Source organism: Gracilinanus agilis, chromosome 3 (assembly GCF_016433145.1).
Source record: "Gracilinanus agilis isolate LMUSP501 chromosome 3, AgileGrace, whole genome shotgun sequence".
Lineage (NCBI taxonomy): Eukaryota > Metazoa > Chordata > Mammalia > Didelphimorphia > Didelphidae > Gracilinanus > Gracilinanus agilis.
In genome coordinates, this window is record NC_058132.1 from 421,122,694 (window position 1) to 421,194,782 (window position 72,089).

General features: G+C 36.3%; 1 protein-coding gene across 1 annotated transcript; it reads left to right on the top strand.

The window, feature by feature from the left end:
• Positions 1 to 17,510: 17,510 nt before the first annotated feature.
• ETS2 (ETS proto-oncogene 2, transcription factor) lies at positions 17,511 to 49,334 on the top strand. The gene is made up of 10 exons (XM_044670299.1): positions 17,511 to 17,583; positions 27,751 to 27,822; positions 33,055 to 33,175; positions 37,086 to 37,205; positions 37,799 to 37,999; positions 42,649 to 42,732; positions 43,596 to 43,820; positions 44,229 to 44,496; positions 46,816 to 46,930; positions 47,819 to 49,334. The coding sequence occupies exons 2-10, from the start codon at positions 27,751 to 27,753 to the stop codon at positions 48,032 to 48,034; spliced, it is 1,422 nt and encodes a 473-aa protein (XP_044526234.1). The 5' UTR covers positions 17,511 to 17,583; the 3' UTR covers positions 48,035 to 49,334.
• The last annotated feature ends 22,755 nt before the right edge of the window (positions 49,335 to 72,089 follow it).

The window sequence follows — 72,089 nt, forward strand, 5'->3', positions numbered from 1 at the left end:
AGGGGAGTAACAGGGATCAATGGATCAGGTGGATCAGGAACATTCCTCCAAAAGCCCTCCCCCCCAGGAGTCTGGGCTCTATGGCCAAATGGAGTACTGCTGTGTCAATATCTTCTTAGTTGGTAAATGAAACTTGTAGAAATGATGATAGCAGTTGTGATTTCCAATAAGTCTCAAAATATAGGGGTACAAAGGAGCCAGAATCTCTCAAGATCCTCCAAAACCACTGACCTCCCTCCAAGGTTCAGAGAGATGTGTAGATAGTGGCAGTTGTAACCTCTTTACAGAATTTCCCTCCTCCTCTGACCCCTCCCTAATAGTCAGATCCTGAAGATTCTTCTGGTTTGTTATCAATTCATTTCAAAGATGCATGGCTTTTTTTTTAATCCAATCCCTCTGTTACACATGATAGTGGAGTGTTGAGTTGAGCACTTCCATAGTGTACCTCAGGTTGAAGTCAATCCCTCTCTAGCTGAACTTCCAAATAAAGAAGAAATATTGGATGCCATTAGGCTCCCATCATATGGCAAAGCACCCTGTGTTGATTCCATCCCAGAAGATGACACATCACACCTTGTGAGCCAACTGTCACCCTTTCTCCTTTGCCTGGGCCACCCAGGGGACATCCACCCAGGGAAGACTCATCCAGGGAACATCTAGCCTGCCTTGTTGTCTCCCCTACCTCAATTGTTGGCTTTCCTACTGATTACAGCAGTTTTCATTCTATCCTCAGTGATCAAAGTCCCCTCAATAATTTCCTTCACACAGTCAGTTACCCAAAAGCAAGTCCTAGTCCACCCACTCAATCAGCCCTAAGGACTTTAGAAAAAGCCAAAGAATGGTCAACATGGTGTTCGTTGTCCAACAACTCTATAAGAAATACCAGGAATAGAACAGAGGTCTGTACGCAGTGCTCATCCATGTGGCCAAGGCCTTTGATGCCATCTGTCATGAGGAGTTGTGGAAGATGCGTGGAGAAGTCCATCAATAGTGTATGACAGTTTCATGATGACATGCTTGCCTGTTTTTATATTTCATTATTTATATTAAACTCTTCCTCTAGAGCTATCTGTACCAGGCTTCTTCCTGATGTTAGAATTATTTTAAGGCCATTCTAGTAATGAAAAACCCTCTGAATGAAGGATGATGCTCTCGCACTTTCTCAGTCACCAATGGAATGAAACAAGGCTATGTATTTGTTCCCATGCCTTTAGCATGATGTTTCTTCCTGAATCTGCTTTCAATAAGAATGAAAACAGCATCAAAGTCAGCTACCAGTGGTATTACTGGTGGTAAATGTCTTAACTTGAAACGGTTTCAAGAGAAGACTTAAGGTGGAGGGAGAGCTCCTGAACCACTTTTTTGTTTACAGATGATTGTGCACTCACTGTAGCCTCTGAGGCTAAGATACAACAGAATATGGATCTAGTAGTTACCTCACTTCAGATATCTCTAACCGATGATGATAAGTGGTAACTGTTAGAAGTGCCCGCTGTTTCTGTGTCCCCAATGTTCCTGGTGCTATTATGAAGTTAAATCAACAAGCACTTATTAAGTTCTTAATATATAGCACTATGCTAAGCACTAGGATGCAAAGAAAGGCAGAAACAGTTCCTGTTCAAAGAGTTCACATTCTAAATGGGAGACGATACGCAAAAAACTGTGTAAAAGTATAATCTGTGTAAAAGTAAAATACTATGTAAAAGTAATCTCAGAGGGAAAGCACTAGTATTGGGGAGATGAGGAAAGGCTTTACCGTTGTCATTTTACGTGGAAAGATCCACTACAAACTGCCCCTGATATTTCCACAGATTGTATTTTTTAAAGTAACTTTTGTATTATGTTATGTTTTTATATTTCATTATTTATATCAAACTATTCCTCTAGAGCTATCTGTACCAGGATTCTTCCTGATGTTAGAATTATTTTAAGGCCATTCTAGTGGTGAAAAATCCTCTGGCTTTCTAAGATCTTGCCAAAAATAAATGAGGCAGGAGAAATATTTTACTTTTTCATAGAAATATTTCCTGCCCTTACGTGGTGAAGTAAGACAACGTAAACAGAAGCTTAAATAGGGAGATTGGGTTTGGTACACTCTCTTTCCTGCGGAACAAGCCAGGTGGGCAGAGGTACTGGCAGGGTATTTGAATTAGATCTTAGCAGGCACATGGCCTTCTTAATTACCAATATGGTTCTAAATAAACTATTAAATATTTTGAATATATCCATCTATATCGATATTATTCGTAACACTAGCATCGTGTTCTTTTCAAGAACTAGGGAAACTGTCCTTGGGACTGGTTGGGTAGGTATACCAGGTTAGGGTCAGCATTCTGGAGGTTGGGTAAATTCCCACTCCCCTTAGGACCTAATGATTTTCCCATAATAAATGCAGAAGCAGAGAGGAGTAGTGTTTTATCTGAATTAGCAACAAGACATTGTGTTCTTTTTCACTAAGGCCTAGAATAGATGCATACCAAAAATTTTAATATGTTATTTCAGCATTATCATTTTCTTTTAGATAATCATTCGTTGTTTCTATGATTTATTCTTTAATCCATTCATTATTAGACCTTCATAAGGGCTCCATTTGGGTCTGTGTATTTTGTTTCTGTTCCCTCAACTAATTTTTATTTTTATTACATTATAGTCTATAAATATTTACTATTTTTACTATAAATATTACTATAAATAAAGTTTACTATAAATATTTACTCTTGATGGCTTTTTAAATATCTCTGTGCCCTAATATATTGTCAATTTTTGTAATATTCCATGTAGTGCTAAGATATCCTTTAACTGTCCCTTAGACAATGTCTTTTTATTTATTTTTTCACATTTTTTAGAATATTTTTCTATGGTTATATGATTCATGTTCTCTCTCTCCCTTCTTCCTTCCCCCTCTCAGTGCTGACAAGCAATTCCACTGGTTTATACATGTCTTATTGCTCAAAATCTATCTTAAACAATGTCTTAAAAGTTTTAGCTCTAGTTTCTAAAGCAATTTGTTCAATGCTACATTTTCTATGTTGTTTATCTTACTGTTAGACTTTTCAAGAACTGAGAGAGAGGTACATTGAAATCTCCTGTCATAATTCTAGTACTATCTTCTTGTAATTTGGGGTTTTTTAAATTCATAAATTTAGATGCTAAGGCATTTAGAACATATAAGTTTGTTACTGATTTGCTATTGTCTATGGTTCCTTTCAATCTTAATGTAGTTTCCTTGTTTATCTTTTTTTAATGTTATGAATGTTTGTATTTGTCTCATCTAATAGTTTTATCTCCTGGTTTTTTTTGGATTCATCTAATGCCTAGTAAATTGTTCGTCTATCACTTTAATTCTATGTATATTTTTATTTTTTTGGTGAATTGCTAATAAGCAACAGATTTTGGGTTTTGCTTTTTATAGAAGAATCTGTTTTAAGGGTACAAGAAATAGGTTTATTTTTTCTTCCATTTGTCTCTAGTACTGTGTTTTTTAATTAGTATTTTACCTTCTTCCTCTGTAAATACAGTACTTTAACTCCAGTTATTTTAGCTACTTTGAAGCAACCATATTCCCAAACCCCATCCACTTCTTGTTTGTTTCTTCTTAATCTTGGCACTTTGATTAGTTTATTAATTCCTTTTTCTTCCAGCTATTTAATTCTTCCATTGTTTTTTCTCTCTCAACAAAGTAATCAAGTAAAATTCCCTTTCTCTATTCCTCTAACTTACTTAATTTTTTGAAAAACATCAATTTTCTTTCCTTCATTTTATTATTTATGTTCCTTTCTGTCTATTCCAGACTTTATTTTTTTGATGTGTGGTTCAGACACTTATTTAGTCCTTTACTCTATGCTCTCTCATGGGAAGTTTCTAAGGTATCTATATTGGGTTCACTTTTCTAAACAATCATTCTGGAAGGTAATTTGGAATTATGCCCAAAAGGCTTTAAAAGACTGCCTGCCCTTTGATCTAACCATAGCACTGCTGGGTTTGTACCCCAAAGGGATAATAGGGAAAAATATGTTCACAAAAATATTTATAGCTTCACTCTGTAGTGGCAAAAACCTGGAAAATGAGGGGATGCCCTTTGATTGGGGAATGGCTGAACAAACTGTGGTATCTGTGAGTGATGGAATACTATTGTGCTGAAAGGAATAATGAACTGGAGGAATTCCATGTGAACTGGAAATACCTCCAGGAATTGATGCAGAGGGAAAGGAGCAGAACCAGGAGAATGTTTGTGCACAGAGACTGATACACTGTGGCACAATCAAATGTAATGGACTTCTCTACTAACAGCAATGCAATAATCCAGGACAATTTTGAAGGACTTATGAGAAAGAACACTATCCACATCCAGAGAAATGTTGACTTGGAAACAACACAGAACTATAAAATAGTTAGAAAAACCATTCTTTAATTAAGGAAAGGGGTAACAGGGCTGAGTAGGCCTCTACACTGAGCTGTGCACCACATGCCTATGCAGAGTCTGAGGATTGAACTCCAAATGCTCTGGACCCTGACCCTTGGGAGTGACATCGAGCTAGATGATGACTGGGAGGAGACATTGAAGTTGGGAAGCTCAAATACCTTTCTAGGGGAACATGGGGACTAAGGACAAGGGGGATAGTTGATTGACTTTAGAATGGTAATGTGACAATTAGATTAAGTCTACACTGCCCATCTTTAGATTTAATCACCAAAGGTGAGAACATCTCCAATTTTGGGAGGTCCATAACCCACATGTGCTAGAGTGGGTGATGAATCAGAATCTACTAACTGCCCCCTAGGCAGTCCTAAGAGAAGCATCTGTTGTGATTGGACATGCAAACTAGGAAGGAGGCTCAGGAAGTAACACATAAGTGACCCCATCTTAAAAAGAGACCTCAGTCAGCTGGGCTCGAGCCTTCTAGCTCTTCTGGTCTGTGGAGGAGTGCTGGCTGGGACACTGAGACCTTGGTGAGACTGCTCTAAATCTCTCTCTTAGAACTACATGTGTTGAGTGAAGAAGGCTGATTCCTTATCTCCCAGGAGGTACTAGCCTCCAGGAGGCTCCCTGGATTGGGAGAAGCCCTTGTGGCTAAAACCCTTGTTAATTGACTTTTAGGCTCTGGCTGGGCCTTTGGAGCCCTGCTGGAGTAAAGCCCAGACTTAAATCCAAACCTCTTATTCTACCCTCTTCCCATTTCTCTACTTCTACTCTCTCCTATATTTTGTAAATAAACTTTCATAATCATTTTGACTTGAGGTTATTCCTTAATTGGGGAAATTTCCCCTGGTGATCACCTTTTAATATGTCTACCCAATAAAAACCCCTTTTCTCCCTTACAGTAACAAAGGAAAATGATGAGTTCCCAACAAAAATAATAGTGAGAGACCATATCCTTACAATGGACACAAAAGGGAAAAGTTTGAGATTAGTGAAGTTGGTCTCTCCCTCAGGGAAAAACTATCACCCACAAGGTCAAACCCCAGACTTTCACCACCAAGCTAACTAAACAGGGGTTCATTGAATATTTATAAGCTACAAATTTGGGGGCTTCTAGATTCCATATCGACAGAAAGAACTGTGGGAGTAGAAATGCAGAAGAAAAACATATGATTTATCACATGGTTCGATGAGTATATGATTGGTGATATTGACTTTAATTGATCACTCTACTGCAAATATTAATAATATGGGAAATAGGTCTTGATCATTGATGTAAAAACCCAGTAGAATTGCTTGTTGGCTTGGGGGGGGGGGGGAGGAAGAAGGGGAGGGAAAAAACATGTAAACATGGAAAAATACTCTTAATTAATTAAGTAAATAAATTTTTAAAAATAATAAAAATGCTTCAAACACTTCTTTTTCTGAACATCTATCTTTTTTCATTAATTAATATATTCGTATTTTCAGATTATGTCACTTTGGGTTGCATTTTCAACTCCTTTGCTCTTCAGAACACAATGCTGCATTCCCTCCTTTGTTTTCAGGTAGATAGAAAATAATCTTATGTTACTTTAATTTTCTTTCCTTTATATTTAAGGGCTTTCTCCTAGTTGCTTGCAGAATTTGTTGTTTGTCATCGCTATTGTTAAATTTAACTTGGAGTTTACAGAATATGTTTTGGATATTTGTTATATTCTTCTGGGAGACCTTTAATCCTTAAATAGGGTCAACGTGAATTCTGGAAACCCCAAGTTTGCCCATTTCCCTTGTGAACTTACCTTTAAGGGAAGTCCCAAACTGACTTTGTCTTAGACTGAATAAGGGATCTCCCAGTACCCATTAAGTGTCCTGAATAGGAGTTATAGAAATGCTCAAATCCTCAATCATCCCTTTTCTCTTAGAAATTTCCCCCACTGTACCAGAGATCCTTTCCCAAGAAGGTCAACACTTGGCAGGAACCATCCTTTTTGTACCCATTGTAAGTTAGGCCATGTAAAGAGTGAATCAAACTTTCTTTAACAATCAGCAACGGTTTAAATTAATCAATCAAAAACTTAAGCACTTTTATTTAACACTAAGTAAGAGAATTCATGAGTCACTTGCTAGAGTGGGTGACAACTCCAGAGGCTACTGCCCCACTCCTGAGCAGTGCTAGGCAAATTGAAAGACTGCTATTGATTCCTGTAAAGTGGGAAAGGGACAGGAAATGACATGGGAAAAGGACTATAAAAAGTCCTGACATTTTTGTCCAAGGGTCTTAGCTTCTTCTGGTGGCTTGACTTTTGGAGGTGGCTTTGGACTTGACCTTTGGCTTGGACCTTGACTTTGGCTCTTAGACTGCTTCTTGGAGCACTGCTTCTGGATCTTCTACTTTGGACATCATCTTGGGTGAGTGAGTAGCTGGCCTTCCTTTCCTGGCTTCTGGAGATATTAGTTCCAGAGAGGCCTTCCTTTCCTGGAGGAGGCTGCCCTGCTGGGGCTGAGCTGGACACCAGAGCAACATTTAGTGTGATAGGCTAGATATTTTCTCTACCATCTCCTTACATTTCTCTACTTTCATTCTTTCCACCTCTTTGTAAATAAAGGTTACTAAAAGTCATTTTGACTTGAGCTATAAAATTTTAAATCAGCAACCACAATATTACCTTAGAATTCTCATTAGCATAAAAACCTAATTTTAAATTTTTATATTTAGCATCATCTCACCCTTATAGAATGTAAATGCTTCATCCTTGTATAGGCTCTTCTGATTGCTTACTCATATTTACCTTTTTATATTTCTTTTCATTCCTATGTTTGTATTTCAAAGTTTCTGTTCAGTTTTATGTATTTTTTAATCAGGAATTTTTTTAATAGTAGAGCAAAGAATAGCATTATTTATTTTAGAAATAGGTAGAATCATAGTAATTACTTAATCACAGAATCACAGAATTTCAGAGCATGAAGGGAAATCCGGTGGCCATCTAGTACAATTTATATTTCCTCAAAAAAATACTCACTATAGCATTCAAGTAGCTATTTCATCTTTACTTGAATACCATTAGTGGGTAGAAAATCCCTACCTTTTGAATTCTGGGGCAGTCCTTACATCATTACAGTTCTTCCTTCCAATACTTATGTCAGGTAGTGTAACATAGCTGTGTCAACATGGATTCTAGAGACCCCAAACTTGTGGCCTACTGAGATCTGATGAACCCCAGGTTTTAGGAATAGCTTGTAGGTTAGAGACCCCCAAAGTTTGTGCTTGTTCCCTGTTCCCTTGAGAATCCACCCAGAAGAGAATCCCAGACTAGCAGTTGCAGACTGAATAATGGACCCTGGAATAAATGCTAAATATCCTTTTGTCTTAGGTAATCTCCCCCATTGTATCAGAGACCCTTTCCTAGGAAGGCATACCTGGGCAGGAACCATCCTTTAGTATCCATAGTAAGCAGCCCCTTCCCTTAAACCCTAGCCTCTGGCTAGGATTCCTTTCCCAGGCTTGATTGTATCCTGTCAGTATGATAATGTCAATCATCTTTCCCAGCCCCTGGATCTTCCCAAATGGTATATAAGTTTCCCAATTTCTTTTGTTCCTTGGAGTCGTCATCTAGTCATCTAGTGCAGTGGCACTCCCAGGGGTTCAGGGACCAGAGCAAGCAGAGTTCAATCCTCGACTCTGCATAAGGCACATGGTGCGCAGCTCTGCATGGAGGTCTAATCAGCCCTGTACTCCCTTTCCCTTAATTAAAGAATGGCTTTTATGACTATTTAATAGTTCTGTGTTTTTTCTAAGTTAACAGCTGGTACTTAATAACTGCTTATTAACCTACTTATATCTAACTTAAATGTTTTTTTAAATATTTTTCCATGTTTACATGATTAATTTTTTTTCCTTCCTCATTTTCTTCCCCCCTCCCTGAGCCAACAAGCAACTCATCTGGGTTGTACAAATGTTACCACTTGATATCTATTTCCATATTATTCATTTTTGCTATAGAGTGATCTTTTAAAGCCCAAACCCCAAATCACATACTGTAGTGCAGGGTTTTTGCATTACAATATTAGCCTAGGCTAAGCTGTCAGTTACCCTGGATGGGATCTTGCCAATGGCATGCACCATGGGGCAGGTGCCAACTGGCAGTTGGGCTGAGACTATAAAATCCCCTGCAAACCCAAGCCTGGGTTCTATTTTCTCCTGACTTCACCCTGATCACCTACTTATCCCTGACCTTCCCTGGGGCCCCGGGTGGTGAAGGGTGGTGAAAGGGTGGTGAAGGGTGGTGGAATTGTGGTTAGGAAAATAGGATAGTTTAGATCTTAGGACCTTCCTTAAGAGCAACCCAGCTACATCTATTTCCTTTTCAACTGATTAGCTACAGGATCAAATTAATTACCAAACAGAGACCGTTTAGCTCTGGCCAAAGGCAGCTAGCCCTTGGCCTGCCAAGACCTTCTTAGGACCATAGCAATAACTTAGTGACACCTAAGCCCTCTTACTTTGGCTATTCCTTCCCAGTTTCAATAAATCCCTTAGCCTTTAATCAGAGAATCTTGTGATTATTCTTATACCATCAAGGCTAAGGAGATTAGGGAAGAGGAGAAAATACTGAGCAGTTTGATATTCAGTTTGAGGTTGAACCAAACCACCATTGCTTGGGACAGGAAGTTCAATCCCAACTTCCTGCTGGTCTGCCATTCAACCAATAAGAGGCAGTTACCTCAGCAGGGAGGGGCTGCCCACCAGACATCTTAAAGGAGCCTAACATCTAGTAGTGAAGATTCACTGGGCACTTAGCTTACAGGGTTTGAATTTATACTTAAACAAGTTCATTCCTAAACTGAGGTTGTTCAGCCTCCATAACATCCAACCCTTGATCTCCTGCTAGACCAGTTACTGGCTCCAAGAGCTCCTAGTAGTGACTTTACTACCTACATAACAATACTCATATATATGTGTGATAAGAATTGTCATATGTTTTTCTTTTGCATTTCTATTCCTATAGTTCTTTATATATGATTAGCATTCTTTCCCATAAGTCCTTTAGGAGTATCCTATCAGAACTGTTTAGAATGCCTCTATTTCATCTAAAGAGTGTTCAGGCACCACTCCGTTGGGAATCTGTTCCAGCAGTCTAGTTACCTTAGGGGTGGGACAATTGAGTGAGAATGGAATAAGAACAGCCAGAGACACTGTAGCTTGCAGAAAGCTGTTCTGCTTTGCCTTGATTAAAGTTTATTTTATACACTTTGAGATCACACATAAAGTTGGCATGGAATTCCATTCTCACCATCCATCTTATCTTGGAGACAATGTGTTAGGTGTGTTTGAAGTATCTCTTGGGCCACAGTGGTGAGAAAGTACAGGCTTTTTCATGGGAGACAATTTCTCCATATTTCATTCATTGTTCTTTTATGTTAAAGTACTATACAGAATTGGGTCTGAGAGGGGGGGAAACTTGGAGATTGTTCTGGCCTGTTTTTGCAGGCACCTGTGTATGGGAATCTGAGTTAGAGTATTAAAATCTTTAACATTAACTCACTATGTGTTAGTTTGTTGTGAAGTGGCTTCTAGGGGAACTTCTGTATTACTGTATGTAAGGGTGGGAATTTCCTAGGAGTTATAGGGAGCCTTTAGGGAACTCTGCCATTAGCCTATATTGTTTTTTCTGTGTTTCCCTGGGGCTGAGTAAGGATATTGATTACAATAATTTCAGTGAAGGGGAGTGTTAGTGAGAAAAGAGTCACATAGGGGAAATTGAGTGAAACAACCATCCTTATGACACCTGCCATGCAGGTTTCAGAACTAGTGACAAGCTGTGCTAAACATCACAAGCTTGATGGCTTCCCACATTGCTCCTATAGAATTATATTCAATTTGCTGGAAAGTTATTCACAGTTGTAATCCTATATCACTTACCTTTTGAAATTTCATATTTAAATTCCTTTAGTTTATAATGGTAGCTGTTAAATCCTTTATAATCCTGACTATGGTTCCTGACATTTGAATTCTTTCTTTCTAGATACTGGGAATGTTTTTTATTTGGCCTGTAAACTCTGCATCTTGGCCATTTTATTCCCTAAGAACTTTTATTTTAGGGTTTTATTTCTATATGTGATTAGGAGATCCTTTCTATTTTTCCTTTGCTCTCTGGTTCTAAAGGGCCTGGCCAGTTTTCTTTCATGATTTCTTAAAATATGATAGTCATAATTTTTTATCATGGCTTTCAAGAAGGTCAAGATTCTTAAGTTATTTCTCCTTGACCATATAACTTCTTTTTCCAGGTTCTTGAGTTGTTTGTTGTTGTTTTTTAAATTTTTTTTTGTTTTATGTAGTAATTAGTTTCTGTCTAGTTCATTCTCATGTTTCAGAGAGTCTATTAATTCCCCTTTCAAATATTTCCTCCAGACTTACTTCTTTTCCACTTTTTTTTCCCCTCTAAGGTAATGTAGAACAAAATGATATCATTTTAACTTTTTAAAAAAATCTTGATTTATTTCTTTGAGTAATTCTAGTTGACCTTCTGGAGGTGTATTTTTTTTTGATGATTTGCTTGTAGATATTTTGAAGTCACTCTCTTCTGGATTTATTCTTTAAATATCTCCAAGTCCACAAAAAATCTTTATTGTTGGTCTCTTTTTTTCTCCTTATTCTCTTCCAGTCTTCTTTCCTGAATGAAAATTATATGTTAGAACAAGGCTTTATGAACTTTTAAAGGGAATTAGTGTTCCCTAGTTCATGCCTGTATTATCTCCCATCATTGCTTTTTCTGGTTACTGCGTGATGTGTTCTTCGAAGATTTCGGAGGTAGACAGGTCAGAGCCCTAAAAATCTTTAGCATCCTCTAAATGGTTTGATTTTTGGCACTACCTAAGCATTAGATTTTTTTTTTTAACCCTTGTACTTCGGTGTATTGTCTCATAGGTGGAAGATTGGGGGTCAAGTGACTTGCCCAGGGTCACACAGCTGGGAAGTGGCTGAGGCCGGGTTTGAACCTAGGACCTCCTGTCTCTAGGCCTGACTCTCACTCCACTGAGCTACCCAGCTGCCCCAGCATTAGATTTTTGATCTGAACTTTGTAGCTTCTGACCTTGGTTTGAATCTGAGACACATAAATGCCAGCTTGATCCTGGAGCTCCAGTAGACAGTTGCTAAGCCCAGCTCCTATCAGCTAGCCAGAAGATTGTAGGTTGAAAGTGACAGAGCTATGATCTATCACCTACTCTCGGGCCAAAAATCTCTTCCCTGGTCACTCATCTGTGGTCTAAATAATCTTACCTTGGATCAGAGGAACAGAATGTAGGTCTGGTCTAGGTCTACAAGGTGAATCTATAGCTTTGCTATGGGGAAAGGGTGGCAATGCTGCAGTAACAACCCAGTTAAAAATTTCCTGCCCTGATCATTTATTTGCCTGTGAACTGAATTCTTGATCTGAGTTCAGAAAAAGATGCCCTACTCATGTTTTTTTTTTTTTTTTCCCCCCTGGAATAGTTGTAACAAAGAGGCTGTATTGCTTCCTCCTACTTTTCCATTTCTGGTCTTCTTAAAATCCACATATCTAATCAGTTACCTTAAAATAATTTTTCTTATAATCTTTATCTTATTAAATATCTTTCTCTATATCTTATCTTGTATATATCCCCTTCTTTTTAGCTGCCACCTTAATTCTGATTCTTATCACTTCTTACCCAGATTTTAAAAATACTTTGAATTGGGATTCCTGACTCTCCTCACTTCATCTTTACTCCACTGACAAAAATTACTTAAAGTATAGACCTGGCTGATTCCCTACCCCCACCTCCCATTCAAAACACTGCAGTACTTCCCTGTTATCCATAGGATCTGGTGGCCCAATGGAAAGAGCACTGGACCTGGAGTCAAGACAACCCGAATTCAAATCTAGCCTTGGACACTAGCTGCGTGACCCTGGGCAAGTCACTTAATCCTGTCTGCCTCAGTTTCCTCATCTATAAAATTTGCTAGAGAAGGAAATCCAAAATCACTACAGTATATTTGCCAGGAAAACCCCAAATAGGGTCATGAAGATTTGAACATGAGTAAATAATAAATGTGCCAGGCACTGCTAAGTATTTGTTCTTCACAATAATCCAGGAGAGTGGTGCCATAATTATCATCATTTTACATTTGGGGAAATTGAGACAAAATTAAGTAACATTCAAGGTCATGCAGCCAACAAGTTTTTAAAGGATGATTTGAACTCAGATCTTCTTGACCAGTGATCTAGTACCTTAGAGATAACTTGATCTTAGAGATAAATTCTTATCTCTGTGTCTTTGCACAGACTCTCCTCCATTCTTGAGATGTTCTCTTTCCTATGTACAACTTAGTTTCTCTAACTTTCTTAAAATTTCAGTTCAAATTCTGCCTTCTGCAGGAGGCCTTTCCTATTCCCCTAGCTGCTAGAACCTTCATCTCTGGAATCATCTTTCATTTTCTTTTATATGTGTCCTGTTTCTATCAGTTTATTTACATGTCTCCCTTCCCACCCTCCAATTAGAATAGGAACTTCCTCAAGGGCAGGGAATGTTTTTACTTATCTTTGTATCACGACATCTTAACACTGTGCCTGGTATACAGCAAACATGTAATACGCGCTTTTTGACTCCTTGGATATAAAAAATAAATGTATTTAATACAGTGGAGACTGCAGAGTGAAGTGAGCAGAACCAGAACATTGTACATAGGAATAGCAATATTGCATGGTGATCAGCAATGCAACAAACCAAGACAATTCTGAAGAATTTATGACAACAAATGTAATCCACCTCCACAGAAAGAGCAGGAGTCTGAATGCAGATCAGAGCATACTATTTTCCACTTTATTTTCTTTGTGTGTATGCTTTTATTTTGAATTTTGGTTTTCTCTTACAACATAACCAGGAAATGAAGAGAGAAGGGATGGAGGGAGGCAATTTGAATTTTTAACATGTTAAAAATTCTTATTACCTGTAGTTGGGAAAATATTAAATTAAAAATACTTTTTTAAAAAAAAGCTTTGCTAAAATCCAGGCAAAACTGTATTAAAAGCATTCTCTTCATCTAACTATTTAGTAATCTTGTCAAAAAAAGAAATAAAGTTTTATATTCAGGAAACAAAACCTAAGGAGATATGCTGCCTTAGGAAGAAGTGAGGCAGTAGAGAGCCATGGAAAAGCACTGAAATTCGAAGACCAAGATCTTGATTTGGCAGTTGACTAGACAAATGACCTTAGGCAATTCACTCACTTCAGTTGACATCAATTTTCTTACCTAAGGGAAAAACTGTTGAAACAAGTGCTAAGATTTTAATTATGAAATTTCATTTTGTATTAGATTCTCTAATATAGAGAAAGACATCTGGCAAGGATGAGAATAATTTTTTTCCGTATTTTTCACTTTCATAATCTGTCAGTGAGACATTCTTTAGGAACTTATTTCCTCAAAATTTTCTTCTTTCTTTCCCAAACACTGATTTTATAAATCTCATTTGACTGATGAAGCCATAAAAGCAAGCTCTGGGGCCCTTGGTGTTGAGTTTACCTCCTCAGCCCCATTCTTTCAATGCTTTATGTGCCTTTGACTTCTTCCTAGAAGTTTCCCTGACCTAGAATTTCTGCTTCTTGTTCTCCATATTTTTGTTGAGCTTTTTCTTTTTTCCTTTAGTCTTGTTCATGTTAGGAAAACTATCCAGTAAGATTTGAGAACTGGTCCTTCAGAAGGGAGGAGAAAAGACCTAAGATTGTTGGCTTTTGCTCTCCACATTTGTTTTTGTTGTTTCCCTTTTCCCTCCCTTAGTACCACCCATGACAGGACTGTCCAGTAAAAGCCCTATAAGCATTTAATTGGTGGAAGGTCCTCTAGAATTTCCTTTGGATCTTGCCACCAAGGGGCAGTATGCAATAAGATGGGTGTTTTCCTAATTTTGTTTCCCAGACATAGTTTCTTCCTCACCAACAAGTCCCACATAACTTTCTTCAAACCCAGCTTCCCTAGTGGTTTCTCCGGTGTAGCTTCCTCCTCACTTGCAACCTGACTGATCTAATTTTCTCCAATACAATTTCAGGTAAAGAGGCATAAAATAGTCCCCCTCAAACTTGCTAAAGAATCTGAAATCATATGAAGTTGCCATACTCTGATAATGCACTAAGAGATTGGTTTCATGCTGGAGACAAGGAGGTTAAAGGGGTTACGTCCAGAGAAGCTATTGTATCCTTGCTGTATATCTTTGCTGTTTTAGAATGAAGTAAACCTCTTCCTTTGTACAATGTTCAGTGGACTGAACCAAGAGGGTGCTGGCCTTAAGAATACCTTGGCTGGAACAAAAGCAATGGATCATTACTGTATTGTTAAAAAAGATTATAGGGACAGCTGGGTGACTCAGTAGATACAGAGCCAAGCCTGGTGATAGGAGGTCCTGGGTTCAAATTTGACCTCAGACACTTCCTAGTTGTTGACTGTGGCAAGTCATTAACCTCAATTGCCTAGCCCTTGTGCCTTGGAACCAATATGGATTCTAAAACCAAAGATAAGTGATTAAATTAAATTTAAAAGACTATATTACAAGCACATGACTTTCAGGGAGGAATACAAAGGAAATAGATGTATTTTGTTGTGGTTTTTTTTTTTAATTCCCAAGGCAGCTAGGTGGTACAATGAATAGAGCACCAGGCCTGGATTCACATGTGACCTGACACTTCCCAACTCTCTGATCCAGGACAAGTCACTTAAACCCCATTTGCCTAGCCCTTGCCCTACTGTCTTAGAGTTTTTACTAGGACAGAAAATAAGGGTTTAAAAAAAATTACCTTTCCAATTCATTATCTACACATCTGCCAATCTGAGAATTCTACAACAGTTCTGTGTGCCTACCTACCACTCAAAAATCTTTAATGGCTCCTTTCTTTCTCTAGAAAATTTTTAAGCCCTCCACTTGGCATTTAAAACCTTATCCAATTTGGCTCTCCTCAACTTTTATAGTCTTATTTCATATTATGCTCCCATCCCCTAGCCCTTCTACTCCCAGTCAAATTGGCTCTGTTTGCCCTGTTCCTTGAACAAGACATTCCATCCTTGGCCTCCCAGCTTTTGTTTGAGTTCACCCAAGTCTGGAATGCAGTAACTTCTCAACTCCACCTCTTAGAATCTAAGGCTTCTTTCAAAGCACAACCCTGGTGCCACTTCCTACAGGATGCTTTTTTCCTGGTCCAGTTATTAGCCACCTCTCTTTTTAAATTACTTTGTATTATTTTCTATATATTTTATTTACTTGTGGACATGCTGCAACCACTCTCTCCTGGTTTTCCTCCTATCTGACTGCTCCTTCTGTCTCTTTTGCTAGATATTCTTAGGCCTTCTCTTCTGCCTCTATCCTACTTCATTTGGTGATCTCTTCAGCTCCCAGATTTAATTAGCATCTCTAAGCTGAGGATTCTCAGATCTATATTTCTTACCCCAATATCTCTAACTAATTGCCTTTCCAGACATCTTGAACTAGATGTCCAATAGATATGTTAAACTCACTAGGTTCAAAAGAGAACACCAGTGATGTGTAACCTTTTGAGCTTGGTGTGTCAAAATTCGCCAAAAAACCAAGCATAACTCAGGTGGTGTGTCACTTTGAGAAAAAAAAAACCATATAATTTCATGATATTTATAGTTTAAAAAATGTATAATTGTAATTTTGGCAAATGTAATAATCATAATAACTGTATTTAACAAACCAAAATAGGCAAATTAATATAGGTAGAATTGTCATCTATAGTACACAGCATCTACACTACACTACAGCAAATGTTTCATCCAAGGCAGGTGGCCCCATACTTCTCAGTATGCAGTCGCATGGGGCTGTTTCATTGAAAATGGCTATGATGACATAGGTTTGATGACAGGTTTGCCATCAGGGGCCTAGACCCTCCCTTTCCCTTCCTCCCATCCTTATTACTATATAGGGCAATATCATCCTCGAGCTCTCAAGCTCCCAACATAGGAGTCTTTCTGGATTCTTCACTATCTCTCACTCCCTCCCCACATCCAAGTGCCTAGCACATAGTACATGCTTAATAAATGTTTCTTGAATAAGCTAACCTCCCCCACACTCAGTAAAGTTGGTAGGCAATGTTTCCTTTCTGTCTTTATCCCTAGGACCTGACACAATGCCATACATATTGTGTATGTCCTTAATAAAAATTTGTCAAATAATGGGAATTTAGAAATATTCATCATACACCATTAATCTATGAGAAATGTTGTCATGGGGCATTTTCCATACTATACATTGCTGCTTGTCATCACTAGAGACAGTAATTGGTTAAACATTAGTCCAAAGCAGAATGGCTGGGGTTTTTGGTACACACACACACATGTCTCATGATTGAAGAAGAAAAGGAGGGAGGGAGAGAAGGAAGGGGGAAAGGGGGAAAGGATGGGACCAGAAATTATGAGAAGAGGAGCCAGATTTGTGGCTCCAAGGACTTGAGATAGTACGAAGTACAACCGCCTTTGTTGACAAGAAACTGCTCCAGAGAGGTTAAATTAGTTGCCCGACATGGGGTGGCACAAGGCCTAGGAGTGCGCTTCTGGCCGCCCGGAGAAGGCAATAGAGCCGCCCCCACGCGGGTCTGTGCTCTGGGCCTCGGTCACCTGGGGATCGACGCCTGGGAGGGCCGAGAGTTTTCCAGACAGTCTAGTAGATTGAAGCAGAACAAGTTTAAGAATAAAGGGGACGGGAGGATGGAGAGGGGAGAAGGGAAAGGGGGGAAACGAGATAGCTAGAGGAATAGGAGAGAAGGCAGAGGGAGAACGCGATGAAGAATTAGAAGAAAAGAAACTGGAAGGAGACGAGGAAGAGGCGGAAGCACGGAGCTCCTCCTCCTGTTCTCCCTCCCTCCCAGAAGATCCGTAGGAGTTGGTGACGATCGAGTTACTTCCTCCCACGGCGACTGAGCTCGGATCCCGGCGCACTGGGGGCTGGGCTGCCATTTCAGGTCCAACACCGAGAGGCGGACGGACCTCTTCCCTTCCTTTTCTAACCTGCCTTCCTTTTACTGGCTGGTTCTTTGCCCGTCCCCGGATTGTGCTGTGTGGTGACTCCTTAGCTCCTGGGGAACTCCCAGTTTTGAGGCAGGGGTGCCAGGGGTTGGAGGACCTCGGCCTGCGCTGGAACCTCTCGGCCGCGGCCCAGGTGAGTGACGCTATCCGCCACAAATTCCTGCCCGGGGCAAGGGTCCCGTACACCCTTCCCTTCCTCCCCCACGATAGGGAGGATATTACGCCCTGGGAAAGAAAGGGGCTAGCGGGAAGGGGCGCTGGAGCCTGGGGAAGGGTCAGCCCGTGGCCAGGTCTTAAACGGTAACCGCTGGAGTCCGGGAAAAGCTTTGAGGTACTCGGGTCAGTGGCCCGCAGTCCCTGACCCTCTACCCCCTCCCCCTCTCCGCCCAACCTCGGAGCAGCGAAGTGTTGGGAGACAAAGGTCGGAGATAAACGGGGCCCAGCTCCCCACCTTACTGGAATGAAAGTTAGGTAATAGTGGTGGGGGGTTTCTTGCTTTTCAAGACTAGAAATCGCTCGACTCCCGACCGCCAGAAAGAAGCGCGACTTCCAGCCGTGCCCGGGAGGGAATGGCCCAGGCCCTTACACTGTAGCCTGCGCTTTCCCGGAACGCCTACGCCTCCCTCCCCCTTCCCTCCTCCCCCACCCTTCCTCACTGCTGCATTTTCTGGAGAGGTGGCGTAAATTAGTCTCAGAGGCCTCCCTCTAGGCTGCAAAGGCCCTCCAAAAATAATGAAATGAGGGTGGACCCGAAATTTATTACACTTAAAATCTAGAGGTTATGATATGTGGCCAGAATATTAAAATAATGACTCTTCACCTCCTGACTTGGTGCCTAGAATGCACTACCTCCCCAGCCTGACTTTCCTGGGTTTTTTGGTTTCTTAGTTTCCTTCTTTAAAAAGCCTTCCCTGATATCACCCCGCCTTGTGCCTTCGAGGTTATCTTCCATCTACCGTGTATGCTTATAGTGTGTACAGTGCTTCCGCCATTAGAATGTGTGCTCCTTGAGGGCAGGGACTGCATCATTCCCCTTTTTTTGTAACCCCAATGCTTAGCACAGTACGTGGCATATCGTAAGTGCTTAATTGCCTGTTGATCGACCGATTGGGAAGGATAAGTGAGGCATTACTCTTTGTCGCACTTACAATGTTTTCCTCGGATTTTCTTTTCTTTTTTAATGAGGGCTGCCATATTTTATTTCCATATTATCCATATAGATAATACTAAAATCTGCTCAGATGAAGAGAGCGGTTAAGATAGGGAGAGAATCTATGATCTCTATAGCCTGGCTATAAATGGATTGCAATGGAATGATTTTAGGCCTGTTGTGCGATATGTACAAAGTAACCGTATTGTGAGGAAGGGTGTTGCTGTTTTATTTTCAAGAAATGTATGTGGTAGTTGCTTTTTCTCCGGAATTTTCCACTAAAATGCAATACTTTGGTAAGAGATGAAAGTAGGTTAAATTTAAGGGTTTAATGATTTAGCGATTAATGAGCTCTTATAGAATCGGCCTTACACATTCATTAAGTTATTCAACAAGCATTTATTAAGCCCCTATTCGGTCCCTGACAATTTTAAGCACTAGAGATAGAAATAAAACCAATAAAACAGCCCCTACTCTTAACATCTGACCCTCTTATTGTTTAGAAGTAGGCTGGATCTGAGCACTGACATTACTATGACGTCACAGGATGAAAAATGCTTCCCAGATTAGGGAGGGGCACAACGCCAGGTTTTTTTTGTACCCCCAGATTTTATTTTGTTTTTTAATGAACTAAACGAATATAACTTTCCATAAACATACTACATGCCAGAGAACCTCTTTCGGTCCCCTTCACCGCGCTGGCGCCTTTAGCATTCATAAAAGTTTACTTTTCCTTGCTTACTTGGTTCCAGGAGGTCATTGCCCAAAGAAGCTGAGCAAAACCTGGGCCCGAGTTAATCAGTGTCTGAACCTGTCTGCTCTGCTTAGTTCCACCCACACTCCCAGAGAACAGGCTGACTAGGGAAGGAAGCTTAGACTAAGGGATAAGTTAGATCGCGTTGGCTGTTAAGTTCACGGAAAAAGTAAATTAGTAAATTTGAAAGCATTTCTACCATTCCAATTAAACTTTTCTTATTTACTAATTTTGTTCTGTATCTAAGAACCATTCGTTAGGTTAAACTCCCAGTACTTGGACAAAACCACAAGGTTTTTCTTTAGAGTCGTCCATATGAATGGAGAGTTTTCTTTTCAACTGTGAGGCTTTTTAAATCTTAGTCTGGGCCAGATTGCAAGATAGAGTGTTTTTCCAGTTAGGCTTTCCTTCAAAACACTTCAGTATCCTTCCTCACTATCCCTCTAGCCAAAAAACATAGGTCTCATAACACACTAACCATGGTAGTCATTAAAAATGCAAACAGCTTCAATGTTGGAGTAACTGAAGTGAGTTGGTTTCATATTATTTAACAATGGATACCAATTTTTTTACATATCACACACTATTTAATACAAATCCAGTATAGCAAATACCAAAATCATTTTAAATTTAAAAATGAGAAGCCCACTTTGAAGAAAGGAAGCTATTTATTCTAATTCACCAGGAGATCATGGTTAATGTCACTACTGAAATAGCACTAGATATTTGAATTAAGATGACTTTACTGTTTTGAATGGCCTTCATTCTTTTTGTAGAATGTGAGATCTGGATTAGAATTCCTTCCAATGCTAACATTTATGATTGCATTTTCTCCTCCCCCTTTTTGGGGGAGCTGGTTGGGGTGAAAGGATTATTAAATCCATCTTATGCTAGATTTTATGCGAGATTTTTCTCAGCTTTACAGACTGATAGGATGAATCTGGAGGTGTGTTTTTCTTGCTTTTAGCACGTTCTAGGAGAAAAAGATGCCCACCACTCCTACATAAAGAGCTATAATCACTAACTACAAAATAGAATTCTTTATTGTCTAGTTCTTAATGAATTTTGTAAAACTGCAGAATTCAAAGTGTTCTAGGAAATAGTTTCAGGCAGACATATACCTAATCAAATTAATTATTTTACTTGACATAGATTGTTAAAATATAACATACATCAAGAATCATCAAATAAACCAATTTTTGTAGCTATCTTGATAACTGCTTTTGCCTATTCTCCAAAAAAAAAGAAAATAAAATGTGTTAATAGTTGAAAATAGTTACATTTTAAAACAGGGGGAAAAATGATATTGGATAGTACACTCTTTGCCATACCTGAATATACAATTACATATAGTATTAACATTTATTTTTACTAATGAAATTTGAAACAATAATATATACCTTAAGTTTATGTGAAATTAATGACTAGCCATGAAAATAAAATATATTTGTCTATAGAGCATATTTCCATTTTACTTTGTTACAATATTATTAATGTGAATAAACTTCACTTAAAGAGATTTATCGCATTGATCTGTCAATTTTTAGAATACAGATAACATAAATTTATATGGATTTATATGAATTGCTTCCTTTCTTCAAAGTGGACTTTTCATTTTTAACTTTACATAATCTACTGCATTGACATCTGAAATGTTTTGAATAAAAGCCTAACTGGAAAAACATTCTACCCTGAAATTTAACTCAGACTAACATTAAAAAGTGTCATTATTGAAAAGAAAACACACCACCCAAGTTCTTTCCACCCACTCAAAATAACCTGGTTCATGCCATTCATAGGCTATCATTCCCAGCCTGAAGAAGTGGCTGGTGCCTTTACTCAAGTACTGGTAACTGAATTGAGTGGCTCTTAGAAAGAGAAAAATTAGTAAATTGGAAGGAGTTAAAATGGAATAGTATAAACGACTTTTAAGTTAATGAAAAAGTCAAAGCCACAGCATCTCCATTCCAATGGAGCTAGGTTACACTTAGCCTCTCCCTTCTGTTCTAACCTAACTCTGTAGGAGTGTGGGTGGAACTAAGCAGGGCAGACAGGTTCAAACACTGATTAATTCAGGCCCAAGTTTTGCCCAGCTTCTTTGGGCAGTGAACTGGACTTGAGGTTCCAGGTAAAGCAAGTGGACAGCCATTAATCCTGTTGAAAGAAAGTAAACTTTTGTGAGTTATAGAGCCTGGGGGTCATGGAAGGGACTGAGGGAGAAACTGGTATCTGGCATGTTTATTGAAAGTTATATTTATTTACCCAGTTCATACAACTAACTGGTGGGAATACAAATAAATACTTGTCATTCAAAATAGCTATCTTAATAGCCCCTTTATGAATTTTTCCTGCTTAATTACATGTAGCATAAGAATATTTATACAAAACAAATGCCAAAATCTCTTAAATTTGGAGATAAATTTTGCTTGTACTGTGTATCTCATGGTGGAAAGATGCCCCAAAGTAAAATCCTACTGTTTTTAACTGTGGCCAATGGGTTATTGATGATTGAAACCTTGGAAGTATCATGTTCAATTCAAGATACTACAATGGAGAGTGTCCAGAGAAGTGCTACCCTTCATTACTTGTCATATATCAGGCATGTTTTTAGCCTGATGAGAGAAAAGAAAACAAAAAGATTCAAGGGAGACATGATAACTCTATTCAGGTATTTGAAAGGGTAGTTTGGAAAAAAATACTAGATTTATTGAATGGTCAGGAAAAACAAAACTTCCCAACAATTTAAGCTTTCCAAATTTACAATAATAGGAGGCCTTCTACTAGAGATCGCATAACCACTTATTAGATGTGTTATGGGGAGGGGAGGTGTAGAATCCTTTCATGTGTAAGATAAAGTAGATGCTGACTGAGATCCCTTCCAACTTCCAAATTCTATAATTCTGTGACCTAAAATTTTTGGTAACTTGACACATCTTTTAGTTCTCCATTGTCCACATCTAGTAAAGCATTTATAGTTTGATTATAATGTTGCTTATGAACAAAAGTTGAGAAATAAATTTTTTAAAGTTTTTTTTTTTTAAAAACCATGAGAATATGCTATATGTAGGTCTAGACATGCAGATAGATTTGAATGAATCTTATTTCTGAAGTCCATGGCCATGTGAACTTGGGCAAGTCATTTAATTTCTGAGTCTTAATTTTCTCATCTGTAAAATGGGAATAATAATACCTTTGGTATCTTTCACAATTTTGTGGTCAGGCTCAAATGAGATAATGCACTACAGCACTTTGCAAATCTTAAAGTAGTATATAATTGCTATGTAGCCCACAGGAATATACTAATGTCTAATGCATTATAAGCAATTAGTGTTCTTCAATGTAGTAGAAGCTCTATCTACCAAAACTTTGAAGTAGAAAGTGATAGAATATTATTACTTATGGTAGATTTATACTGCTAACAATAATTCTTAGTGGTTGGAAATCAACCACTTTTATAAACCTATTTGCAATTTTAACTATTCACTTTTATTCATTCTTAAATTTGTGACACGCTGTGGGCGAAATGATGTACTAAATGCTAAGGGACACATTTTCATACTTCTATGGATTCAGCACAGATACTTCTTCCATTTGTATGTAGCAAAGTGATAACAGTTTGAGGTCTTTTAGGTGGAAAGTGAAGAGAGAGCTAGCCCCTCCTTCCTAGTTGACCCCCACCTTTGAATGTGGGTATATTTGGCCCTGTCCAGCTATTTCTCTTCTCCCATCATTAGGACCTTTTCTTTATTTACTGTGGAGTAATTTCTTTGCATGTCTGTGGGAAAACAATGAAAAGTGGAGCATGACTCAACAATGCCTAGAAAGAAAAGTCTTCCCTGAAAGGGGAAGGGGATCCATCTTCTCTGTTTCTCTCATACTCTACTCCCCCTGCCACCTCCTCCCTCTTATTTTCCCTTCACAAATAAAGAAATAAGTATACAACCAAGACCAGGATCAATCCCTTTTCTAGCCTACAGTGATAGTAATAAAACAGAAGATGTAAATATAACTCTAAGAATAGGTTAACTTTGGAACAAGAACTCAATCTCTCTGGGGTAGGAGGAAGAAAAAAGGGGGAAGGGAAAGGGGATCAAGGAAAATGCATCATAACTATCTGCTTTACCAGAATCAGATAGCCACAGTGTTTCTCATCTTAGTTGTTGATTAGCCTCATGATAGTCAGTGACTATTCCTCTCTCTCCTCACAAATCCAAAAGTGAAAACGTGACTTTGAATTACTTGCACTAAAATGCTAATCCTTGGTTTCAAAATGATACCTTTAGCTTCCTCACTTCTTCCTAGCTGAATCTCATATTGCCTTCTCACATTAGGGGCAGGTAGGGAGCAGGGGATAAAAATTATCCCTGTAAGATGTACAGTGTACCTTCCATTCATGGATCATACCAATCCAAAAAGACCATGGGTTACATTGGCAAACTATATTTAGTCTCTTTAGGAAAGCTACATATGTTCACAAATCTACAAAATTAAGCAAAATTTAATATCTATAAAAAATGACTTTGATAGTTCAGAGGAGAGAAATTTTTTATAACTGGAGTGATCAGGATATACTTCTTGGAGAAGTATATTGAAATGTTTGGTGAAATAATTTTACTAAAATTTTCAGTGAGCTATTATAAACAAAGTTACAGTCTTATACAATTTCAGATCTCACATTTTTAAAAGATTGGTTGGAATAGTAAAGTTCCTGGCTGTGATCGTAACCAATGGAACCATAGTGAATTTGATTCTCTAATTTTAGAAATACATGGTCTAGAGCTGAAACCCTTGTGTAGATCAATCAATTAATCAGTAGATATTTATTAAGCACCTACAATGTACCAGGCACTGTGCCAGACCAAGAGATTACAGCACATAACATCATAGAAGTGTTTTGTGTTTTAGGAGAAAGATCAATGATAATATCTTCAGTTAGGGTATACCAATATACTTACTCCATGCTTTGTGCAGTAAATACAAAATATAGTGGTAAGAACTAGATCTGTGATTGAATTGGTTAGTGAGAAAACTTCATCTACCAATGCAAACTGTCATCTTCTTGGAGAGTTGCCTGTAGCAGAGATGTTAAACACTCAGCAAGCAACACTGTCATGCAGGCAGGAACCAGATTAAAATGCATTTGGGAAGTATTTAACAAAATAAATAAAAATACAGTAGAACACAGATAATGTTAACATACAGTTTTCTAAATGAATGTGCAGTTTCTGGGATCCAAGATTTAGTGGCCTATGTTTGTATTTAAGTTTGTCATCTCTGGCCACAGAGAGGTTAAATGATTTGCCCAGGAACCATAAGAAAAAAAACACATTGATGAACAATACCCATTTGCAGCAGGAAGTAGTTTAAGGAAGAATGATGCCCATTTCCCCTTGGATTTATGGCCCCCCTCTCCTAAACCCTCTCCTCCATCTTCTACCCTCATTTTTAAAAAAAATATATAAAGCAAAAAACAGGAATGAGTCTTGATAGGCCTAATTTCCCTTTCCCCCATTTCCCTGTTAGCCTCCCACCTCCACCCCTTCCTTTGCACCTGCTGGAACTCCAGAACAAAGCAGTTGTTCTACTCCATAGAGAACTGCTACTTCTCATGCTATGACCAACAGATCCATGATGGATTAATGTTCTAGACCTGTATTGTCTGTAATGTTCTAGACTTGTACTATCTGTACATGTTTGGAACTATACAATCATAGGAACCAGCGGACTCCCCCCTGAAACAGAAAATAAGACAAATCCCAGATTACCTAAGTCCTGCATCATTAATTTTCCCAAACCCATAAAAATCTGTCTCCCCCTGCCCAAATGAGGCCCTTTGCTAGCTCTCTCAGCTTTGAATGTCTCCTTTTTGTCCTTGCAGCATCTAATAAACCTTGCTGAATTGCTCTACTCTGCTCTCATATTGCCTCTTGTGATGGACTCCCATCAGCCAAGACAGACATGCAATATAACATATATACCAAGTAAATACAAAGTAATTTGGGAGATAGCAGAGGCATTAGCAGAGGGGATCAGGAAAGCCTTCATGTAAGAAATGAATCTTGAGCCAAGTTTGAAGGAAGCTTGGATAATATAAGGAGTAAGGTAGAGATATATCCTTCACTTGGGCAAAATCTTGTGTAAAGTCAAGGAGGCCAGAGTTAGAATGGCATATGAGAAATAGGAAGAAGGCTAAGATTAGATGGTACAGTAAGTTATATGTAATATATATGGAAAGATAGACTGGAGCCAGATTGTGAAGAGTTTCAAATACCAAACAAGTTTTTAGTTAATCCTAAAAGCAATAAACCAGGTAGTAACATAGTTAGACCTTCCAATTAGCAATATTATGTTGACAGATGTGTGGCAGATAGAATGGAGAGAGGAGAAACTTATAGCAGGGAAACCAAATGATTTAGAAGACCATTGTAATAGGCTAGGCAGAAAGTGATGAGGATCTGAACTAGATTGGTGACTTTGTGAGTACTAGCATGGTGATAGTCATGAGAGATACCATGGAAGTTGAACTATATAGAATTTCTAGAGAGAGGGAGGAATAAAGGATATGTCAGCCTGGAGAAATAGGATAGTGGTGCCCTAGTTAAAAATAGAGAAGTTCAGAAGAGGAGGGAGTCTAGGAAAACACCATAAATTCTGTTTTGCACTTGAGTTTGAAGTACCTATGGATCATTGGTTTGGGGTCTTTTTATTTGTTTTGGTTTTCTAAGCCATTACTTTCTCTTGAAGTAACTACTCTAAGACAGAAGGGCAAGGGCTAAGCAAATAAGATTAAGTGACTTGCCTAGGGTCACACAACAAGAGATTGAGGTCAAGTTTGAACCCTGGTCCTCCCAACTCTAGGCTTGGTACACTAGCCACTGTGCTACCTAGCTACCCCCAGATTATTCATTTTTAAATAACTGACTGGAAGTAGTGTCTCAGGACTGGAACTCAGAAGAGATTTGTGAAGATAAATAGATTTGGATGCCATCATCACAGAGACAGTAATTGAACCTAAAATCTGATGAAATCACTAGGACTAGAGTAAAAAGAGAAAAGAAAAGACCTAAGAATCATGTGTAGATTTAAAAAGGATTAGATTTGAATTTGGAAGGCCTAGATTTAATTCCTGACTCTCTCCATTACTGGCCACTTAATCTTTCTGAACTTCACTTCATGAGGGTTTTAAGGATCAAATGAATTGTATATGTGTATATGGATATAGATATGTCTACAAAATATATACTAGGGCTATGTAAACTAAAGAATTATACAAATGTAAATTATTATCATTGTGCTTCCTTCCCACATTCCTTCCTTGATCTTGGCCTAAGGAAAGCCTCACCTCCCACTTCTAGTTGGCCTCCAGAGGCTATAGCCAACAAAACTTTTATGAATCACTTTACAAGCACTATAAAGCTAGAGCAGAAGCCACAGCTCTGTCTAGAAGAAAGTCCAGTGACTGATTTATCTTCACCTGAAGTCATAATTCCAACGTCAACCAAAGCCAGCAGTTTAAAAATGTATTTATCTTTGAATCCATTTCCTCATAACTGAATAGAAATTTTACAATCTGACCTTCAGCATATTTAGTACAGCCAGATTAGCTTAGTCTGACTTTCCTTTATCTCTACCTCCTGAAATCTTTCTCTTCTAGGACCAACTCAGGTGCCACTTTTATCTATCCTTCTATCTAAATCTAATCTCCTAAGTACTCCTAAAAAGTTTCTAGCTTTCTCCATTGCCTCTGTCACACTCTTCCTTGAGACATTTACTTGTGTTACAACTCTTTGAGGACATGGTCTATATCATATATCCTTTTTGCATTTCCAGTAATTAATATGATGTCTTACATTTATTTAAGGTATTGAATTGAATTTACCCATACCTCTCAGACCACTTTTTCAATTTGGGTAAAGTAAGCATATCTGAGATTAGAAGAGAGAACCCAGAATGATCCTGAAAGTGGTTCTGAGTGTCTTAAAACCCTCCTTTTGCAACTTCCCTCCAAATAATTTAGAGGGCAGAAACTCCTTTAACTTAGTTCCTAGACGCAGAACGCATTTCTAAAATGTCTTTAACTGGCCTTACCAAATACAATTGAAATGGCCTTTATTAAAATTTAAAAAAAAAACTAAATAAACTACCTCTTTGTCACATATAGCAAGAAATGTATTCCTCTTAAACTGCATTAGAAAAAACAAATAAGTGAAAACTTTAAGTATTTTTGAATTATATGTTCTGAATAGAACACAGTACTATTAACACCGTAATTAAAAATGCTTATTATGTAATGTTTGTTAAATGAATGTTGAATTAAAATTTTTTTTACAGTTCTAGAATTGTGTTTATGTGACCAAGTTGTAAGTTATTTTTAAGTTTTAATTTTTTTTTTAAAGATGAATGACTTTGGAATTAAGAACATGGACCAAGTAGCCCCTGTGTCTAACTATTACAGAGGAACACTTAAGGTGAGTGGATATTTTTGAGGGCAAGGAAAACAAACTGAGATATGAGAATTTTTTTTCCCCAAGTTAAACTTTTCTCCCCTCTCTCACTTTGAAAACAAAAGCAAAGCCCTTGTAACAAATATACATAGTGAAATAAAACAAATTTCCTCATTGGTCATATCTAAAAGTAAATTTAATTCTGTACCTTTAATCCATTCTCTGATGGATCACTGGAATGGTAGTTGGTTGTTGCACTAATAGAAGTTCTTAAGTTTTTCAGAATTGTTTGTCTTTACTATGTGTACTGATATTGTTTACTTTATTCCTCATCAATTCATATTGTCTTCCCTGGTTTCTCTGAAACCATCTCTTTCTTTGTTTCTTATGTCATAATAATATTCTATTACATTGATATACTGTGATTTGTTCAGCCATTCTCTAATTGACTAATTTCTATATCTTTGACACTACAAAAACACTATTATAAATATTCCTCTTTCTGCTGGTATAGCTGCATTAAAAAGTATGCACAGTTTAGTGACTCTTCAGGCCAAATTCCAAATTGCTTTCTAGAATGACTGGACCAGTTTCTGCCCACATTATCTTAAATATGCCTACTTTTTCCACAGTCCCTCCAGTATTTGTTATTTTCATTTTTTATCATCTTTGCCAATCTGATGGCCATGAGGTAGAATCAACTGTGATTTTTTTTCTCTGTAGCTATTAATAGCAAGGATTTCTTCCTTTGAGCGCTACCTGTTCATATCTTTTGATTATCAATTACTAGAATTACTAAAAGAATTCTTTCCAATGATTTTTGCCCTATCATCAAATGTTTGTATTATTTGCCATTGGCTACTTAACTCACCTAACTTCAAGAAAAGAATTTTTAGATGTTAGCATTGTTTTTTAAACCCTTACCTTCTGTCTTAGAATAAGTACTAAGTATTGGTTCCAAGGCAGAAGAGCAATAAGGGATAGGCATTGGAAATTAAGGTCCAAGGCCAGAATTGACCTCCTCTCTATGGACCTGGCTCTCAATCCACTGAGACTGCTCCCAGATTTTAACATTATAATGAACATAAGGGAATGGTACTAGAAAATGGTCCTGAACTCTAAAACTGATCTGCTATGTGGCTTATAATATTCCACAAAGTGCATTCAGTTAATGCCCTGTGGGGCAAAATAGAAACCAGACCATAATTAGTATGAAGCTCTGGTGTGTGCCAGTATCTCATATGTGCATCTTTACTGGTGAATTAAATATATCTTGTATTTTGGGGGAAGTAAGGATAAAAATATTAAATTGAAAAGTGCCTGCTCTGTCTAAAGCATTTGAAAGTATTTTCTAGTTCATTTGAGCTTGTTTCTAATTTAGTTTACCTTAATATGTCTTTGTTGTAAAAATAAAGTAAGTCAGATACTGCTTAAGTGATATTTTTAAGCACTAAGGAGATGTAAATGAAAGCAATTCTCATTTTAAAATGAGAAACTGGTTTTAGAAGATTATAATGCAAATTAATTTCAAGTAAATTTTTTATTTATGGGCTCACATATTTAGAATTTAAAGGGATATTCAAGATCACCATGTCTAATCCCTTGTTAAGGAAATTCAATCCTCCAAGAGATTTAACCAAATTTATACTGATAATAAGCATTAGAGACAGGATTCGAAGTCAGGCCCTTTGTCTCTAAAATATACTACTTGTTCCATTGCACCAAGCTTCCTCCTCAGATTCCTTTGAGGTTTCCCCATTATTAGGATCATTAAAAACTAACTTGAGCCCAGTTGATAAATGGACAAAAGATATGAACAGACAGTTTTCAGATGAAGAAATCAAAGGAGATGTAAGTACATGAGAAAATGCTACAAATCACTACTGGTTAGGAAAATGCAAACCAAAACAATTCTGAGCTATCGTCTCATTCCCATCAGATGAGCTAAAATGACAAAAAGGCAAGATGACAAATGTTGGAGGGGATGTGGAAGAGTAGGGACACTGATGAACTATTGGTGGAGCTGTGAAATGATCCAACCATTTTGGAGAGCAATTTGGAATTAGGCCCATCGTCTATAAAACTGTATGTCCTTAGACCCAGCAAACTGTCTCTCAAGGGGATCAGGGAAAAAGGAAAAGAACTTGTATGTTCCAAAATATTTATAGCAGGTCTCTTTGTGGTGGCCAAGAATAAGAAATTGAGGGCATGTCCATCAATTGTGGAATGGCTTAACAAATTGTGATATGTGATTATGATGGACTACTACTGCACCATAAGAAACGATGAGCAGATTAATTTTTTTAAAACTTGAAAAGTGAGGGGATGTCTATCAGTTGGGGAATGGTTGAAAAAATTGTGGCATAGATTAGTGATGAAATACTATTGTGGTACAAGAAAAGATAATTCTGAAGGACTTATGACAGAGAATTTTTATCTACCTCCAGAAAAAAAAAAATCTATTGGGAGTCAGAATACAGATTAAATCATACTAATTTTCACATTAGTTTGTTTATGTTTTTATTTGAGGGTTTTGGTTTTATTTGAGCATTTTCTTACAACAGTAACCAATATGCAAATATGTTATAACAAGTAGAACCAAAAGAACATTATATATAGCTACAGATTTAATATTTGAAGACTAACTTAAGAATGTTCACCTCCAGAGAATGAAATGAAAACTAGAAACACTAAAGACATAATCTATATATTTTGCCAGATGATACCTTCTTTGGTGTGGGGAGGGAAGGGAGAGGTTGGGGAAAAAAAATTTATTAAGAGAACTAACCTGAGTACTAATATTAATAACTTACTACTCTTTATTTTTTCCAAATCTTTATAATAAAATAGTTAATAGATAGCTTATGAAGGTCTCCTAAGTACTTTACATATATCTATATCCTCACAAGAATTATATGATGTAGATGCTATTAATGGCCCCATTTTATAGATAAAGAACTTTAACCTACCTAAAGTCACACAGCTAAAATGAGTTTTTAACCATAACAAGTCTAGTTTTCTTTCTTTTGGCAGAGCCGCCTCCCTTTGGAGATTTATTCACATCATTAGCCTGGTTGAGAATTAAGCTGAGGATTAACATTTTTAATTTGCATTTTTGGATTATTTTTTCCCTGGCTTATTATAATTAGTTTTTCCAGTTCTTTTGGTTGAGATTCAATTTTTATTTCATATTGGGATGTCATATTCATAGTATTACTTTTCTGCCATAGGAAAAAGACATAAAAATCTATCTTCTACTTTTTGCATACAGATATAATCATAATGCATCTTTCCTTTAGTTGACTCAACAGATGGGTCTTAATTACACATAGCATAAGATTTCCAATTTATATAGAAAAAAATGTGGCCTTCCAAGTATTTTTTCCCCTTAAACAAGTTAAATTAGAGCATTCTCTCTTACAGGAGAAATGATCCTAATAACATTATTATATGTCTGGTATAATAGTTGTATTAGTGTTTGAAGATTATTACTATTTTCTTTTTTAATAAACCAAAAGATTCTTACTTAACATAAAGTGCCAATTTGGACATTAAATAACATTTTTAGAGATGCTCTTATGTCAAAGAAATTGCATTAATTAATTTTAAGTATTGGCAAAATCCCAACAAAATAACTAGATACTCAGTTATTTGTTTAAAACATCGACTTTCAAACAAAAAAAAACCCATTGACTTTCAGTTTAATTAAGCAAAGCATAAAGCTTTGTACAACATGTGTTTGACATAGTTGTAATACCAAAAAAAAAGCCATTGTCTTGGAGTTTATATTTTAATGTACAAATACAGAATGTACAAAATAAATGTGATATAAGAGAAATTGAGGAAAGAGAGAACAGTAGCAACTAGTGAGATTCCAAAAACCTTAAATGAGGGCAGGAGATCAGCTAAACTATTGTGTTTTAAAGAATAGTTTGATTAGAATGTGAAGTTTATAAGGGGAGACAATATGAAATAAGGCTAAAAAATAGATAAGAGCCAGATTATGGAGGGTTTTAAATGCTAAGCTAAGGAGTTAGTATTTTATTTGCTGGCAATGGGAAGCAATTGAAGATTTTTAAGCAGTGATAAGTTATCAGATTTGTTCTTTAGCAGAATTTTTTTTTTTAACTCTTTTAACTTCTGTCTTAGTATCTATTTTAAGAGATGAGCAGCAAGAGCTAGGCAAATCAGGGTCAAGTGACTTGCCTAGGAAGTATCTGATTTGAATCCAAGTCCTCCATATTCCAGGCCTGGTCCACTGTGCTACCTAGCTGCCCATAGTTAAATTACTTTTGAAGCTATATGAAAGATAAATTGGAGAGAAGAAAGATCAGATACAAGGAGTATCCAGAGCAAGATATGAAAACCTGAACACTGTGGGAAAAGGGCGTGACAGATGTCGCGGAGCTGGAATACTATAGATTTGGCAGTTGATTTTTTTTTAGGACTGAGGGAAGAGGGAAATATAAAGAGTTGTGAACCTAAGTGACTGAAATGATGGGGCCCTCAAAAGAAATTAGGAAGTTAGAAATGTAGGGTGGTTGAGTTTGAGGGGCAAGATCAATCATATACATGTTGAATTTGAAGTAGCTTTAAAACATCTAGGAAGAGGTATTCATAAGCAAGTTGGAGCTCAAGATGAATTCACATATTGCTTAATATTTTGTTATGTGTCATGGGAAGTAACTGGGGAAAATTTAATTGTAATCCTTAAAGACACATAGAGTTGTTGTTGCTAGATGTAGCAACCAGAGACCAGAAATATACATAAAGAAAACATGTTTTAAGTATATTGATCATTTAAGAATGTTTAGAATCTTATGTGTTCTTGCTAACTTTACTTGAATAATTTTTTTCTGGCTATCTCTAGTGCCTGAACTAACTCTTCACTTTTAATTCTATTATAACCAGCAATTGTCTTTGATTTTAAAGACTTTTTAAATTTCTCATTACAAACTTGACAATCATCAAAATGCTATATTGTTAAAGAAAAAATATAGAATGACACTATTCTTATTTCACTTATTTGTATTTCTCTTAAAATGTAGTATCTTTTTTCAACCTCTAAAATAACAGATTATATCAAAAGACCTCTTCTTGTGTTGATTGGTAATTTGTGTTGATTACCACAGAATTTCATATCAGCCATTCTGTTGTCAATTTGATCGTTTCGTGAGGCATGACTAAAAATCAGTTTCAAGCTTTAAAAGTCAATTAAAAATGCATTTTAATTATTTTTATAATTTGTTTTTGCAGCGTCAACCAGCTTTTGATACCTTTGAATGCACAGATTCACTATTTGAAGGATTTTTTCCTTTACTAAATGAGGAACAGACACTTCAAGAGGTCCCAACAGGCTTGGATTCAGTTTCTAATGGTAATTAGAATCACAATTCACAAATCCATGTGTAATTTTCTCTAGAGTAAAATGTAGATAGCATACTTAACTGTCTCCTTAGGTATTTCTGCTTAGTGAAAATATTGTCACATACATATAGCAATGAGGATTTCATTGATATTTATATTATCATAATAAAGCTTATAGTATTTTATATATTGATGTTGATATACTTCAGCAATATTTCTGTCGCTGAGCTAGCAGATGAAAATAACTAAAGGAAATTTCTGTCATGTAGTGATGCTTTTGATCCATTGTCATTTGAAATTTTTGTTTGTTTTTTGGGGGATAATAATAGATTTTAATTGATTTGTCTGCATTCTAAAGTCTTTTTTCCCCATGTAAGCAGTTGTGGTTTTTGGGGGGGGGGGGTTTGTTGTTTTTTTTTTTTTGTTTTGTGCTGAAATACAACTATTTATACAGCCATTTTGCTGGAAGTTTCATAGTCTCCCCAGCCCGCCCTTTATTTATTTGTTTGTTTTTGGTTTTTTGTTTTGAAATTTTTTTCCATGTTAATATGATTCATTTTCTTTCCCTCCCCACTCCCAGCCAACAAGCAATTCCACTGGGTTGTACAAATGTTGTCACTTGATACCTATTTCCATATTATTCATTTTTGCTATATAGAGATTTTTAAAAGTCTAAACCCCAAATCACATACCCATATATACCTGTGATAAGTAATGTCATGTGTTCTTCTTTTGCATTTCTACACCCTTAGTTCTTTCTCTCAATGTGGTTAACATTCTTCCCCATAAGTCCTTCAGGAGTGTCCTGGGTTGTTGCATTGCTACTAGTAGCAAAGTCATTAGATTGTTCCACAATGTTTTACTTTCTGTGTACAATGTTTTCCTGGTTCTGTGAGCAATTATTTTGAAAGGTAGCCAAATCTAAAATGACAGCAAAGGAGAGTAATAAGTGTTAGAGGGGATGTGGCAAAATTGGGACATTAATGCATTACTGGTGGAGTTGTGAATTGATCCAAACATTCTGGATGTCAGTTTGGAATTATGTCCAAAGGGCTTTAAAAAGACTGCCTGCTCTTTGATCCAGACATACCACTGCTGGGTTTATACCTCAAAGAGAAAATTGGGGGAAAGACTTGTACAAAAATATTTATAGCCATGCTTTTTGTGGTGGCAAAAAATTGGAAAATGAGGGGATGCCCTTTGATTGGGGAATGGCTGAACAAATTGTGGTGTCTGTTGGTGATGGAATACTATTGTGCTGAAAGGAATAACGAACTGGAGGAATTCCATGTGAACTGAAAAGACCTCCAGGAATTAATGCAGAGCAAAAGGAACAGACTGTGGTACAATCCAGTGTAATGGACTTCTGTACTAGCAGCAATGCAATGATCCAGGACAACTCTGAGGGACTTATGAGAAAGAACGCTATCCACCTCCAGAGAAAGAACTGTGGGAGTAGAAACACAGAAGAAAAACAACTGCTTAATCACATGGGTTGATGGGGATATGATTGGGGATGTAGACTCTTAAGCGATCACCGTAATGCAAATATTAATAATATGTAAATAGGTCTTGATCAATGGACACATGTAAAACCCAGTGGAATTGCTCATTGGCTATGGAAGGAGGGGAGGGAAAGAACATGCATCATGTAACCATGGGAAAATACTCTAAATTAATTAATTAAATTAAAATTTTTTTGATGGATTGATTAAATGGCTGTCAGGTAGAATAGGGGAAAAAAGGCAGCCAAATCAATTCAGAGCTAACATGGTATAATAGAAAGATCCCTGAACTGTATTTAGCCCTGGGTTCTAGTTTTAACTGTGCTAATGCCTACTTGAGTCACTTAACCCCTATGGGCCACATTTTCCTAATCTACAGAATGAACTAGATGATTTCTCTAAGGTCCCTTCTAACTCTTTATCCGTGATTCTTTATTGGTTCATTTGCGTCGAGCCAGTACAACTTTATCTTTAGGGATATTGTCTGTAGTATGAGAAAAAGATAACTGACCTATAAAGAGTAAGATCTGTGACCTCAACTTCTTTAGCACCACTATCAAACCTATTGATATAAAGAATCATAGGAATAAAACTGTAGGCATGAGGATTGAGAACTTGAACTTATATAAAATTTATAGAATTTTATTTATGTAGAATTTATATAAAAATAAGAGCTTACCCCAAGTAAAAGGAAAAGGATCCACACTGAGATTCTTAGTAGCTTTTGCTGTTATTTGATTTCAACACTAAACACTGCACAGAAGATAATTGGTTACTGAAATGCAACCTCCAAATCTTGATATGAGCTCATGAAATCAAGCCTTCTTGGTTTTATGCAAGCCTAAACAGCTAGGTAGCACAATGGATAGAGTACTGGGCCTAAAATCAGGAAGGCCTGAGTTCAAATGCAGCCTCGGACACTTATTAGCTCTGGGACCCTGGACAAGTCACTTAACCTCATTTGTTTCAATTCTTTCAAATATAAAATGAGCTGGAGAAGGAAATTGCAAACCACTTCAGTATCTTGCCTAGAAAACTCCAAATGGGTTCACAAAGCCTTGGGCATGACTGTAAATGACTACACAACAACAAATTGTTCTTGCTCATCCTCATCTATATGGATTTCTGCAGTTGATCAATCTTGTTTTTTCTTTAACAAAAAACAAACTAAAATAAATTGGAAATTTTCTTGCCAAGCTGTGTAGCTATCGTTATGGCATAAATTGTTGTTATATAGGTAGGCAATGAGAAACAATGATATTTTGACATATTTATTATAGATTAAAAATGAAACCCAGAAAATTATATTTACTATTGGGATCAGGGAAAATAAGAAGGCAAGAAAGTCCACTTAGAGGTTTTTGAAAAGATAAAAATTATTAACATATTTATACACAGTGGCAATAATCTCTTTTTTTTTCTTTATAACCCTTGCCTTCTGTCTTAGAATGAATACTGTATATTGGTTCTAAAGGAGAAGAGTGGTAAGGGCTAGGCAATGGAGGTTAAGTGACTTGCCCAGGGTCACACAGCTAGGAAATGTCTGAGGCCAGATTTGAACATAGGACCTGCCATCTCTAGGCCTGGCTCTCAATCCACTGAGCCACCTAGCTGCTCCCTTAATCTCTATTTTTAAAGCTCATTTGGGAGGGCCCTTTCACTGATGAAATAGTTAAATGGAACTTAATGTTAGGTTTGCAGTTTCTTTAGACCCATTTTTAAAAATGACACTTGAGTTTTATATGTCACATATTGCCTATATAGACCTGGACCATTGGGATTGGCTTGTTAGAATTATTACAAATAAAATGTTATAGCACTATAAATTTATCCCCTTGTAGAGAAATGGGAAGAGGGAAGGAAATAAGCATTTTACATAGCATTTGCTAAGGAATTTTTTACAAATATTATGACACATGTTAAAACTAGTAGAAATGTGCATATAGGCTATGGGAGGGAAAGGTGAAGAAGGGGAAAGTAAAAACATGTAACCATGAAAATTTTTTCTTAAAAAATAAAATATTTAAATTAAAAAAATTATCTCCTTTAATCCTCACAACAACCCTGTGAAGTAGTGCTATTATTATCCCCATGTTATAGTTGAGGAAATTGAGGAAAAAAGAAACATCCTAATGTGTATTTCCTTCATTTCAGTGAAAACTGTGTTCATTATTAAATTCTCTAAAAATATCAATTTTTTGTTTTCATCTTTGTATCCCTAGTGCTTGACATATAGATGACCTTTTACTAAATGCTTATTGATAAATTGACGTCAAAATTCATGGCCCAAAAAACTTTTCTGATTGGGGTCATTTATCTCTTTTCTAAATTTTTGAATATTATATATATTTGCCACAAAATAATTTTCTATTATGAGCTTATGTTTTAAATGTAATTTTATTGTCTGCATTCTAGAGTCTACCAATTGTGAATTGCCCTTGCTAACTCCATGTAGTAAAGCTGTTATGAGTCAAGCTTTAAAAGCCACTTTCAGTGGTTTCACAAAGGAACAGTGTCGCCTTGGTATTCCTAACAGTAAGTACCTGCTTTCTATAACCACTTTTCAGTGTGTACAATAAAGCTAACCTAGTTCATCTTAACCAAGCATCATTGAAAAATAACTTTGATCTGGACCTATTTTAAAAAGAAATACTTAAAATGCATTTCAAAGACTAGCAAATATAGATTTAAGCTAAAACAATCATTGAGCTATTGATAAAGGTGTTTAATTCTCAGAATTCTCCATAATAGTATTTTAATGACATTTAATGACATAAACTACTTAAAAGTAATCTATAATAATACATTTGGATAATATGAAGTGAGTATATATTATCTATATTACCTGTGGGGAAATTTTAAATTTCACATTTACCCTTCCGCTCCTACAATAACAATAATAATAATAATAATAATAACAATAATAATATTTTTATAACACTTCCAGGTTTGTAGAGGGCTTAAGCCTGTGAAATTCAAGAAGTATTATCCCCATTTTGCAAATGAGATTGGGTGACTTGCCCATATTCACACAGGTAGTAAATGTTGAAACTAGAATTTGAGCCTGGCTCGAATTCCAGTATTTTTTCTATGTTATCTCCTATTGTATTTTTTCCCCCTCAATGTAGATCCTTGGCTCTGGACAGAGGAGCAGGTATGCCAGTGGCTTTTTTGGGCTACCAACGAATTCAGTCTGATGGATGTAAACTTCCAAAAATTTATCATGAATGGTCAAGTCTTATGCAATCTTGGCAAGGAACGATTTCTGGAACTAGCACCTGACTTTGTAGGTGACATTCTTTGGGAGCACCTGGAGCAGATGATCAAAGGTACCTAAAGAATGACATGTCTTATCTCTAATTAAGCTCTTACTTCTGGGGGGAAATAAAGAGAGATACTGAACACATTTCATTGACTGGTTGGGAGAACTGGCAGTGTCTTCTTGTATTTAAAATAAATTAATTTATTTGAAATTATACCAAGAAAGTATCTAAACTGTCCCCTTCTAGTCATTTATTCAAATTGATAAAAAAAAGACCTCAGATATATAGGAAATTTTGTAGCAATATTTTTTATAGTGTTTGTAATCAAGTATAATCACTTATTTGCAAAAGTAATCAATTGGGGAATGACTGGAGTAAATATTACTAAGTTGTAATTATGAATACAGAGATTTATATGAATTGATACAAGATGAAGTAAAACAATTTAGAAAAATTAAACAATGATTTAAGCAATGTAATGAAACCTACTATAACTAAGTTCTGTGACTTTACAAAAGAAGAGATTTGAGAAGATACTTCCTCTTCTTTACTGGGAGGGGTGGGAGGGGTGGGGGTACTATGGATGTTAAATATTAGAGGTAATGTTAAATTTGTTTGATATATTGGTTGGCTTTGTTGAATTGTTTCCTTACACCCTCCCCCTTTGTTTATTCTTGGTTATCAGCGCCATTATTGCTTCCCTTTTTACTCTTTTCTAAACCCTCTGCAGTTTGCATTCTGACCTGTTTATTCATTTGAAACTACTCTCTTCAAAGTTATCTATGATGTTTTAATTGCCAAATGTAATGGCCTTTCTCAGTCCTCAACCTTCTTGACCCCTAGGGAGGAATTGGGTTATTCTGATTTTACATACACATACATGTCTATATCTAATTATTATTATTATTATTTATATGCTACCTACTATGTGCCATGCACTGTGCTATGTGCTTTACAAATATTAACTCATCTGATCCTCGCAGCAACTGTGAAAAATAGGTGCTGTTATTTCCATTTTACAGTTGAGGCCAACATAGCTAAAGCAAATTGGCCGGGGTCAAAAAGCCAGTGTGTCTGATACCAGATTTGAATTCAGATTTTCCTAACTCCAAACCCAACACTTTATCCATTGCACCGCCTAACTGCATCACTGATCTTTCTTGACTTTCCTTCTGACTAAAAAGTAGTCTGTTTCCTTTCCTGGGTCTTCACCTATGCCTGTGCTGGCAAACCTATGGCATGTGTGCTGGAGCATGCCTGAGCAATTTAGCTAATTCCTTTGAATCTCACTACCCTACCTTATTCCCACCTTCATTTCCCCTACCTGAATGTCTGAGAAGATTGGAAAGGAGAGTAGATCTGAGAGTTAGTTCAAATCTGTGATAGTTTAGTCAAATAGGGCTTACCCTTGTTACAAATTTACCTTATTGAATCATTGTATCCAACTTTCCTAACCCCATTGATTACAAAACCACCTGAGAGCTGAGTTAAGGCATGCCAAAAGACCAAATGCCTGGCACCATGCACCTGAGAACATTCCTCACTTCCCCTACCCCTCTGCCCAGCAGCCCAATGGGAGTGTTTCCTCCCTCCCCTAACGGGGGTAAGGGGACAGCTCATATGTGGCATGAGGGTTGCAGTTTGGACATTTAGTTAAAAGGTTCACCATCACTGCCCTAGGTCATACCTACTAACCATCAGTACTCTGCAAGGATGTTTCCTGGGTCATCCTCTTTTTCTGATATACCATCATATTTGGTAATCTTATCAGATCCCATGGAATCAGCCGTCATCTCTAGATGATTTCTCACATTTATTTATCTAGTTCTAACTTATTTATTGACCTTCAGTCTCCCTTTACCAGATATTTATCAGATGTCTTGAACTGGATGTCCTTTAGATGCTTCAAACTCAACACGTCCAAAACAGAACTCATTATCTTTCTGTCCCTTAACTTCCCCCGCTCTTCTAAACTTCTATATTACTGTTGAGGAAACACCATCCTCCACATCACCTAGGCTAACAACATAGGTACCATCCTTAACATCTCACTTAAACTCACTCCACATGTTCAGTCTGTTGCCAAGCCTCATTATCTCTACTTTTACAACATCTCACACCACCATCACCACCTTGTTACAGGCCTTCATCTCCCTGCCCTTCTGTCTCACTATTGTCCATCTTCCTAAAGCATAGACCTAACACCCTATTCAGTAAACTCCAGGATCAAATATAAAATTCAGTTTGGTTTTGAAAGCCCTTAACAAGCTGACATGCAGGGGTTTTTGTGTGTGTATGTTTTTTAACCCCTTACCTTCCATCTTAGAATCAATACCATGTATTGGTTCTAAGGCAGAAGAGTGGTAAGGGCTAGGCAATGGGGCAAAGTGACTTGCCTAGCTTGGAGAAGTATCTGAGGCCAGATTTTAACCTAGGACCTCCCATCTCCAGGCCTGACTCTCAATCCACTGAGCCACAATGCCCCCTGACATGCTGTTTTAAACTTTACCCCCTTCTACACTGACTATGATCTGACAATACTAACCTCCTTACTTAAGGCACTCCATCTTCCATCTCTGTCTTTTCACTGGCCGTCTCTCATATCTGGAATGCTCTCCCTCTTACTTTTGCTTCCTAGAGTCCTGGTTTCCTCCAAAACACATCTAAAGTCTCCCATTCTACAAGAAAACTTTCTCTGGTCATTATCTCCCCACCTCCCACCACCCCCACTGCTAGTGTCATCCCTTATTGATTCCCTTGAACTTATGCTGTATATAATTGTTAGTATGTTGCCTTCCTCATTAGAATATGAGCTCCTTGAGAGTAAGGACTATATTTTTGCATTTCTTTGTATCCCTGAATTATTTAATATATAATGCATAATAAATGCTTCTTGTTATATGATGCTATAACTAGACTGGTTTGTGCAAAGGAGTTTTAACTGATTCATAAATCAGAGTATGTATATGTATATACTAGATATGATGTACTAAATATATATATGTACTAGGGATATTTTTTTTTAAATGAAAGAACTCATGTCATCATGAAGCATTTTTTAAACACCTATTATAAGCCAGGCACTATTCTAAAAATTGACGATACTATAATGGTTAAAATGGGTGATCGCCAAAAATTGTAATTAACCCTTAAGTCACAAGACTGTTAGTAGCTAGATTTATTAGTAAGAAAAGAAAATAAGAGAGAAATATAGAAAGGAGGTAAGGAATTTCCTAGCCTTATAATCCAGACCGTAACAACTCAGTGTCTGTCTCCGAATCTCAGCCTCAGAAAACACCTCCTCTCCTCTCCTCTCTTCTCTTCTCCTATTCTCTCCTCTCCTGTCTTCTCTTCTCTTCTCTTCTCTCCCCCCCCCACCCCCCCAGCTTTCTGCTGAGTCTCATCCTATAAATCCTTTCTACAACCACTAGCTCTCTTTCATCACTCCCCAGGAACCAATCCCAGTTCTGCAATTAACCTGGCACCACCCAGTGGGGCAGTACCTGTGGGATCAATTTCATGCTTGCTAATTGACCGAAATTCAAAACAAATGGAAGGGAAGTTTAAATCTCTGATTCACAATACAAAGAAAGGGTTCAGGTCACTTGTCTTGATCTCCTATTCTAAAGGGTAGGCAATATTCAAATACAAACAAGATAAACAGTAAGTTGGAGACAAACTCTGGAAAAACACTAAAATTAAAGAAGACTGGGAAAGACTTCTTGTAGTAGATGGGATATTAGCTGAGATTTGAAGGTAGCCAGGAGGAAGAGATGAGAAAAGGGAGAGTATGGAACACAGGCAGTGAAAATAAATGAATTCAAAAGATGAACCCATGAAGTCTTTGTGAAAAACAACAAGGAATCCAGTGTCACTTGGTCACACAGAAGGTGGGAGGAATAGGGTGTAAGGAAACTAGAAAGGTAGGAACTTGATTTTACAAGCCAAACAGAGGCTTTTATATTTGATACTGCCAGTAGTTGGGAATCACTGTGGTTTATTGACTAGGAGAGTAACAGGTGCATTAGGAAGATCAACTTGACAGATGAATGGAAGACAAACTAGAATAAGGAGAGGTCAGAGACAGTGAGATCAGTCCTATTGGTTGCTATTATAATGGTCTATTGCAGTGATTCCCAATGTGGGCGCTACTGCCCCCTGGTGGGTGCTTCAGCGATCCGGGGAAAGGTGATGGCCACAGGTGCATTTATCTTTCCTATTGCTATTAAAAATTTTTTTTAAAAAAATCAATTTCCAGGGGGATAAGTAATATTTTTTTCTGGAAAGGGGGTGGTAGGCCAAAAAAGTTTGGGAACCATTGGTCTATTTGGAATAGTTCAAGAATGAGGTGTTATTAGCCTACACCTTTGTGGGAGTGGCATCTCTTTTTTTATTTTATTTTTTATTTAACTAATCACATTAATTTTCATTTTACAAATCCTTCCTTACTCCAAACTATTCAGTTGAATGTATAATCTCAAACTTCTTAAATATATATCTAAAGATTTTATTTTTTTTATGTCATACAGTTTAGAAAACTGATTTTTTGTAAGCATGACATTGTGGGTTAATATACAAATATTGGGTATATCTGCATATATAGTGAACATGTAGTATACATACTATGTATGTGTGTGTATGTATGCATACATTTTTATGCCTTGCAGTATATGTACTTAAATTTGAACTTATGGATATTCTTACTGGTTTTTCAGAGAATCAGGAAAAAGTAGAAGATCTATATGCAGAAAATTCCCATCTCACTTCAATGCCTCATTGGATCAACAGTAATTCGTTAGGTTAGTCCAGTTGCTTTTATGTTTAAGAATATCACTCTTATTATGTGTATCTTTTTTTAGCAATCTAAGATTCCATAATATGAGATCTTATCTGGGCAATTACTATAGTAGGAAATGTAATAGCCTCATTAGCCTTAATCAGAAATTTAAAACCCAGTCAAAAACAAGGAATCACAGTTGGCAGGCCCAGTATATGTTCAGAAAGTCATCTTTATATATATATATAAATATATATAAATGCTCTAAGCTGAGTTTCTGAAGTCTTTCTTTTTAGTTTATACCCATTTCTCTTGATTAATAAAATCTAACTTTGTAAAAAGGGTAGATACTCTTGACAGTCTTATCTTAAATTAAGACGTCTTTAAATCAGCTATTGAAGCCTCTTTATTTTCTGTCAGTCAAAAGCCTAAACTTTCCAAAATACACCATCCAGATGACAGTTGACTCTCTCCCCTTCCCCCCATCCTCAGTCTATAGGAATGAACATTTTACATCCTCCTTTAGTAGTCTTTCCTGGTATTTCATAACTCTTAACAGTTAAGAAAATCTTTATAGTACCAGTATGGTTGTTATCCATTCCAGAAGGCCTAAAATCTGGAGAAAACCATTTAGCAAAAACTACCAGCAAAATCTGTTTTGGATTAAGGATTAAATTGATTTTTTTAAAAGGTGAAAAGCCTGGTGAGATCCTTTCTTCATTTGTGGAACTTCCTCAAAAAATTCATTGTTGTGATTAGATTGTGGGTTTCTAGGTTAGAGAATGGATGACAAGATTAAGGATATTTGTTTGGGGATTTTGAAAGGTAAAGTTAAAGTCAGCATTATCATTTGTTGTATCAATACTTTTCATTAATGTGTTACAGGCAGTAGTATGGATCAGCTGCCATACGGAATGCAGACACAAAGTTGTTCCAAAACATCCCTCTTGGATAGTTTGTGTCAGTCATCTACAGGACCTAACATTCTAAATTCCGAGCAGGAATTTCCATTGTATTCCAAATCCCGACTTGACACAATTAGTGTGAACTACCGCTCAGTGAATCCAGACTTCCAAGGAAACAATTTGAATTTGCTCATCAATAATCCTGGTAAGATTTGAAATTCATTTTTGTGTAAATCTGTTTGGGTTTTGGATTTTAGGAAAATCCCTTAAGAACACAAGTCGATTTTTCTTAATAAACATGTTTTGTGGTGAGCCATTAGATTATTGGAATCAAGCAAAACTCTTGTTTATTTTCTACATTACTTTGTGCTCTCACTGCCAGTTACTATGAGTTAGTTCCTACTACCTATTTTAGTGTTTTTATGTGAGAGATTCAACTAGAGCTAAAGAATGCACCACCCAGTCATTCCTCCTAAAACATATCATTTTATGCTACATATCAATAGGATTAGAGTTTCAATCCAAATACTAAAGAAAGTGGGTACAGTAACTAATTAAATTGATCCATTATTTCATAAGAATTACAATATACATTTTGGTTGTCTTTCAAAAGGTAAGCCAGGAAAACCAGATTCTGTTGAGAATGGCAAGGACAGTTTTGAAGGTTCTGATTCTCTGCTACAGTCATGGAATAGCCAGTCATCTTTATTGGATGTGCAGCGTGTGCCTTCATTTGAAAGCTATGAAGATGACTGTAGCCAGTCCCTATGCCTGAATAAACCTACCATGTCTTTCAAGGATTACATTCAAGAAAGAAGTGACCCAGTAGAACAAGGCAAACCAGTTATACCAGCTGCCATTCTTGCTGGTTTTACAGGCAAGTGTTGTAACCTCTTCTAATTCCCTGCATGGCTATATTTCCATGTTTATAAAAGATGTTTCACTTAGTTTAAGTACAGTACCATTTACATTCCATAGTTTATATATGACTAATTGCAAAATGAAAATCTTGCAGAAATTTTAGGATATAGAAAGCTAAATGGAAGGATAAAAAATTAAGAGTATTCCATTTGGGTCAGTTGGAAAGGTTTTAGGTACTTAGGTACCTGGAATTCTTTTTCACTGACTCACCCACTCAAAGAATTTCAAAGGAAACAAGCTGGCATAGGGAAGCAACAAAGCCAGTGTCAAATAAAAGAAGCATAAAACAGAATGTTTCAGAGGTACCAATAGCTGTGTTTATAGGTAAGCTGCCTCCTCAACTGTTTATTATGTATGGTTATATTTTCAGATTCCATGACATTGGAATCCATGTAATAATAATTTCTGTCATAATGGAGTAACATTGTATTTTAGGAACTACATCATCTAGAAAACTAATTCCTCTTTTTGGAAGGGTTGAAGAAGTTTTAATCTTGAGTTATAGTCTTGCACCCTTTTCCCCCCAGAAATATTAGATTTTGGAATATAGTGAGCTAGAAAAGTATTATTCCCTTACTGTATTCTAAGGTAATCATAAATAGAAAAGCAAGACAATTCTTGCTATCAAGAACCTCTATTCTCATTGAGGTATATGCTGAAGGATTCAGCTGCAGTGTAGATGGAAAAACCTAGTTAGCCTTAGTTATTAGTTAGCATTACTTAGCATTAGTTGGCCAATGACTGGGCAGAGGAATTTTTAAAATAAAATTACAGATAAGATAGCAAAGGAAGGAGGTGAAAGGCACGGCAAAGGAAAGAATAGAAAAGCAAATGTTCTCTTCCAGAAAAGGAGAATTCTGAGGAAAAGACAAATTTTGAGGTTTTTAGGCCTAGCCATTTTTAAAGATATATTTAAACATTCATTTTTTTAAATTTTGAGTTCCAAAGTAAAGTCATGCAAAACATTTTCACATTAGCCATGTTGAAAAATTTTTAAAAAGAAAAATTAATAAAATAAGTATGCTACAGTCTGCAAAGTTCATTTGCTCTCTCTGAAGGTGGATAGCATTTTTCATGAGGCCTTTGTAATTGTATTAAATCATTGTCTTGATTAGAGTAGCTAAGTCTTTCACAGTTGACCATCAAACAATAAGCATTCATTACACTCATACTCCAAAACTTATTTAGCCATTCCTCAGAAGATGGGTATCCCCTCAGTTTCTAGTTCTTTGCCATCACAAAAAAAAGCTGCTATAAACAATTTGGTTCATATGTCATTTTCCTTTGATCTCTTTGGGATACAGACCTCTTAGTGGTATTGCTGGATGGATCAAAAGGTATGCACAGTTTTATAGCTCTTTGGGCATAATTCCAAATGGTTAGACCTGTTTTCAACTCCACCAATAGTTAGGCTCAGCCATTTAAAAGATTTAGTGATTTTACATTAGAATCCATTGAAACTATTTGGACAAAAACAGTGTACCTCTTAGCTCAGTTTCCCTAATTAATAATTTTACCTTCGTGGAATGATGTAAGCTTTGTATTGGTTGAGATTATCAAAGCTTTTGTAGTTAATTTTGTGTAATCCCATCACCTGCTACTTGACTCAATTATTTTTAATCTTGTCTAGGGCAATCCAGGGTTATATCTATATATTTATTAGTTAATAAAATTTCAGTATAGCTCCCAACTATTCACTAAGTTCACATTTTATTAAATATATAATATATATATATAAATAATAAGGATTATTTAGTAAATTAGAGAAGTTTCTAAACCTAGAGAAACCTCATAAACAGTTGCTAATAACTTTCTATCAAAATTCCTAATCTCCTAGCATTAAATAAAATTTAAATGTACTAAATATACAATTTAACATTCTATTCAATAATAAAACATAATTGTTTACATTTTGCTTTTGAAAAGATTTTGAAAAAGTTATAGCTAATACACTGTGCAGTCATCATGGTAACTGATTTTCTCTGTTTAAAAATCACAGCCACACCATTTAACTTAAGATACAAAATAAAATCTCTTCTCAAGAAATGTCTTCTTCAAACTCAGAAGCTGAAAATTTCACCCTCTTTCTGTACTTTCTCCAGTCAGAAACAGAAAATGAAAACTAGTCTTTTTAGCTTGTTTCCAAACTAACAGTTAAAAACTGCCATTTCTATAGTATTTCATTTGGCTCTTAAAGTTAGAGTAGCATTCCCTGTTATCTCTGTAGGAAAGACTAGTAAAGTGTGTTTTTCTTATTTTTTTTATTTCTCCCTAGGAAGTGGACCTATTCAGCTATGGCAGTTTCTTTTGGAATTATTAACAGACAAATCTTGTCAGTCATTTATTAGTTGGACTGGAGATGGATGGGAGTTTAAACTTGCTGATCCAGATGAAGTATGTATGCTTTAATAGTATATATTCAGAATGTTATAAGGACTTTTTTATCCTTAAGCCTCCTGATTTTATTATTGTATTGATATTAAACTAAACAATCCTTAAAAATAAAGATGGGCTTTGTGAATAATCTTTTTAAACATTTTCTTCAGATGGGATTTCTACTCTTCAGGAAAAAAGCATAAAAATATTTGTGTCTATAAAAAGCATTAAAACTGTCCTTACCTGCCCCTTGACTCTTCATAGTTAGAAACATTCAGCAAACATTTTAAATTACTATTATCTGTGTCATCCCTTCTTAAAGTTTTAGCTATATCTACCTTCTCAATTATAACTACCAAAGTAAAAAACTTAAATGTTTTATTTTCAAACTATTTGAAAAGTGTTTTTGGTAATCTAGCCACTTTTCCAAGCAAAATAATAACTCTGGGCACCAAGCCCAGAATTTAAGCCTGAGTTCTCAGCTGCAAAATGTTGGCACCTACTTTGATACACTAATAACAACCCTATTCCAAGATCCAAGTCAAATTCTGACAGTATTATATCTTGCAGACACTGTATGTTGGTATTATTGTTTCAGACCTAAAGTACAATTCTTTGGCCTCCAACATGTATAATATTGCTGTGAAGAGACAGTTAAAAAAATACCAATAAGGTGTATAAATCTATTCTAATCTAAAATACCAATAAAGAATTCTGAAAAGTTCAGTATTTTCACTCATTAAAGGATAACCTTAACAACTGAGATACAGTGACCTATTGATGTTCATTCCATAACACAAGAAAAAATCAATTTGGGTTTGTCTAGTTCTAAACTTTCCAGTCTATTTTGGGGTTTCAGTTCCCTTGAATCTAAGCATTCCTTTCCATATCCTTTTTCACAAAAAGGTGGCCCGACGGTGGGGGAGGAGGAAAAACAAGCCCAAAATGAACTATGAAAAGCTGAGCCGAGGTCTTCGCTATTATTATGACAAGAATATCATTCACAAGACATCTGGCAAACGATACGTGTATCGCTTTGTGTGTGACCTCCAAAATCTTCTTGGGTATGCAGCAGAAGAACTTCATACCATGCTGGGAGTGCAGCCGGACACAGAAGACTGAGCACTGCATGGGTCTGTACCTCAAGTGGCCCTGGCCGTGCTCCACATATACTGTGAATGGGATGCCACTGTGGACAACCCATATTGACTGACTACTCCAAGATGGGGCAAGTGCTACAAAATAAGGACCTTAAAAAGGAGAATTTTTGTAAGCCCTGGGGAAATATAAAAGGAAACAAGTGGCCTTGTTTTTATCAGGAACTGGTTCTGAAACAGGGTCAACTCACTGGGCAACATGGAAGTCAACACAGCTCCTTGCTTCAGAAACCCAGTGACAATAAAATGTTATTTATATTTCTCTTTAATTTCATGAAAGATGGGGTGGGAATGCTCTGCTCTCTTGGATTAAAGCAGTGCATATAAAGATTTTATTTTTAAGGCAAAAGTGCTGTGAAACCTCGAGCACTTTGGTTTTGCCTTGTAGAACCAGGTGTAGCAAATGCAAAGCATTTACTTCAACGAGGAAAGGAAAAAATAATGCCATTTCAGATTATAGTATTTGTATGCTGTTGTAATCTTATGGCTCTTCCTGAAAGCCTCTACAGTGCTATTTAACAGAAATTATATATTGTAATTTAAACTAATTATTAAGTGTGCTTGAAATAGGAACCAGGAAGGACACAGACCTATCCATTGTTTTATCTTTAATTTTAATAGGACCTACAACATTAGAAAAATATTTAATCTGCCAAAGACAGGCAGAGGAAATTTGTGAAATGTGTATTAGACATACATAATATATTCCTACATGGGAAAAGGTATAGACGGTTATTATTATTATTATTATTTGCCATGTCTATTATCTGGCAAATACTTTGTATATTTGGGCATTTTTACAAGAAACTAATTATTGTATGGGGCATAACTGACCTTTTTCTGGTTTCTATTCTAATGTTGAAGTTACTAGCTAAGAAGCAGTACTTTTCCTGATAAATGCTATGTTTTCCACTTCTGTGCATGTCTTTCAATCAGTTTATATTCAAGACTTCTTTTTGGTTTAATTATGTTTATCCCATCTTCCTTGCCTCAACCATGTCCTCTCCTATGTGGTTCCCTTTCCCCAATTAATGTTGTTTGATTAAAATAGGAACTCTATTTTTGGAAATATGTAACTCCTTTTCAGAGATCAGGAGGGATTTATGTAGCAGCTATTTTTACTGCAAAAAAAAAATCACTGGAAAATAAAATTTGTAAGAAAGTTTTATTTTTATCTTAGCTTCATGTAAAGTTAAATGTATTATATTATACAGAGCAAGAAGTTCCTGAAAATCAAATCTTTATTAAAACCTCTTGAACATAAAGTAAAGTATGGCATGTCAGATTTTTGTTCCTCCTTAAAATCCCAAGAATCTTCTACCATCAAATGTATTTCTTCTGAGTGCCACAGTATACATCCTTTCTAGTGCTTGTAGAAAATTAAATTGTCAAAAGAAAAAACAACTGTTAAGGAGAGTATATTAGTAGTGGCTGAAATAAAAGTTTGTTTTTTAGTCACAGAAGGAGTCTTTAATGTTTCAAAAGAGCAATTTGTAGTAGTTTTAAGATTCTGTTTTAATAGAAGTTACCCATGTAGGCTAACCATTTACATAAAATTATTAAGGAGCAACGAACGTGTAAGTAGAAAGAAGAAAGAAAAAAGGAAAATAACCTATTACAAAATAATTTCAAATTGTCAAACAGATAAACTGTTCTTAGCATCTCTGTAAGGCTATTTAAATACATAAACATCACAAGATTAATCAAAAGTCATAGTAGAAAAGTAAATAAACTTAGATTCAGGGAAATAGGGAAGCTGGAAGGGAATCTTGAGGAACAGACAAATTGCTTCTATATTTTATCATGACAATTACTTTAAAATGTTTCTAATTAATAGAATAACCTCAGGGGCAGACAAATATGCAAAATTATGTTCTTTTACAATTCATAAGGGTTAACTTCATATTACTAGATAAAACATCAAATTGAACTGACTTGCCTATGAACAAAGTACAACTCACAATGTGCATGGTTACTGCCAAAAATAATTGGTTGGGGGAGTGTGTGTGTGTATGTGTGTGTGTGTGTAACAAGGTCATGTGAAGGGAAATCTGTCTAAATTCTCGAAGATAAGCATTCTATTTCACACTCAACATCATTATTGAAATATATAATGTAGCAGCTCACATGAGACTTTTAACAAATCAGTCATCCTTTCTCTCCCCAATATCCCCCTCCACCCAACCCGCATTTATACATGCTAGCTGAAAAGAAACAATATAAAGATCTTTTGCCAGTTCATTACAATAGCATGTTTACCTTGATAATAGTCACCCTTTCCTATTATTTTACATTAAATAGGGGAAGAGAGGAAACTAGAATCACTGGTCATTGTCCACTGCTACTCTTCAAACCTTTAGTGATTTTCAAGTAGATGATGGAAAAAATGCTGGACTCTAGAAGTCATGGGATCTGGCATGCTCTATGACTTTGAGTAATTCATTATGCCTCCCTGGACCTCACCTTCCTTATCTACCAAATGAGAGTGATTTTTCAAGGTTTTTCCTACCTCTCAATCTATTCATTCTCATACCTCCTTACATGGATTCACCCATATTAAGTAGTAATCAGTGTCAAACAAAGAATGTGAAAGAAGTTTCTAAAGATAATTTACAGGTAGCACTTGGTTCAATATCCCTATACTCCCAATTAAAAAACCAAAACTGGACGAAAATGGAAGACCATGTTACAGATTTGTTCAAGATTTAAGGGCCATCAATGATTATGTTGTGAAATCCCACCCAATTGTACCAAGTTGAAAAAATAGTGACTAGCTAAATATAATATGGGTTGGTAGTATAATGATTGAAAGTTGTTAGATAAATCCTAGGTTCTTGATAGTCCTTGGGCCAATAACCTAAAATCCTATATGTTGTGAGGGTTATTTAGCAATTAATTTAGTAATAGTGTTGGACCTAGCAGGAAGGACTGGAGGATTCCAAGATGGAATGAAGGAGCAGGAAGTGGGGCTTGTGCTCTGAGAGAGACTCCATTAGGGGTTGAGACATAACTGTTGCTAACCCTGGGAGATCTCAGAGTTAGGGAAAAACTGCATTCAGATTCCCTGGGATCCTGAGAGGTGGAGGCTTTCAACAAGTGGACAACAGACCTGCAGAGCAGCACCAAGTGGGGAAGTGGTTTGTGATCTGGTGGACAGGATTGCAAACTCACTCTCCCTACCTGGGTACCTTGGATCACCTGATAGAGTTGGCTCTTGGCATCCTGTGACCATCCTTGGATTATTGTGAGACCCCAAACTGACCAGAAAGTCACTGACCCCAGAGTTCTGGAATTTTCTCTCTCCCTCTGCCTGTCACCTTCACTTTCCCTGATTTCACTACAACAAAGTCCAGCCACAATTATCTCTTCCATACCTAGCAATGCCAGATATTTCACGATGGTAGACTTATGTTCTGCTTTCTTTTCCATACCGATACTCACAAAAAATATTTGCTTTCACTTGGCAGAGAAGTTTTTGTTGGAGTCGTTTGCCTCAAGGGTTTTGCAAAAGTCCACCCTTCTTTTCACAAATCCTGAATAAAGATGTAGAGACTATTCGATTTAAAGACAGCAGGCTTGTCCATTTTTTAGATGACATACTTTTAGCTTCCCCAAATGCAAAAGTATGTTTGAGGGATAGCAAATTTCTTTTGTGTGAGTTGTGTAAAAGGGGACATAAGGTATATAAAGCAAAACTTCATTGGTGATTACTGAGAGTTGAGTATTTGGGATTTGTTTTATCTGGGGGTTCTAGAAGCATTTCCCAAAAATGTATAGCTGACATCCAAAAGCTTAGTGCCCCAAAGACTAAAAGCTAAGAATCATACTGGGTACAACAGGATTCTATAGAGAATGGATTCCTGGGTATAGTGAATTGACCAAATCACTCAGATTTAACTAAAGAACCACTCAAATTAAAGATAGAACATCTACAGGCAATAACAAAGCTTAAGGAAGCAATTCTTTCTGCTCCAGCCCTTGGAATCCCAGATTATGAAAAACCTTTTGTACTATTTGTTCATGAGCGAAAAGGGATAGCTTCAGGAGTTCTTGTACAGACTTTAGGGCCAAATTATCACCCAATTGCATATTACAGCGCACAGTTAGACCCCATTGCAGCTGGGATAGCTCCATGCTTGCATGGAGTGGCTGCAGCCACTATATTTGATTATGAATAGTTGCAAGAGTGCAAAAGTTAAATTTTTAGAATCCATATATATTTGTAAATTTGTACAGAAATTTTGTACATACCTATAAATGTGTGCATAGTTAAATGTTACAAGGACAGGATTTTTTAGGATAAAACACTTAGTTTTCAGTTTTCCATAGGCAGTTTTGTTTTCTGTAATAGAATAAGGTTTTAACACAAGGAAGAGTTTTGCTTTAAATTGTTTCAAATAAGAATTTTAAGATACATTTTGTATGAGTTTTGCATGGTTAGACAAATAGCTTTGTTTTAGCGTAAAAGTATAAGCTACACTGAGTTATTTGTAACTTTATCTTTAGAACGGTTGACAGATTGTTATAAGATTTTTAGATAGATTTTGTTTGTATTAGCATTACAGTGGAAGGTTGTTAATTTGTTTTGTAACTGGAAACTACACTTTGCATTTTGCATTTTGATTTTCTTGTTATATTCTTTTACATTTTGCATGTTGTTTTTACTACTGTTATTACAAATTTTTTATTTTGTTTTGCTTTATGTAATTGCTTATTGTAATTTCTTTTTTCCTTAATGTATATCCCTAGTGTAAAGTAGATGATAGAGATAGAGTAGACAGATAAATTTAAGGTAAGACCTGTTTCTTTTATTTTTAGGTAAGTAGGATAGAAGGGGTTTAGAATAAAGGAGGATTTATATAGTGATGAGCATATGACAAATCTATAGATTTGCTCACATGTTCAGAGGGCAGAATGTAAGAATAGAAGGATAAGGGATAAGGGAAAATGCAAAATTGTCTCTAAAAGAGAGAGAGAGGAGAATTTAACCATGAACCCTGGGAAAAGATTCTAGAAGGAGAAGGCACTGCAGAGGAGGGTTTTAGGGTTAGGATTACTGAGATAACTGTCACTACACAATGGTCCTGTCCCTGAGCTGGAAGGGAGAACAACCGCTCCATCATCTCCTGTAAATTGGCTAGTTTCTTGGAGAACTTGGAGGGTTTGGGCTTAGACGATACCTAGGAGGAGATCTGGGTTTCCCTGCAATGCTGTGGACAATTTGGCTGTGGTAATTTGGCTAAGGTAAATCAAAGGGTTTAACATCTGGGACTTTGGGGTTTTTTTACCTAAGAAGCCCCAGGCCTGGGGAAGGATTCAGTCCACTTGTGAATCTATTCTCACTAGCCCTTTTAGGGACAATTAAGGTTAGTTGACTAACAATTTAAGATACTTAGTATAGATATTTAGTAAGATAGTAGTAGATGGTTTGGGGGGTTAGATAAGATCGCGGAGCTGATAAGAAGGGTTGCAGAAGATCAGAAGGGCTGTTTCCTGAGAGAGGCCTAGAAAGTGGGTGGAGATAGAACTTGGCAGAGTTAGGGACATATTGAATCTTAACTATCAGTTCCCTAACCTTAATAAGCAAAATAAACTTGTGTTTTCATATAGTCTCAAGGGGTTTTGCACTTCACTGGCCTGGGAAGGTCCCTAGGTGGGTTTTTCATCACCAATCCATCTGGGTCCTCTATTTATATATCTCTTTTTTGGAGATACATTTCTTTTTCAGAGGATTTAAAGTGTGTGAAGCAAAGCCTCTTCATCTTAATAGAAAAAAGGTGAAAGCTACATTAGAAATTCATGCTGCTAGGATTTCTCCAAAAGATTGAAGGTTCACTGAACTTCATATAAAAGTATCAAACCAATAGGACCACCAATCTCTTTGTGCCCTTTGGGAGTCTTCAGTTTGAAAGTGACAAGATCCTACTATCCACCAAGCCAATAGCCCAGAAAAAATCAGGTGAGAAGGAAATGTTGCCTGCTTTTTCCTTTTCTGCTTTGAACCAATGGCATTGTCAATGTTCAATAAATATGTGTTGAGTTCACTATGTGCAAAGTGTTTCAAAGGATATAAAGCTGAATAAAACAATCTCCTCCCTCAACGATTTTATAATCTAGTGAAGGATGAAGAATAGGATATGTAAAAGCAAACGATATTGAAACACAGGAGATTATGATGTCATAAGAAAGATGCAAAGTGCTGTGGGGATTCGGAGGAGGTTGAATTCACAGGAAAAAGCCTTTTAGAGGAGGTGATATTTTGTTAATGATAGGATTTTGATTGATGGAGAAACAAAGAGGAAGTATGAACAATTTAAATGTAAATAGAGGTTAGAAAAGTCAGAGCCACAGGTTTTTTTCTGCAGATAGACACCTAGCTGCTGAACACTTATATGTTAATTAGACTTATAGAACCTGCTTTTAAAATTTGCTTTTTAAATCTTTGTAACTGGGTATGTGGGGGTGGGAAGAATTTGCATGGGGAAATAGGTTTATACTTATAAATGAAGGCAATATAAAAATAAGCTTGCATTAAAATATATATGTATCTGTGTGCATACACATGCATTTGTAAGATAAAACTAAGGGAAACAGTAGTTTATCTGAGTTTTGAGTATGTATCTAGATTACGTATAATGTATATAAATTATTATTAGCAATGATGGGGAAAAGGTTAGATAGGTGGGGACCTTATGTGGCAGAACTTTAATGTCAGATTGAGAAGTTTACACTTTAAAAGCAGTGGGTCATTATAACTAGCATTTATATGATGCTTTATAAGTATCTCATTTAATCTTCACAATAATCCTAGAAGTTAGGGTGTTAGTGTCTCTATGTTTGAGGAAACAGACAGGCAAATTAATCTTGCTCAGGGTCACATAGCTAATAAGCATATGAAGCTGGTTTTGAACTTGGGTCTTCTTGACACCAAGTCCAATATTATCCATTGCACTACCTAGCTGCCAGTTATTAAAGGTATTGAAAAGAGGATTGTAAGACAAGATTGTGTATTACTAACTGGCACTCATGTGATACTTTCAAAGTTTTCAAAATGCTTTTCATTCATTATCTTATTGGTCTCACATCAACTTCTGAAGAACATTTGGCCCCAATTGTCCCATTTTATAGATGAGAAAACAGGTTGATTTTAAGTGACATAAGTTGAATTTGAACCTAGATGTTCTTGATTCCAAATCTACTATCTATCCTTAAATTTTCTGTATTACTTCCATGAAAGTGTAATCAACCATCAATGCAAATATAATTTAAGGCATATTGACAATTTTCTTTCACAATCTAGGTGTGTGATACTTTTCTACATAATCTGCATTGGAATTCTTTGTGTACTAAATAGTACTTTTCATGAATTGGTTAAGGAATAAATATATGATATGAATCTTTGATTGCATGGAAGGCAACCCAGATAGTCCAGAGACACAAGGCATGCAGGAACCCTGGTGGACTGGCAGACTATCAAATTGTCTGATAGTATCAAAATTCATTCTTTCCCCCCAACCAAAAAAAAAAAGGATTAGAAAAGCTGATATTTTACATAGTGCTTTAAGATTTGCAAACAATTTTATGTATAAGCTCATCTGACTATTACTCTCTCTATTTCACAGATAACAACCAGATTCAGAAGGCTTAGGTGATCCCACTATGGTCACACAGCTAATAAGAATCAGAGGGGGTATATAAATTCAGGTCTGTCCTGCTAAAGACTTCCTCTCATTAAAGTTGAGGGAAGGAGGAATGTAAGGAAACAATTTTTTTTATTTATTCTAGAAATTGTGATTGGGAAAGGTAAGCTGTAATTAGAGAAATATGAAGTTCATCTATCCTTATTTTTAACAGCTACCTGGATCTGAAGTATGTCAGAACTGGAAAGGACTTTGAGATAATCTAGCCCAGCCTCTTTATTTTGCAGATGGAAAAACTAAATACCAGGGATAAGGTAACTTATCCATGGTCACAGCCAGAACTAGAACAAGAATTAGCCCAAGCAAGTCTAGAACTCAAGCTTTAAGACTCATGGAAGTGTTTTTTCCCCCACTATCTTACTCTTCCTTCTCTTTTCAGCTATTTCGGAGATAACATTTCTTGTTATCAAAGGTCCAAAGGATGAATGAATCATTCCTTAATTTATTCTTATCACCATGAGTTCTTTGGGTCATCCCTAACCTGTTTAGCCAATAGGAGACTCTAGTAGCATTTGAAAGGTACAATCAAGGGCTCAATACTCTATATAATTCAGTGTATTTTGGACTGATAAGTGAATCAGAGTAGAAAAAGGCAAAAAAAATGCTAATGTCTCTTCTCTCAAAGAAGGTGTTGTATGTCAATAATAAAGCTCACTAGAAAACAATGCCCCTAAAAAGCATTTATTCAGTGCCTACTTGTTCTGGATAGTGCCAGGTTAAACTTTGTGGATAGGTAGGATTAACGTCAAGCCTATGTAAATAAAGTTACACATAATTTCTAGAGCTTTCCAGCTTCTCCCCCAACAAAACAAACCCAAACAGATTAGTGTAAAATAGATCAAAGAAACTTTTTTTTAATGGTGAGAGATGGAGTGGTGTACAAAACCATGCTATCTAGAATGGTAACAGTCCTAGGGGATGGATGGCCACAAAGGAGACAATCAGAATGACAAGTCTATTGAAATAGTTAATTAAGAGCTAATTAAGTAATCTGGTTAATTAAGAATAGATTTTTAGTCAAAAGTAAGGTTCCAGCATAGGGAGTTAGAAATTTACCTGAGGAGCCCTTAAGGAAATGAAGAATTCTTAGGAGGTGAGAGGGATGAAATTCCCAGGGAATTTCTAATGAAAGAGAGGTTGGGATTTTACTGATTGCTCTCTGTCTCTCTGTCACTTTGCTATGGGAAGTGGACACTCAGAGAGGAGGAGTGCGATTTTTCCCTGTGATCCCTCTGGGAAAAGTTTGGAAACCAGATCTGGAAAGTTAACTGCTTGGAGAGAAGAAAGTTTGTTCATGAGAGTTGCTGGTAGAGAGAGAAGCAGACGGCAGGTGCGACAATTTCCCTAGACAGGGGAAGCTTCAAGTTCAGATAGTGGCTGCCTAAGACCCTATGCTAAGCAGATCCCCAACTGTGTAGACTTGGCCGGCTGTGAGAGAAGAAAAACCTCTCACTTTACAAATAGAAGAAAGATTGCTGGAGAAGTTTACTATATAAGGAAACAATATTATTTAAAATACATTTTAGAATAAATTAGTAAGGCAGATTTATTTTAATAGATAAGAAAGGGAGAGAGGTCAGTCTTGGTTTATCAAGGGAGAAGAAATCTCTTGTGAGATAGTTTGGGAATTGGTTTATAGATAGAACTTTTTAGATTAGGATTATATATAAATACCTCAACTCAATACTACTACTTTCCTTTCTTTCCTTTTAATAGTTCAATAAATAGGAATAACTTTTTTATATTCAGTCTTCTGCAATTTCCTCAATAGCTAATACCATTGATTCCTTCAATGGTCAACAGCTAGTGACAGCTATTGACTCTGATCAATAACTGGGGTCAATATTCCCTTTTACACTAGCCTTTCCAATGACTGCAAAGAACATGGTCACATTCAGAGTAGTTGCTTTTATGAAGAGAATGTAGTTTTGGTGCTGCTAAAACTCACACCTAGGGGATCAACATTGGGAAAAGAAGATAGGGATTATAAGGAAAAAGATCCCCCTGAACCTTGAAAATACCATTACCATATTGTGGATCTACACACAGAGGTGAAGGTGAAGATTTCATAGAATGCTTTACTGTTTTGGATAATGTGTTTCCATTGCATAAGAAATATTTAAGAAAAATATTATTACAGACTTTGGAAGGACTTAGACTTTGAAGACTAAATGACAAATACTGCCCATTTCAAGGGCTACATTAAGAATAGGCTTGGAGTATATTAAGGAGTTATTAACACCTTGACTCTGGTATTTCCTGAATCAGAGAATGTCTTTAGTGTGTAAGAACTGATTGGAACAAGATACTTGCAGGATACTGCAGACAACATATTGAGTCCTAATACCTCCACACTTTAACCATTTATGTGTGTAGCAGGGATGTGCCTGAGGAGAAATCCACGGGATCTAATTTTTTGATTCCTTACCATTCTGGGAATGATCTAGGAAGATGCTCTTTATCTGCAATGGATAACCTCAGGAAACATCTCAATGGCATTATCATGAAGTATAGTTGTCAAATGTGTATTTGTTTCCAAAAATAGAGTTCCTATTTTAATCAATTAGGGACAAGGAACCATATGGGAAAGGACATAATTAGGGCATTAGGAATGACATAAAACAAAAAATTAACTTTTATATATCATAAGAGTTACTAAGTAATTTGGATTAATTAGGAATTCTTTTTTTAAAAAACCTTACTTCTGTGTATTGACTCCTAGCGGTAAGGGTGGGCAATGGGGGTCAAGTGACTTGCCCAGGGTCACACAGCTGGGAAGTATCTGAGGCCGGATTTAAACCTAGGACCTCCCATCTCTAGGCCTGACTCTAAATCCACTCGGTTGCCCAGCTGCCCCTTAATTAGGGATTCTTGGTAAGTAAGAGTAGGCTAGAGAAAGAGTGTTGAAGGGTTATCTTAAGAAGTCAGCTAGAATCTTCCTAGAGGGTCCTTAAGAGAATTTCAAGAGGCTAGGGGGTCTGTGGAAAAATAATGGAGGGTCTGAGACTCAAAAGGGTGGATGGTTGGGTCTTTCCTCTGGAAATCCTGGAAGAGTTGATGACAATTGGTTTTGGAAGACACTTGGAGATTCAGAAAAAGTTTATGGAGGAGATCATTTGTGAGGACTGACTGGCTGAGCTTTCTCTTTGACTCTACAGAGGAGGAGTAGGCCAGCAGGGCCCAGAGAGAGCTAACTGCTGGGAACCTGGTAGTAGCTGGACTGATCTCTAGCTGGAGAAAGAAGAAGGAGACAGTGGATTCCTAATGTTTTAAAGAAGATAATTAATAAGTATACTTTTGTAAGGTTAGATATTAAATATTTAGTTAAGGAGCTTAAGTCAGGCTCGAGAAATCAAGCAAGAAGCAGTCAGATTTGGGTACTGGGATATAGTTTAGTACTTTTAGATTAGGGAATTTATCTCAATCCTATATTTATCCTTTCCTTTCCTTTCCCTGCTCCTTTCAACCATATAAATAAGTAGGTTTTTGTTATAAGTTGTCTCCAGCCAGTTTCCATCTACCAAACCTTCAACTAGGCCCTAACTGCTTTAAGAGAATCACAACCAATAGCAGCTGATAGGCAACTGCCTACTCCAGATCAATAATTACTGGCCAAATAGATACAGTATCAATTTACCTCATTGCAAAATAAACTGATCAAAAGTTAAAAGTGGAAAACATAACATTTGTCAAGAAAAGCACTGTTTTTTAGCTAGTCAGTTTAACACTAGAACTAAAAAAGAAACCACAAAATGGTCATTTGTACTCCCATACAATTATTAATTTCTTGTAAAAATGGCCAAATGTGCAAGGCATTTGCTAAATAATAGTCATTATAGATATTTGTAATAGTAACAACAATAATAACCCTCTCCACCATTGTGTATAAAGTTCAGATTATATTTAGCCATAATATTACTGTATGTAACCCCATTGGTTAGAGCGCCTTTTATGTAATTATGTTAATTTCTATTCTGGTAGTCAACAGGGATGGAATGCAGAATAGGGGGAAAAAAAGACTTGATTATGTAAGGCCCTTATAATTCTTAGGCTAAGTTTAGACAAGTAGGATTATACTTGAAATATAAAATTAGCAGGGGGAAAGCATTTTTGGCCTAATGACACTTTCACAGCTGGGATTTACATGGGCCTCTGCTTTTTGTATGTAACTGCCATCATGAACTTCCAAAGTCCTACTCAAATCTGAAAAAAAGAAAAGGATTGAACTAACAATTAAGATGGCAACCTGAACAGGAGGCAAACTGTCCAATCCTACCCAGCTCCCTCATACCTACTCAAGGTAAACCCTGATTTTTGCACAAGACTAGATAATAATAAATTAAATCGAATGAGAAATTAGAGAAAATGACTTCTTCCACTTCAGACCTGAACATTAGACTAGCCATAAACCTGCAGACTAATAGCAAAGCCAGCTCCAGTACCAGGAGTCACAATGCCATCAGGGATAGGCCAAAGACACATGTGTCCTATAAAACTCAGGGTCCAGAGGCAGCAAATATGGAGGGTTTCCCCAAGAAGAACTAGAGTACTAAGATAACTCCAGGATCAGGACCTTGGAAATACAGGGTAGTGGCAGATGTAATGGCAACATTCAGAATGGGATATTCCAAGGTCCCCTATCATCCTGTCCTAAGATATCAAAGAATATACAGCACTCTGAACCTCAGAAATCCAGAGATCCTAATCTGAGAAAGTGGAGGCCAAGGGAGGAACACAGGGGACCCAGGATGTGAACAAGTAGAGCTGAGCTCCAACACTCAAACCTCCAGCAGGGGAGAGACTCTGCACCTGGCACAAAGCCTCAATTCAGGAACTAAAGCTTGAGAAACAAATGAATAACTGATCAATATTTTAAAATACTGCAAATTGAAATGTTGCTCAAAAGGAAGAGAGTAATACTATAACAACTAGAAAAAGAGAATCAAAAGGGAAAATAGACTTTACCAAAAGGATAACATGAATCCCTGGAAGAAATCAAGTAACAGATTAAAAATGAAATAAAAACTCTTGAGGAAAAATTAGAACAATTTAGAACAGAAAGTGGTAGAAAAAGTTATGTACTCTGAAAACTAGAATAGGTAAAAGAGAAGTCCATTACATCGAGACAGCAAAAAATATTAGAATTAAATCAAAATATTTTTTAAAAATAGCTAGCAATTATATAGTGCTTTAAGGTTTGTAATATCTCACTTAAACCTCACAACAGCCATGTGAGGTAGGTACTATAATTATCAACATTTTACAGATGAAAGAATTAAACCTAAGAAAGGTTAAATGACTTTCCCAGGATCATACACTTGATAGATAAGTATTTGAGACAGTTTAAACTTGGGTCTTCCCAACTACAATTCCAGAGCTCTATCTTCTATGCTACCTAGATGCCTATGTTGGAAAAAAAAAATATATATATATATATAATAAAACAAATGACCTAGAAAATAGTTAAGATCATTAAAGAATCATTGAATTGGGGCAGCTAGGAGGCCCAGTGGATAGAGCAAAGCCTGAAGACAGGAGGTTCTGGGTTTAAATCTAGTCTTGGATACTTCCTAGCTGTGTGACCCTGGGAAAGTCACTTAACCCCAATTGTTTAGCCTTTACTGCTCTTTTGCCTTTGAACCAATACTTAGTATCATTCCTAAGACAGAAGGTAAGAATTAAAAAAAGAATAATTAGATTCTGGAAAACCATGATAAGAAAAAGCCTAAACATTTCAAGAAATCACAAATTAAGATGAAACAAATTAGATTAGAACACAAGGCAAAATGAAGATAGAAATTCCCAGTCACCTCCTGAAAGAAAACCTGAAAGGAAAAGTCTCAGCAATGTCATCATCAAAATCCAGAACTCCCATGTCAAAGAAAAAATACTGTAAGCATCCATAAAGAAGTTCAAGTGCCAAAGAAGTACTAAAAGGATGACACAAATCCTGGGAGCTTCTAACAGAAAGAAGTGGTCTTGGAACACAATATTCAAAAAGACAAAAGCAATACATAAGAAATAATTTATAATTAAGTATAACTTACTCTGAAAAGTTGGGTAATCATCATCCCATGGGGAAAAAATGGAATGGAATAGAGAACTTCCAAGTAAATATAAACAGAAGAGTCCAGAGAAATCTAGAAAGGTAAATTTATTTGAATAATTGGAGGGAGCCATATGATGAAGTACTGCTCACATTATAATAGGGGGATGAAGAAACATGTGTTTTTTCATAATCATCATTTCTTTAAAGAGTATTGAAGGGTTTAAATAAGAAAAAGGTCCTGGGGTTATGAAGACTCCATGCTGATGGGTTGAAAATGGAAAAGAAAAGGAAGGATAAAAGAAATATAATAATATAGAAAGAAGGAAGAATGGGATGGAACTTGTCAATTTCTCACAAATGGGGTACATGAATATAAGGGAAGAAAATACAAACACGGGGAAGAGATGAGAGAATAAGAATTAATTTTATTTTATTAATTAATATTAAATCTGTTTTAAAAATAAAATTTAGTTCAAAATTTTTAGTTAAATAAATTTCCATCTAAAATGGAAAGAAGGTTGAATTCAATACACACACAAAGTTTGGAATAGAAATATATCAAACTCAACAGAGGAAAAAAGACCAGCAGTAAGGGGAATAGGGTTAGGAGGGAAGACAATACTTGGTGATAGATATAATCAAAACAAACTTCTTGACAGGATGGGGAAAGAGGGAAAGGGAAGGGGAGATGTTCATAATACAGTAGTCTACAAACTTTTTGATTGTACACCTCTATTAGTGAGTATTTTTATACTAATACATATATGTATATACATATTTATCTATTTATAAAGTAGGCATATTTACCAATATATTAATAGTAATATACATTTTGGAAATTTACACAAAATAGAAAATAAAAAGAATGAGGTAAAAATAAAATGCTATTTCAAATTAATAATGACCTTCTTGAACTTACTGAGTAGGGTAGTGACATCATCAGAACTAAGCTTTAGTTGAAAAAAAAAATCCTTTTTCGTTTGTTTGTTTTAAAGAATAAATCTCCTGGGAGCATCTAGGTGGCTTAGTGGATTGAGTGCCAAGTCTACAGACAGGAGGTCCTAGATTCAAATTTAACCTCAGCTTTTGGGGGGGAGGGGATGGACATGGCAAATCAGAAATTTGTTTTGCTTGACTATACATGTCTATAACTGTTTTTCCTCCTGATTTCTCAATGGGGACTAGGGATAACAACAAAGATGCAGAAGGGAAAAAATTCAGACCTGAAAATAAAGATTGAATTTTTTAAAAAGATCTTCTCTGACCTCTTTTATTCTCTCTAGTCACGCAGCCTGGGATACAGACCACTTGAAGCCTTTCCAGGAACCCCATTCTCTAGGGCCATGTTGGTGAACCTATGGTGTACCTGCCAGAGGGGTCTGCTCCCTTCCCCGCTTCCACCACACCTGAGAACATTTCTCCCATCACCTGCCCCTCTGGCCAGTAGCCTACTGGGAGTGCTTCCTCCCTCACCTGTCTGGGGTAAGACAGGTGGCTCACATGTGGTATGGGGGTTGCAGTTTGGGCACTTGGTTTCTAAAACCATCACCATCACTACTCTAGGGTATCCTCTTTGGACTAGTGACTACTGACATCTGGTTGGGTATGCTTCTCTAGTAGAGGATGGAGCCATTAGTAAACTAAATAAAATGACATTCCTCTGGACTCAGGTCCATATTGACCTGCTGGGCTAGCAGATGAAGGATCTAGACTGGAGGACTTATTCTCTGGCATAGGAACCACTTGTTTGTGAAAGGCAGTAACAATGGAGGAACCCAGAAAGCATGATTTTTAATGTACCATTTCCATTTAGCAATAAAAATCTCCTGTGCTCTCTTCATCTTGTTAGTGGAACCAGCTTGAATCACTCAACTCATATGAACTATGCACTATGTAGTAGGCAACTATGGACAAAGGTTGCTCGTATGACTCTGTATGATCTGTTCAATAGCTTTAGAGCCCAGAAAGAGACACAAAGGGGAATTTGAAGTTCCAGAAGCCCATAATAGCCACTTTTCCTGGCCATCTCTTAGTGACTACCAAAGCCTATATAGATGGAGAGTTCCTAAAACAGGGGCCTTTACAGGCCAGAAGAGCCCAAGAGAAAGATTGCTAGATAGCCTAATTTAGATCTTCCCTTTCTAGGCCCTCCTTGAAAGAAGCAGACTTAAGAGTAACTAGATAATTGAGAGCCATTAGGATACATAGGTAAGAAAATGTAAGTTTTTCAAAACCTGAAGGATTAAATGAGCCTCTGGGATTACTTCTTCAGTTGTGGGGAATCAAATAAGAGTAGCTTATTCCAGTCTGTGTCCAGAATCCTCTGGATTTCCTCACCTCACCCCAAAACTTGGCTAGAGTCTCTAACAAATTTACTTGACTCTGTAAAAATATGTTCTGAGAGAGATCACCCACACTACAGAATTCAGTTGTTCAGTTACTGAGCATTGATTCCATGAAACCACCCCTCAGGAGTCATTACTCCAGAGACTTAATTAATTTCAGTTTGAACTTCTCCTGCAACCACCCTACAAAAACCCAAGGTGGATGGAGAATCTAAAAGAGTGTTCAATAGTGTTTAATAGTACAGAGAGGTCAAGATAATGAGGACTGATAAAAATCTTTAGATTTAGAAATAAAGAGATTACTAGAGGCCTTACAGAGAACAGTTTCATTTGAGTGGTGACCTAGATTACAAAAGTATAAGAAGTGCATGGAGTAATATAATGGAGGCAAAAAGTATAGACAGGTGTTTTTGGAGTTTGGTTAATGAAAGAGACAAAATATGTAAGACAATATCTGAAAGATATGGCAATCTAGTTGATTATTATTATTATTTTAAGGTTGGAGTGGATCTAGCATATTTGAAGGATGTACAGAAAGAGTCAGTAGACAAGAAGAGGTTAAAAATTCAGAAAAGAAGGTATGATCAAAATAAACTCTCCGAGGGAATAGGATAAAGGACCAAGTAGAGCAGTTACCATCAACAAGAACAGTCACCTCATCTTCTAAGATGGGAACAAAGGAAAAAAGAAGGTAAGAAATAATGCTGGAATGAAAATGAAATGTGGAATTAGGGAAAAAAAGAGTACTCCAGATGGGCAGCCCAAGTTTTTCTGTGAATTATAAATCAAGTTCTTCTACTGAGAATTGGGATATAACTGGTAATATAGGTGGCTTTAGAAGAGATAAGAATATCTGAAACAACCACTGTGGAGAGTTTGAGGAAAATCTTTTCATGTTAAGTGATTGGTGATTAGCAGTGATAACCTACTTAAGATTATAAAACAAAAACTTATAGTTGTCCTAGTCCTCAGGGTGGAGGGGCTTTCTCCACAAGTGTTCAACATACAAGTAGGAATGGAGAAGCAGATGATGGTCTAATCTAGGGCTGGAATTTGCAAGGAGACAAATAGCAGAAGACAATGAGGCAAAGTATTCAAAGGCTGAGGATAATATGAAGTAAAATTGGTTAATAAGGGGTTGAGATTTTGAAAGATGGGAAATTAGGCCAGAACAGAGTCTTTGAAAGTGGGGAAGGGAGAGGAAGTTTTTGGAGAGAACAGGATAGACTTAGAAGTGAAGTAACAGAAGAGCTAGAAGAACAGGAGACAATGATCAGATAAAGAAATTTCAGAATTATAGATTGTGGAGGGGGAACACTTGTGGGTGATGATAATATAAAATGTAATCATCCTTATGTGGTCTGATGTGGAATGAAAGTGTAGATAGATCATAAGAGTTGAGGAGGTTGTTGAATTGTAAACCAAGGGTATTTAAGATATATATATATATATATATATGCAGAGAATAAGTTGTTAGACATTTACCAGCACATCTAGGAACATTGGTTTATTGTTTGTTGGTTTGGTTTGATTTTTCTCCATTTTGACTCTCCCTGATTTAGATATACAGGTGATATTTCTAATCATAGAAATGATTTGACAGCATCTTATTTTTTCCCCATTTTCCACAGACAGTTATGTAATATAGGAATTAATTAGGGTTTTTGAGTGATAGAATTTACTTGTAAATACATGTGATCCTGGTTTCCCCTGCCTTTCATACTTCATTTATGTATTGTTGATTTTGTTTTATTGAGATTGAGTTATTCAAATTCTCTATTTCTAATTCTATTATCTGGGAATTTTGTTTTTTAAAACATATTCATATAATTCATTTGTTATTTTATTGGCCTAGAGTTAATAAAATAGCTTTTTAAAATATTTATTTTTTAAAAAATATTATTTAATTAATTGATTTAGAATATTTTTCCAAGGTTACATGATTCATGTTCTTTCCCTCCTCTTCCTCCCCTCCCCCAGGCAACAAGTAATTCCACTGGGTTTTACAAATGTCATAGTTCAAGACCTATTTCCATATTATTAATATTTGCATTATGGTGATTGCTTAGAGTCTACATTCCCAATCATGTCCCCATCAACCCATGTGATCAAGCAGTTGTTTTTCTTCTGTGTTTCTACTTCCACAGTTCTTTCTCTGGATGTGAATAGCAGTCTTTTTCATGAGTCCTTCAGAATTATCCTGGATCATTGCATTGCTGCTAGTAGAGAAGTCCATTACATTATATTGTGCCATCCCCTGGTTCTGCTCCTTTCACTCTGCATCAATTCCTAGAGGTCATTCCAGTTCACATGGAACTCCTCCAGTTCATTATTCCTTTGAGCACAATAATATTCCATCACCAACAGATACCACAATTTGGTCAGCCATTCCTCAATCGAAGGGCGTCCCTTCATTTTCCAATTTTTTGCCACTACAAAGTGTGCAGCTATAAATATTTTTGTACAAGTCTTTTTCCCTTATGGTCTCTTTGGGGTATAAACCCAGCAATAGTATGGGAGGATCAAAAGGCAGACATTCTTTTAAAGCCCTTTGGGCATAGTTCCGAATTGACATCCAGAATGGTTGGATCAATTCACCACTCCACCAGCAATGCATTAATATCCCAATTCTGCCCTATCCCCTCCAACATTTATTATTTCCTTTGATGTCATTTTGGCCAATCTGCTAGGTGTGAGATGGTACCTCAGAGTTGTTTCTTTTTTAAACATTTATTAATATTTATTTTTTTTTAAAGTTAACATGGTTACATAATTCATGCTCTTACTTTCCCCTTCACCCCCCCCCGACTTCTCCCTGCCCCCCAAGGAAGGCAGATGTGTATTTCCACTGGTTTTAACATGTGTCATTGATCAAGACCTATTTCCAAATTGTTGATAGTTGCATTGGTGTGGTAGTTTCGAGTCCACATCCCCAATCGTGTCCGCCTCAACCCATGTGTTCAAACAGTTGTTTTTCTTCTGTTCCCACTCCTGTAGTTCTTCCTCTGAATGTGGGTAGCATTCTTTTCCATAAATCCCTCAGAATTGTCCTGGGTCATTGCATTGCTGCTAGTACAGAAGTCCATTACATTCTATTTTACCACAGTATATCAGTCTCTGTGTACAATGTTCTTTTGGCTCTGCTCCTTTCACTCTGCATCAATTCCTGGAGGTCTTCCCAGTTCACATGGAATTCCTCCAGTTTATTATTCCTTTGAGCACAATAGTATTCCATCATCAGCATATACCACAATTTGTTCAGCCATTCCCCAATTGAAGGGCATACCCTCATTTTCTAGTTTTTTGCCACCACAAAGAGCGCAGCTATAAATATTTTTGTACAAGTCTGTTTATCTATGATCTCTTTGGGGTACAAATCCAACAATGGTATGGCTGGATCAAAGGGCAGGCATTCTTTTATAGCCCTTTGAGCATATTTCCAAATTGCCAGCCAGAATGGTTGGATCAGTTCACAACTCCACCAACAATGCATTAATGTCCCAATTTTGCCACATCCCCTCCAGCATTCATTACTCTCCCCTTCTTTCATTTTAGCCAATCTGCTTTACCAAAAAACTTTTTTTACTGAATTAGGAAAAACTATAACAAAGTTCATTTGGAATATCAAAAGATCAAGAATATCAAGGGAAATAATGAAAAAAAAATGTGAAGGAAGGGGGCCTAGCAGTACCAGATATTAAACTGTACTATAAAGCAGTGGTCATCAAAATGGTATGGTACTGGCTAAGAGACTGAAGGGAGAATCAGTGGAATAGACTTAGGGTAAGAGACATCAGCAAGACAGTGTATGATAAACCCCAAAAGCCCAACTTTTGGGACAAAAATCCACTATTTTACAAAAACTGCTGGGAAATTTGGAAAACAATATGGGAGAGAATAGGTTTAGATCAACATCTCACACCCATACACCAAGATAAGTTCAGAATGGGTGAATGACTTGACTATAAAGAGGGAAACTATAAATAAGTTAAGTGAACACAAAATAGTATACCTGTCAGATCTCTGGGAAAGGAAAGATTTTAAAACCAAGCAAGAGTTAGAGAAAATTACAAAATGTAAAATAAATTATTTTGATTACATCAAACTAAAAAGCTTTTGTACAAACAAAAATGATGTAGCCAAAATCAGAAGGGAAACAACAAATTGGGAAAAAATCTTTATAACAAAAAACTCTGACAGGGATCTAATTTCTCAAATATACAAGGAGTTAAACCAATTGTATAAAAAAATCAAGCCATTCCCCAATTGATAAATGGGCAAGAGACATGAATAGGCAATTTTCAGATAAAGAAATCAAAAGTATCAATAAGCACATGAGAAAGTGCTCTAAATCTCTAATAATTAGAGAAATGCAAATCAAAACAACTCTGAGGTATCACCTCACACCTAGCAGATTGGCTAAAATGAAAGAAGGAGAGAGTAATGAATGCTGGAGGGGAAGTGGCAAAACTCAGAGTTGTTTTGATTTGCATTTCTCTAATTATAAGAGATTTAGAACATCTTTTCATGTACTTATTGATAGTTTTGATTTCTTTATCTGAAAATTGCCTATTCATGTCCCATGCCCATTTTTCAATTAGGGAATGGTTTGATTTTTTGTACAACTGATTTATCTCCTTATAAATTTGAGTAATTAGACCTATGTCAGAGGTTTTTATTATAAAGATGTTTTCCCAATTTGTTACTTCCCTTCTCATTTTGATTGCATTTGTTTTGTTTGTAGAAAACCTTTTTAATTTATTGTAATCAAAATTATTTTCTTTACATTTTGTAATATTTTCTAACTCTTGCTTGGTCTTAAAATCTATCCTTTCCCATAGATCTGACAGGTAAACTTTTCTGTGTTCACCTAATTTACTTATAGTTTCCTTCTTACTATTCAAGTCATTCACCCATTCTGAACTTATCTTGGTGTAGGGTGTAAGATGCTGATCTAAACCTAATCTCTTCTATACTGTTTTCCAATTTTCCCAGCAGTTTTTGTCAAATAGTGGATTTTTGTCCCAAAATCTGGGTTCTTTGAGTTTATCATACACTGTCTTGCTGAGGTCATTTTCCCCAAGTCTATTCCACTGATATTCCCTTCTGTCTCTTAACCAGTACCAAATTGTTTTGATGACCACTGCTTTATAGTGCAGTTTTAGATCTGGTATTGCTAGGATCAAATACCTTTTAATAATTTCTTTTATTCTTTTTGTGGGATCACCCCTACCTGCTGATTAGAAAACGTTAGTTAAGGATCTAAGTCAGTAATAACAAACCTTTTAGAAACCAAGTGCCCAAACTGCAACCTTATGTCACATCTAAGCCCCACACCTTATCCCAGACAGGGGTGGGAAGAAATTCTCCCATTGGACTACCTGGCAGAGAGGTAGGTGATGTGAGAAATGTCCTCAGGAGAGCATGGAGAGGGGGAAGGGAGCAATTCCCTCTGGCACATGTGCCATAGTTTTGCCAAAACATCTAGATTATGCTGAAAGGGAACTAGTCAGATCCAAAGATTGATGCAAGGCATTTTCTCACAATTAAAATTTGAAGTAACCCATATGTATTATTTGAAAACTATCCTCTTTCTGCAAACTAGTTGTTATTTCCATGTTCCTTTGATCGAATATATACACTTAGGGGGGAGGGGAGTAGGACACTACTTTTTCTGATTTCAGACAATTGTGCATGTTTACTCTCTCTCTCTTCCAGTTCAGAAAGACCCTAATCTTTTAGGGCTAGAAATCAGATTATCAAATTTTGTATCCCAAATAATTGTTTTCTTTAATTAATTTGTCTTATTTGATTGTTTTAAATATATAAAAATTTGTCTCCCCATATATTTTGGGTTCAATTCTAAACTGAGGGGATCTGGTCCTAATTTAGTATGCATTGCTTAATAAATTGATATTCTCAGGAGCTCAAACTTTTGTTTCCATAGTCATTTCATCTTTCATTTGCCATATCCAGTTTCTCTGAAACCACATCTTTCACCAATTCTTAAAGCATAATAGTATTCCTTTGTATTCATACACCACAATTCAGCTATTCACAAATTTATGGGAAATCTCATAGTTTTCATATCTTTTTACTTCAAAAATGTTGCTATAAACATCTTTGCATATATGTGTCCATTTCCTCATTCTTTAATCTCTTTGATGCATATACTTAGTGATCTTTCTAGGTCAAAGGGTAGGCACGATTTAATTGCTCTTTCTAGATAGTTCCAAATTGCTTTCTAGAATTTCTGGACCAGTTCAGAGCCCTTCCAAAATTTGCCATTTTCCATTTTTGTCAACTTAGTAAGTATGAGTTGGAGTCTATGAATTGCTTTGATTTACATTTCTTTTTTTAAAGATATTTTATTTGCCCAATTACATGTAAAATCTATTTTCAACATGTGTTTTCTAGAATTATAAAATCCCAGTTGTCTCCCTTCTTCTCTTTCCTCCCTCTTCCCCCTCTCAGAAATAGTAAACAATTTGATCTGAGTTATACATGTATTATCACACAAAACATACTTTCATATTGGACATTGTTATAAGAGAATACTAATATAAAAAACAAAACCCCCAAATAAAAATATAAATAATGTAAAAAATAGTATGCTTCTATTTCAACTCCAACAGTTCTTTCTCTGGAGGTGGATAGCATTCTTCGTCATAATTCCTTCAGAATTGTTCTTAGCTGAAAGTAGCTAAGTCTTTCACAGTTGATCATCATACAATATTGCTGTGACTGTGTACAATGTCCTCCTGGTTCTACTTATTTCACTCTGCATCAGTTCATGTAGGTCTTTCTAGCTTTTTCTAAAAGCATCCTGCTCATTGTTTCTTATAGCATAATAATATTCTATCACCATCAGATATCATAATTTGTTCAGCCAATCCTCAATTGATGGACATCCCTTCAATTTCCAATTCTTTGCCATCAGAAAAAGAACTGCTATAAAGATTTTTGTACAGATAGGTCCTTTCCTCTTTTATATGATATCTTTAGAATTCAGACGTAGTAGTAGATCAAAGGGTACTTACAGTTTTATAGCCCTTTGGGCATAGCTCCAAATTGACTTCCAGAACAGTTGGATTAGTTCACAACTCCCTTACATTGTATTAGTGTTCCAATTTTTGCCACATCCTCTACAACATTTATCACTTTCCTTTACTGTCATTTTGGCAATATGAGAGGTATTAGCTGCTATCCAAGAGTTGTTGTAACTTGCATTTCTGTAATTGAGTGATTTAGAACATTTTTTCATATGATTATTAATAGCTTTGATTTCTTCATCTGAAAACTGCTTGTTCATATCCTTTCACCACTTGTCAATTGGGGTTTGATTTGCATTTTGCTAATTATTTGTTATCTGGAACATTATTTTGTCTTGCTATCATTGAAAAACTATTTGTTTATATCCTTGAGAATGACTCTTAGTCATCATTGTCATTGATGAAATTATCTTTCGTTTCTATTATATATTCTTTGACCCACCAATATTTTAGAGTAAAATTATTGTCTTCATTTGTAATCTTTCCTTCAGCATCGTTATGCTCTATAAAGTATGTGTTTAATAATTCTGCTTTTATTCATTTGTCTGTGAAATTGTTAAGCCATGATAGATGATCATTTTTAAAATAATGTCAATAGTATAGAAAGCATGTATAATCCTTTCTATTGCCATTCAGTAATCATCAGAGATTAGTATATCCAACTCATAAAAATTATTTTTAGGACCTGAACAGCTTTCTTGTTTGTTTTTAATTTGTTCAAGTATGAAATGAAATATTGAAGTGCATGATTATTGTGTTATGATTATTTCTCCTTGTAAATTATTTACCTTTTAAGGATATGAATGCTATGCTATTCAAGGCATATGTGCTAAGTATTTATATTAATCATGTCTTTGAAATTAATTATATCTGT

Bases quoted from the DNA above. Each gene is read 5' to 3' on its own strand.
- ETS2 (XM_044670299.1), top strand. From the start codon at position 27,751: ATGAATGACTTTGGAATTAAGAACATGGACCAAGTAGCCCCTGTGTCT. The intron at 27,823-33,054 runs GTGAGTGGATAT...TTGTTTTTGCAG, and splicing joins ATTACAGAGGAACACTTAAG to CGTCAACCAGCTTTTGATAC. The intron at 38,000-42,648 runs GTACCTAAAGAA...CTGGTTTTTCAG, and splicing joins CCTGGAGCAGATGATCAAAG to AGAATCAGGAAAAAGTAGAA.